At 44.1% G+C, this 72,089-nt stretch overlaps 1 protein-coding gene, 2 long non-coding RNA genes and 1 pseudogene across 14 annotated transcripts; 2 read left to right on the plus strand and 2 right to left on the minus strand.

Annotated features, from left to right (window-relative positions):
- Positions 1 to 22,034: 22,034 nt before the first annotated feature.
- LOC148383167 (uncharacterized) lies at positions 22,035 to 37,062 on the minus strand. Of its 3 annotated transcripts, none has more exons than XR_015853360.1 (3): positions 36,401 to 37,045; positions 26,924 to 26,992; positions 22,035 to 26,801 (listed from the first exon to the last, which is right to left on the minus strand). It is a non-coding gene; the product is annotated as an uncharacterized LOC148383167 (long non-coding RNA). The 3 variants fall into 3 exon arrangements; XR_015853359.1 differs by having other exon boundaries at positions 22,035 to 26,798; positions 36,401 to 37,044; XR_015853358.1 differs by having other exon boundaries at positions 22,035 to 26,992; positions 36,401 to 37,062.
- An 11,657-nt stretch (positions 37,063 to 48,719) lies between these two features.
- On the plus strand, positions 48,720 to 48,839 carry LOC148383168 (5S ribosomal RNA; annotated as a pseudogene).
- Positions 48,840 to 49,095: 256 nt separating this feature from the next.
- On the plus strand, positions 49,096 to 54,508 carry LOC148383169 (testis-expressed protein 2-like). 10 transcript variants are annotated; one of them, XM_088358653.1, is made up of 12 exons: positions 49,096 to 49,373; positions 50,192 to 51,248; positions 51,323 to 51,502; positions 51,586 to 51,856; positions 51,940 to 52,196; positions 52,341 to 52,532; positions 52,718 to 52,817; positions 52,889 to 53,003; positions 53,128 to 53,247; positions 53,334 to 53,543; positions 53,621 to 53,741; positions 53,808 to 54,272. In XM_088358653.1, exons 2-12 carry the CDS (start codon positions 50,268 to 50,270, stop codon positions 53,886 to 53,888), a joined length of 2,628 nt encoding a protein of 875 aa, XP_088214779.1. In that variant the 5' UTR covers positions 49,096 to 49,373; positions 50,192 to 50,267; the 3' UTR covers positions 53,889 to 54,272. The 10 variants fall into 10 exon arrangements, with proteins under 10 accessions (XP_088214779.1, XP_088214782.1, XP_088214778.1 ...); XM_088358656.1 differs by lacking the exons at positions 49,096 to 49,373; positions 53,808 to 54,272 and adding exons at positions 49,441 to 49,876; positions 54,314 to 54,508; XM_088358652.1 differs by lacking the exon at positions 49,096 to 49,373 and adding an exon at positions 49,444 to 50,001.
- Positions 54,509 to 54,964: 456 nt separating this feature from the next.
- On the minus strand, positions 54,965 to 55,702 carry LOC148383170 (uncharacterized). Its single transcript, XR_015853565.1, has 3 exons — positions 55,283 to 55,702; positions 55,112 to 55,201; positions 54,965 to 55,048 (listed from the first exon to the last, which is right to left on the minus strand). It is a non-coding gene; the product is annotated as an uncharacterized LOC148383170 (long non-coding RNA).
- Positions 55,703 to 72,089: the final 16,387 nt, after the last annotated feature.

Below are 72,089 nucleotides of genomic sequence, written 5' to 3' on the forward strand. Positions count from 1 at the left end.
AGGGTTAAGGTCTATCAACGGAAAAGCATGAATGATGACAAATCATAAAGCTAATAGGAATTAGACTGCAGCACAATAGACAACAAATGTTTGAAAGGTAATTAAATAAAATAGGAAATTGGATCAGAAACAAGGAATAGGGAAAATTTCTTAACACATGAATGCATTGAAGCTGCTATTAAAGGGAAAGTATTTAAGAACACATTTCGACGAAGATAAGGTACATACACAAATTGGTTGGACAAAACTGACGGGACTGGTACCAATTTGACGATATTGAGAAAAAAAACTAAATCAAAGAGGAAATTTGGAGAGAAAATTAGTATTTGGACTGGGAAAGAGTGATTGCTGAGACGTGATTGACAGGACTTCAGACAGTGACAGCTGGAGCAGGAAAGGCTAACTTGAACGGCTAGCAGTTACTCTGCTACAAGAGAAATCGTGCGAGACTGACAGCATGATGAGAGATAAGGGAGATAATTCATAACTCCTGGGGGGAGTGTTGTTTGTTTGTTTGTTTGTTTGTTTGTTTGTTTGTTTGTTTGTTTTAGGTTCACGCGGGCTTCGGGATCATAGGAGTAGATGCAGGGACGCTTGGAGGTTCTATTGAACACTCCGATGAGACGACCACCACCAATCATCCCCGTGCCCCGAACAACCCCAAAGGAGAAGAATTGTTTGCTGACGACCGGTTATGGAGATGTCGTTTACTAGGGAACTCCTGAACGCTGACCGGGGCCTGGGAAGAGACTCTGAGGACGGTGAAGTGGACATAAAGATCTTGGATGGACAGCAGGCCCTGGGCAGTGATCCCAGAGCAATTCACGACTGAACATTCAGTGGACTGGACTTTGCATCGACAGACACATACATATGCAAGGGGGGCAAAACTAAGAGCATTTCAACTTTGCAGTATGCTGTGATATTGTGTCAATATTATGTCCTTCATTACTTTATCAAATGACCACATGTGGCATTATTTTAATTTGTCACATGACTAAAAGATTCACATCAGCGCCTGCTGTCCAGAATATCAGGTTGGCCCAGCGTGAACAAGATGAGTGGGATCGCCTTGCGTAAATTGCCTACCTGTCTATTTTTCTTGACGATCCAGAACAAAATACATTCCATTATAACGAACATAGCCAAAGCAAGATGAAGGGCTGCAGTTCTGATAAACTCTGGAATGTAAACTTTCATGTTTTTCGATGGTACTACACTATATTGTGTAAGCATATACTCATTTATACACATATGTAGTTATTAGTTGATGTTTTGTTTTCCCATGAATTCCAATGATAAACAGGGGGGAATGTTGGAAATGATATACTTTTTATCATTGGATTCTATGTAACTACTTTTGTGTGCAAGATTCTCCGCAGTATGTGAGCATCTGGCCTCGTGAAAATGACTTGGGGGCATATGGCAGTCATTAGCCGCGCTATACAATAAGCCCCACAGTTAGCTAGACATGTGCAGATCATGTGATTGTCATGGGACGGCTGAAGCAGACAAAGGTCTTACTTAAGTCATGAGTACGGCACAGCAATGTATTCCCAGAGGCACTAAAGACTACATCTTTGTTGAGCTAATGGTCATGAGACGTCCATACTGCCCCGTCCATAAGAGTACCCCCTGTGTCCTGTGGTAATGGGATATAGCTATGGAATGTTTTTCTGTCTGGAAACCTACTCGACCATGCCCCTTTGTTTCTCTCTCAATAAAAGGCACGGCAGAACTCACAGCAGCGCGCGCGGGGTCTCAGTCACACTTGCTGTGTGTCTGGACTGCGCCCTTCTGCGCAGAAGAAAACGCCAAGCCAAAAAGACCTACCGTCTCTGAGATTGATTTCTGTTAAATGTTGTCAACCCAACAAGCACTGCTCAGAAAGGGATTGGTAAAAATACCAGAGGAGCAAAACATCAACTCCTGGTGGATAGAACAGTCACCCAAGACTGCAGAACTAGACGTACCAACCTGAGCACTGCCTGGATTGATTACAAGAAAGCATATGACTCAATGCCACATACTTGGATCACTGAATGCTTGAGGCTGTACAACATCAATGGGACTCTGAGAACCTTCATCGCCAACTCGATGAAACAGTGGAAAACCACACTTGAAGCCAATGGCAAGCCACTTGCACACGTGACCATCAAATGTGGTATATACCAAGGAGACGCTCTGTCCCCAATGCTGTTCTGTATAGGACTGAACCCCCTCAGCCAAATAATCAACAAGACGGGCTATGGATACCAACTCAGGAATGGGGCCACCATCAGCCACCTCCTCTACATGGATGACATAAAGCTGTACGCTAAGAACGAGCGGGACATTGACTCCCTGATCCACACTACCAGGATCTACAGCTCTGACATCGGAATGTCATTCGGACTTGAGAAATGTGGCCGCATGGTGACTAAAAGAGGAAAGGTAATCCACACAGAGGGGGTCTCACTCCCAGAAGGAACAATAGCAGACATTGAGGACAGCTACAAATACCTTGGAATTCCACAGGCAAATGGCAACCTTGACGAGGAAACAAGGAAAGCAGCCACAGCCAAATACCTCCATCGAGTAAGGCAAGTCCTAAGAAGTCAGCTCAATGGCAAGAACAAGTCCCTAGCCATTAACAGCTACGCCCTACCAGTAATCAGATACCCTGCAGGAATCATACGGTGGCCAAAGGAAGATATACAGACCACAGATATCAAGACACGGAAGCTCCTAACCATGCATGGAGGGTTCCATCCCAAGTCCAGCACCCTGAGACTGTACACTAGCCGTAAAGAAGGAGGCCGAGGACTAGCGAGCGTGAGAGCCACTATCCAAGATGAAACATCCAAGATCCATAAGTACATCAGGGATAAGGCCCCAACGGATCACGTGCTCAGTGAATGTCTCAGACAACGGGCATCAAAGGAAGATGAGGTGCTGGAGGGACCATCATGGGAGGACAAGCCCCTACATGGGATGTACCACCGAAACATAGCTGAAGTAGCTGATATCCAGAAATCCTACCAATGGCTAGAAAGAGCTGGTCTGAAGGACAGCACAGAGGCACTGATCCTGGCTGCACAAGAACAGGCCTTGAGCACCAGAGCAATAGAGGCCCAAATCTACCACACCAGACAAGACCCCAGGTGTAGATTGTGCAAACAAGGTCCTGAGACAATCCAGCACATAACTGCAGGGTGTAAGATGCTGGCAGGTAAAGCATACATGGAGCGCCATAACCAAGTAGCTGGAATAGTGTACAGGAACATCTGTGCAGAGTATGGACTGGAAGTCCCAAGATCCAAGTGGGAAACACCTCCAAAGGTGGTAGAGAATGACCAAGCCAAGATCCTCTGGGACTTCCAGATCCAGACAGAATGGTAATGGCGAACCAACCGGACATTGTGGTGGTGGACAAAGAGCAGAGGAAAGCCGTTGTGGTTGACATAGCCATCCCAAATGATGGTAACATTAGGAAAAAGGAACATGAGAAACTTGAGAAATATCAAGGGCTCAGAGAAGAGCTGGAGAAGACCTGGAGAGTTAAGACTTCAGTGGTACCTGTGGTCATTGGAGCACTAGGGGCAGTAACCCCCAAACTGGAGGAGTGGCTGAAACAGATCCCAGGAAAAACATCTGACATCTCAGTCCAGAAAAGTGCAGTACTAGGAACAGCAAAGATACTGCGTAGAACCCTCAAGCTCCCAGGCCTCTGGTAGAGGACCCGAGCTTGAAGGGAAAAAGAGACCACCCACGGGGGGTGAGGAAAAGTTATATATATATATATATATATATATATATATATATATATATATATATATATATATATATATATATATATGTATAGTGAAGAAAGAAGAATAGTAAAAATAAAAAACAACAAACAATGATAGCAACACTTTCCAGTGAAGATGAGGTATTACCTTAATACCCCAGATCAAACTTATTGTGAAAGCGAAAAACCTGCTGGCCAGATGTTATTAGCAGGAAAATTCTCACACGGTCCCTCTGCCTTAGGCTACCAGAATGCGATCAATAAAAAAGAAAAAGAAAAACACAGAAACAGTACATCATTGTATCCATTACTTGCGAAGCATTTTTGATGGTCAAATCAACAAGTTTCCGTAAAACATGCTCAACAGAACAGCCTCTACGCAATCCACGTCTCATTATCATTATCACATCTGTCACGTCTAAGAAGTTGTATATGTGCTCGTGTTTTCGTCAGCTGATGATGTTCTAGTCTGTAGGTGTGGTCTGTCACTCACACTGGCGCACACACTTGTGTCCAGTTGGCAGGCAGCATCGGACAACTCTTGTGACCACAAAACCATGATCCGTTCTGAACAGGCACGTGCACTCATAGGATGCAGGTGAGGCAGTGCTTCTGAACTTCTGGACGAAGTAGGTCTCGTCCGATTGTGCAGCCATGTTGGTAGTAGAGCCCTTACACCATGAAAACAGCTCTCTCATCCTGGCACACAGCGGTGATGTCCAAAACTCCCATCCAGTTTCCTCCGTCTGCAAGTCCAGAGCGGGATGGGTCGGCAACACTGATTGTGACAGCTCGGTGTTGATATGCAACTCCTGGATGCCTAACCCTGTAAAACAATGCTCTAGACTTTCTTGCCACGTTTCACACAATAATAATGATGAGTAAATCATCAGATACCTCTTGTGCATACACTCCAACAAACGTTAAGTAGATGTGAGATAACTTGCATGAAGTCTTCTTAACCAAACATTGAGTAAATATGGAATAACTTAAAAACTGTCCCGGTCAACAACAATTCATAAATAGAAACTACAAGGTATAATAGAGAAAGAACTTCTCTTTAGCTAAACAAGGAACAAAGGTGTCCTGTTCATAACTAGTGAGGGCCTCTCACAGATAAGACAAGGAAGGGAGTATAAGAACTCCCTAAAACCTGGCAGATGTGTTGGCCTTGAGCGAAGGTATGAGACCTCCGGTTCAGGCCAGCCAGTGCTTCTACAAAACTAATTATCCTGACATTTCCCCACTGTTTATCACATATTTGCTCAAATTCACACATCACCGTAAACAACCCCTTTTCTCGACTCTCAGTTGTCGGATCGCATTCATGAGGACAAATATGTTTACACCAAAGGATAAACGTTGCAATGTCATCATTCAGAATCCCACGGATCTGGGAAAAGTCTGGTAACAGATGAAGGAATTTTGCCATCAACATCATCACGTTGCCGCTCAGACATTAGGTATATCTGAGCAATCTCGTCCTCCATGGGCGATATTACTGTAGTGACGAGACGATTAAACAGAGCACGAAAACATGGTATGCAACATCCATACAAGGTGAGCATAGCAGCAAACACTGCAACTGATGGTAAAATTGAGGACACAATGGCGTTATACTTCCCAAAAGCAGTCATCCACTTGTCGTGCTCTTTCATCCTCGTTTTGAGGGATCGCAGGCCTGCAATCGCCTCCGTCAGGCTCCCCTCAGGGGCGGTGTTGTTGGGGATGAAGGTGCAGCATTGTTCTCCAAACATTGCGCAGACCCCTCCTTTCTCAGACAACAACATATCATGAGCATTGTGGTTCTGGATCGACATTAGGGAAGGCGTGGCTAGCTGTTCATGCACTGCCTCGAGCCCCGGTTATGTCCGTTTGCCCAATTTCTGCATGTTGTAATGGATGTAATTTATCCTGTCTACGTTCTTGTTCATCGTTCACCAGCAGCAAATGGAGGACTCCCATCCCGCTGCAATTTTGTCATTTAATTCTTATTAATCAGGAACTCCTCTAGGGACTCCAATTGCATCAATTTCGGTCAAATCATCGTCGCCTCTCAAATTTAAAGATATTTTGGTTTTTACCAGCTTTTTTCCCCAGATCTTGGCATGTTGATGTATATACAATTTCGTTTGACTACACTCTCTGAAAGCAATGGCTTCTTTTTATTTTTTTTATTTTTTCTCTCACTGGATATTATATAGAATGCTCTGTCACACAATTCACAATCCAGTAGACGTGACAGATTTCACACAATCATTGGTCAATGGCAACGGTACAACATAAATAATCGGTCGCAAATCCACACATATGACATATTCATTTTTTTTTTTTTGTCTTTGCAGCTTGTTTTGCCATAAGCAATCAATTGTTTCTTTTTTCAGTGACTCTTATAGTTAGTTACCTGAAACAAATTATCCACATTCATTCTAGATATTCATCCCATTCTTTAACATCTACAGCGGTTGTTGACAAAGTACACATATAAACATCATACTTTCATGGCAGTCCAGATCCGACACAGCAGATCATCCTGCAAAGGTCAAATTGATCTTTTAAATTGAAGGCATTCAGTGTTTTTGTTTTTGTTGAAACAAGCTCTACAAAAAAAAAAAAAAAGGTTTTGTTTTGAAAATGTTTTGAATATGAATCAAATCCATATGTTGTATAAAGCTGACTGACCTGCCCCACTATCCCTCCTCTTGAGCCATGTGACACGCACATATTGCTGCCCATTTGCATAGGTTCTATGGTAGGATAGGTCTGTCTTCTGGTCATTTATAGATGCCATTCTCTAATCTTGCCCCTTTTTTCATCCATAATTGAATTTCACTCTATGGACTTTGTCGCTGCACATCTTTAAAAATGTTTCAGTGATTTAATCTGCTTCTTGTGTGTATAAAATTGTCTTTTGCGCTGCAGCTTTGTGGTTCTGTCTGCAAGCTTGTTACCTCTTGACACCTTATCAGTCTCGTGTATATAGCTACTTTTTGTGGCAATTGGACTGTTTTCACAACTAGCTTAGCAAGTAAATGGATGGCCTCCCCAAATGGGGAGCGACTCAGCTAGCAAATGATTAGACATTTTCACTTTCTTGTAGTTTCTTTAGTTACTTTTCAATCGTTTTCTCATTGTTTATCACAAGAATCTTAGAAATTTGAATACAAATCAAAATGTATGTTTTATTTTACTCAATTGTATGATTTAGAGAATCCATATGTAGTGCTGGATTCTGTCCAATTTAGGGAGCGCGTTATCTGCGCCTCACGGCAAAAGCCTTTGCCAATCACCTGTTATCCAATTTACTCACTGCGTGCTCGTTGGATTTCTTCAGATTTAGGAAAATGCAAAGACACTGAAGCAGAAATTAGACTTACACAGATTGGTTGAGTTCAATCACAATTCTTGTTAAAAAAAGCTCTGTTTTCAGGAAAGTACAATACAGCGCTGGGCCCTTCAAGAGCGGAAAGTCTCCATTCAGAAAAGGCAAAGTCCACGGTTGTTAGATCAGTTTTATATTCAGTAGCACATTGTGGGCCGAGATTGATGGGTGATGAGTCTTCGGGGTGGGGCAAGTTCGAAGGAGAGTCTGCTTGCATGGGAGTGGTGCTGGTTATGGGCGATTCGGTGTGCAGGTGGGGGGCTGTTGGCGTGTGTGTGTGGAGGGGGGCTGTTGTCCTCCATCCCGTCTTTCGGCCTTGGCGATCATCTTTGGCCGAGTTCTCGGGTGGGGGCTATTGTCTTCCCTCCCGTCTTTCGGCCTTGGCGATCATCTTTGGCCGAGTCTTTGGGTGGCTCCTTCTGGCACCTGCTGGTTTTATCTCCACGTGACCTTCCTGTGAACATTCTTCTCCAATCTTGGACATACACTGTCGTACCTCATTCTTATTCTTTTAATTTTGTCATTTTGTACGAAATTATGTTAGCTTTTGGCTGTGACATCATTAATCTATTGCTGTTCTTTTGATACATCATGTCTTTGCTTATTCTTAGTTTAATCATGCTTCCAACCGTATCTTTTCTTTGTTAGGCAAACTATTTCCCTCTGTGCAGAGCGTTCAGTAGTAATCAAAAACTGGCGTCTAGCATTAGTCAAAACATAAGATACAATCAAGTACTGTTATTTCAAAATGCTCAGAAATATATATCAGATCATAAAGTTATAAGAACCTTTCTCATCACCACTTATCAAAAATGTCTAGTTATGTCTTCTTTATTGATTTGGTGTGAAGGTATAATTATATGCTTAAAATGTTTCTTTTATTTATTTAATATGTGAATATACTTGTCTGCTTATGTACTTTATTCAATGAGGTTTGAGCATTTCTGTTTTTGTAGCTAGGCAGGACTTTTTGTATTTTGACCCCATTTCCTGCACTCCCTCTGTTGACCTCAGTTTTACTGAGGTCACCAAAATTGTTGATGCCACCAGGGTCCCTCTGTTGGCACACCACGTCCCTCTGTGGAGCCGCTACAAGTCCCTCTGTGGGGCCGCCAATGAGTGAGAAAAATAAATATAGATAAAATTCATACCCAGACATTTGTAAAAGATGGAGAGTGGAAAGGCAATTGGCCTAGATGACATTCCAGTGACAGCATGGAACTATCAAGGAGAGATGGCAGGGGAGATTCTTAAAAAGCGAGAAGTTCCCCGGAAAGGTGTTGAGTTCTATTTCTTAATTCAGACCACAGCGATGCGCAGAACTGTAGTAGCTACAGAAGTGTCGTTTTGTTGATTAAGCAAAGCATGAAGTTATCGGAAAGAATGTTAGAAGCGAGGCTTGGAAATCTACTGGCCAAAATAATGGAGAGTGTGGCAGAGACAAAGATAGGACATGCAGATGGTTGGTGGCACAGAAAGATATGGAAACGATCGCTCTGCAGTCGCGGCCCCTAACAGGAGCAGCCGAAAGAAGTGGAAGATGAGAAAGAAAATGTGAAAGAGAAATACATAAACAAATAACGAAATACATACATATATATATATAGTACATACATATAGACGTCATCGAACGATTGACTGAATGACTGAGTGACCGAAGGGGCAGTCACTCAATGAATCACTCAATCAATCAATAAACCAACCAACCAATCAATCAATCAATCAATCAATCAATCAATCAATCAATCAATCACACAGGTGTTAACTAATTTGTAATTGTATTGCAAGCAATTTAAACTCTAATGGAATATGATGATGTCCATATCTGTTTTATCAAATTCTAATCCTACTTTACCTTTGTATAAGGCACAGGTGTCAAACTCAAGGCCTGGGGGCCAGATGCAGCCCGCCACATGGTTTTATGCGGCCCCTGAAGACAAATTGTGCTTTTTATTCATGTGTCATTACTCGAATTGCAAATTGTCTTCACTTTTAATAATATTTTATTTTTAAATATTAGACCAGTTTTTATTTGTCTGATTTGAAAGCGAGTTACTTGTCAGTTTGTTTTTGTAGCTTTTACTTAAAGGGAAATGTGCTTTCGGGAGTTTGCAAACATATTTTTTAAGGTTGTGTTAAACTTATAATCATATTAATATCTAGTATTGGAGTGCTCGTGTGGATTGGTGGGTGGCGAAGAATGTGCAGGCAAACTGCATGAACTTGTTTTCTTCGAAGTGTTGTAGAATAGGCCCAGATAGGGAGTACCGGACGAGAACACCTCAAGGTCGGTGAGAAACGAGAACAACAGCACGTGGCCGGGCTTCGCAGGGAAAACCCAACCGTCTGACCTCAGCAACACCTGGACGGGGAGGAGATGGCCATCGACCAATCATCTCACAATGTTTTGCATGCTTTAATATTCATATTGTGTTTCTTCAAAACTGGGCAACCCGGAAGAATGTGTCGTCTTTTGGTGGTCACAAAAACGCACGAGTTTTAGTGTGAGGGACCCGGGACCCAGGCCTGTATTACTGCGCTTTATAAGGAATAAACAATTGGTGAATTTGGTCTGATTGATCTACTGGTCTTCTCTTTGACAAAACGAACTCGCAAAATTGTTAGGTGCGCCAGTGTGTGGATTAGGACATAGCAATTTATGTGTTAAGTGTTGATCGCAATTTGGAGTCAGATCAATAACTAAAATCCGTAACCTAACATACTCTATATAATATGAGGTGCTCACACATTTATTTGGGTATGACAGTCATACCTGTTGGAAATGATATACTTTTTATCATTGGATTCTATGTAACTACTTTTGTGTGCAAGATTCTCCGCAGTATCTGGCCTCGTGAAAATGACTTGGGGGCATATGGCAGTCATTAGCCGCGCTATACAATAAGCCCCACAGTTAGCTAGACATGTGCAGATCATGTGATTGTCATGGGACGGCTGAAGCAGACAAAGGTCATGAGTACGGCACAGCAATATTCCCAGAGGCACTAAAGACAACGTCTTTGTTGAACTAATGGTCATGAGACGTCCATACTGCCCCGTCCATAAGAGTACCCCCTGTGTTCTGTGGTAATGGGATATAGCTATGGAATGTTTTTCTTGTCTGGAAACCTACTCGACCATGTACACTTGCCCCTTTGTTTCTCTCTCAATAAAAGCACGGCTAAAACTCAGAGCAAAGCGCGAGTCTCAGTCACACTTGCTGCGTGTGTCTGGGATGCGCCCTTCTGCGCAGGAGAAAACGCCAAGCCAAGAAAGACCTACCGTCTCCGAGATTGATTTCAGATAAATGTTGTCAACCCAACAATACCGGTCCTCCGAAAGAAGCTATGACTACACTGCGGCCCATGAACAAATGAGTTTGACCCCCCTGGTACAAGGGATAGCCTTCTCATTGATCAATCACGTATCTTAAATCATGCTTTTCCTCCTTTGAAGCGACTATGTACTTCAAACCCAAACGGCACCATTTTATAGGGAAAAAAACTTGTTGAATCTATTTGTTTTTGACATAATACTACCGCATCTTCTTAAATTTGTTCAGTTTATCAATCCCTTCCATTGTTTATCCTGCAAATGAATCACGTGAATAATGTGTTATTCAAACTTTAACGTTCATAATCCACCTGTTCCTAATTTGTTTGGAGTCTTTATGTTCTTGTTCTAATTTCTTTCATTTAATACTCTCCCACCTATTTGATCTACAGTTTATTATAAGCTATTTTGAAACTCTTCACACTTGTTACCAGGCTTTGGCTCCATCTCATGATGTTGTCTCCCATTCACTTCATTTCTGCCGAGCTGCTTCTTCTCCTCCGTCCAGCATGTTGAAGACTTAAAAACCATCAAATCTGAAAACACTTAAAATCTCACAATTCCCCCCTTTGTTTTTGTTTTTTTTTTTGTTTTTTTTTCTACCTCCCCCTTTTGACACATTCTAAAAAAATGTGTCACAATGGTTAAAAAGTAAAAATAACAATGTCCATGGTGACATACCTATCGCCAGCTGGACTTCGGTGTACCTCCAGATGCCATCCTAGCCTGGAATCACCAATTCTCAGTCCCTGAAACTCGACTGGCAGCATCTCACATGGCTGTATGAACAAAAGCCACCACCCACCTGTAGCTGTGCATGCAGTTCTCCGTACAATAAACATCCATAATACCAAAAAATAAAATTCATAATGATAAAAATAATCCAGACACGGGCGCATGTCAAACGCATGAAATAGAAAATTGGAGCCTACCCATCACATTTACAAACTCATTATGAAAAGTAAGGGGTTAGTTGTTAATGCATGTTCACAGACATGACACAAAATTCTCCAAGACTGCAGTTGACAACCTGCAAAGTAAAGCAAGTTTAACAAATAAAGCACAATCTGCTCCCTGGGTTGCTGTTAGAGGCTGCAATACAATTAGGTAAAACATCAGAACAAAGCAAGTCATCACAAATTCCGTCACATACATTTCGTCACACTGTCAGGTAAGTCCAGAGTTGTTGTCATACACTGTCTTGGCTCAGAGTCTTGATTGTCAATGCTGGTATAGTCACGTCTGGTCATAATCTTGAAATGGGCCTTCTCCATTGTCAATGGTGCCCCAGAGTAATCCTAAACCCATATTTAGTCCAAAATGAGCCCTGATCAATCTTGCTTTTTTAAATCTGTAGTATCTTTATATTTTTCAGGTGAGAGGAATGTTATCCTCTGCTGTGATCACATCACCCCAACCTTGAATCATGTTAACCATTCACAATACACAAACCCCATCCCAAGTACAGACTTGACATTCATACAGCATTACAGACAAACTGTCATCCCACAACACACACATAAAACATACAATATTAAATTGTAAAAAGAACCCTCCCTTTGCAAATTTTTCTCCTCAATTAAAATTTCCCTTTTTTATTTTAAATCCAAAATTAATATCTAATTGTCTGGTCTCCTGTCCTCACATCGTTTGCCAATATGCATAATACTGGAACATGATTTAACTCCCCATTTAGTTTGCTCACATCTCACACTTAGACTATTTGACACTTTGTGTTGAGCTGTAACTTCAATATTTCCACCTTCTCATATTTCTTCCACAAAACAGTTCCATTTTGCTTTCAGTTTAAATTCATCCCTCCAAATAACTACCTCTGGCAAAGAACCAAAAAATTTTAGAGCACTCCCTTTTACTGTTACCTTGTTCCTTCATTCATCTCCTCACAAGCATTACTGACCCTCCTAAGAAATAATGATACTGAAAATAATGTTTAAAAATATACACAGCTTCCTCCTGCCACTTACACTATAACCTTGGGTGTTTTACGATGTTGTGGGAAACAGACCAACTTTGATTGCTTCCTCTGCAGCTGGTCAATCAAGCAGAGAATGCAACCACTTTATTTTACTGCGTTGTGAGAGCAAGACAAGATTGGTTAATCATTATAGTCTACATTCCAACATAATTCTATGATAAAGATACTCTGTAAAACCCTAACAATAATGATACTAAAAATAATGTTTCAAAAAATATACACAGCTTCCTCCTTCCACTTACACTATCACCTTGGATTATCGTTCTCATTTTTGTTGATGCCAATTCTTAGAATTAAAAAGAAATGCTTACTCTTGATAATTGAGTCACGCTATATCCCAATTTTTCAAAACCTTCTTCCATGTTCCCCCTTTGTACCTTTCAAAACCAATTAGAAATATTTTTGCTGTCATGATCATCATTGTGGCCCTCACACTTATTGTTCTTGTATTTTAAATAGGCAATTTTTGTACATTTGAAGCCCTTTGAGACTTGCTTGTGGGCTATATAAATCAATTTGAATTGCCTTGACTTTATTAAGTCAAGTCAAGTTTATTTGTATAGCCCTAAATCACAAACAGTCTCAAAGGGCTTCGCATAGCCAAAATTGACAATTATTCTCAAAGCATCCCCTGATCTTAAGCTCCCAAAAGGGCAAGGAAAAACTCAAAAAAACCCTGCCAGGGGAAAATGAGAAACCTTGAGAAGGGACCACAGATGGAAGGATCCCCCTTTCAGGATCACCAGGTTGTAATGGATGCAGAGAGTGCACAAGTAATACATAATATGAAAATCAATGAAAAAATGGATGTCGGAGGTGCCCTCGATTGTCCTGGCAGTGTCTTCAAGGAGGTTGAGCTGCAGTTTCTTCATCTTGAATTGGTCCCCGAGAATCCAGCTAGCCGCTATCAGCTTTTGCGCCACCTAACCCCCTCCCCAGCCAGGGAGGGGGTGGGCAGAGAGAACAAAACAAACTCCGGCCAAATCGGCCACTACAAGTTAGTTAAAGGCCATCTCATAGAAATGTGTCTTTAAACGTGTCTTAAATGTTTCTACTGAGGTAGTAGTTCTAATATCCATTGGTAGGGCATTCCAAAGCTCTGGAGCCCGAATAGAGAATGCTCTAGAACCTGCAGACATTTTCTTGGCCCTCGGTGTAACTAAAAGACTAGCGTTTTGCGAACGAAGGTTACGAGACGGAACATAAGGAACGACTAGGTCGACAAGATATGAAGGCGCTAAGCCATGCAGTGATTTATAGGTTAGTAGAAGAACCTTGAAGTCACATCTTAAATGGACCGGGAGCCAATGTAATTTGGCTAATATTGGGGTAATGTGATCAAATTTTCTTGACTGTGAGAGCAGCCTCGCAGCAGCATTTTGCACTAACTGTAGACTTTTGATACTGGACTTAGGAAGACCGGAGAATAATACATTACAGTAGTCCAGGCGCGACATGACGAACGCATGTATAATAGTTTCCGCATCCCCGGTCGAGAGGATCGGACGAATCTTAGCAATATTACGAAGGTGAAAAAACGCAATCCTGGTTATATTCTTAATGTGTTTTTGAAAGGAGAGCGTTTGGTCAAATATTACCCCGAGATTAGTTACCGTATCACTCTGAGTGATAGTACGGTTATCTATAGTTATAGTGGTTTCCTTAAATAAGTGTTGCTAACGAGTAGGACCAATTATCAACATCTCAGTTTTATCTGGGTTAAGACGAAGGAAGTTGAGAGACATCCATTGCTTGATCTCCGCAAGGCACGCCTCGAGATTACAACAGTCCCGCGGATCTGTCATCGATAACGGCATATATAATTGGGTGTCATCCGCGTAGCATTGAAAACTAATATTATATTTACGTATTATGTCCCCAAGCGGAATCATATAAATATTAAATAAAATCGGTCCGAGTACCGATCCCTGTGGGACACCACACGTAACATAATAGAGCTCAGAGGACGTATTGCCATGGACCACTCGGTGCGTCCTGTCTGATAGATAGGAATTGAATCAGCTGAGTGCTGACCCTGAGATACCAACACAATTTTTAAGACGCCCTAATAAAATATCGAAGTCTACAGTGTCAAAGGCAGCACTAAGATCGAGTAGTGACAATACAGACGACGTATTTGAATCCATAGCTATGAGGAGATCATTAGTCACTTTAGCAAGTGCTGTCTCTGTGGAATGATTAGCTCTAAAGCCAGACTGAAAAGAGTCATATCGATTATTAGCGACCATGTAATCAATAAGCTGCTGCGCTACTACTTTTTCAAGAAGTTTTGCTATGAATGGGAGGTTTGAAACTGGCCTATAATTACTGAGACAGTCCGGGTCAAGATTTGCTCGCTTAAGTAGCGGTTTAATAATAGCGGTTTTAAAGGCTGTTGGCACTATCCCAGAGGAAACAGACAGATTGATTATATTTAAGACGGACGGTCCTAAAATTGGAAATAATTCTTTAAGTAGTTTGGCTGGAAGCGGGTCGAGTAAACATGTTGTTTGTTTAGCCGCACTAACCAATTTTGTAAGCATTTCAAGGGACACGCTTTTAAAATTTGAGAGGGTTATTGCATGATCCCCAGCGCTAGTAACCGGCTGAGCGATTGGAATGGTATTCTTGATCTCGTCCCTAATGGACTCAATCTTTTGAGCAAAAAATTTCATAAACTCGTCAGCTGAGTGGAAGGCGCTATCGGGGGTCGGCTGGCGCAGAGTTAGCTTTGCCACTGTATCAAATAGGTATTTAGGATTGTTCTTATTGAGATTAATGACTTGCGAAAAATAACGAGTTTTTGCTAAAATAAGCGCATCTTTATATTTCAGGAGGCTGTCCTTCCATGCCTGATGGAAAACCTCAAGTTTGGTTAAACGCCATCTGCGCTCATGCTTTCTACATAATTGTTTAAGCGTACGTGTTTCATCTGTGAACCACGGAGTTGGCCATCTACGGCGAGTTTTCAGATGTAGCGGTGCCACAGTGTCGATGGCTTTTAATAATGTCGCATTGAATTCATTTGTAAGATTATCAATAGAGCCGCTGTATGCGGGAAACATGGCGGTTGCCGGCGACAGTAACTCAGATAGCGCAGTTGCAGTCATGGAGTTAAAATTACGGCTGCTATAATTCTGATTGCTCTCTTGTCTTTGACAAGGAAATAAATTTCAAATTTTATTAAGAAATGATCAGACAGAACAGTAGTGTATGGCAGTACTGCTATATTTGAGGTTGCTAGTCACCGGGATAATACCAGATCTAAGGTATTTCCATTCTTATGCGTTGCTGCCTGTACGGCTTGCGTAAAACCAAACGTATCGATTAAAGTCTGAAATGCCGAAGTCAGTGGTTCTGACGGTGAATTCATGTGGATGTTGAAATCACCCATGATAACTATATTATCTGCATTTGTCACTAGATCAGCCACAAATTCTGAAAATTCGTCCAGGAAGCCAGAGTAAGCCCCGGGTATACGGTAAATAACAGCAAGATAGAATGACGGTAAAGCAGTGGATCGCACAATGAGAACTTCAAATGTTTTAAATACGTGAATTGAGCGAGGCCTAAATCTAAGCTCAGAATTTGAGATGAGGGCGACACCCCCACCCTTTTTTCGAGGACGTGCCACATGCGAGCTCACAAAATTTGGAGGCGAGGCCTCGTTAAGTGGCAGCAGTTCATTAGGTTTTAACCAGGTCTCGCAAAGACCAAAAACGTTTAGATTATGTTCCATGATAAGGTCATTAACGAGAACTGCTTTCGTATGAAGCGATCTAATATCCATAAAACCGAGTTTAAGGGTAATCGGTCGATCAGGGTACGTATCTATCGAAGGATTTTTAAACGGGATGAGAGTAAAATTGTGTTCTCTAGTCCTAACATCACCTCTCAAAAGTTTAATAGCGCGGTGAGATGAAACGACCGTGGGGATTTGATGATGAATATTTGTTACACATGTGAAGTTATCTAAAACAGGCACCGTTTCATTAGCAAGACCGGTCGGGACGGAGTGATTGGATTTGTCTACTACCCCAGTAGAAAGTGTTTTTATGTGTACTGCAGCACTATTTAAACTGTCGCGCTCTAGTCTACACGAGGAGCTATGTGTATGCTGAAAGTCTAGCCTAGCGCTAGTTAACTTTAACTTAACAGACTTCAAACCCATTCTCACAGGTGGTCTAATCACCTGTGCCCTGGCCTGCTCTAAAGTGACCTGTCATGAGTGGCTCAAACAGTAATCTATATTCCTAGAAAGAGTGAAGGCGCCTTCACGGTTAGGGTGAAGGCCGTCCTTCCTCAGCAGGTCGGGGCGGCCCCAGAAGGAGGACCAGTTATCTATAAAATATAGTCCCTGCTTTTTACAGAACCCAGCCATCCATCGATTAAGGGAGACTAATCTACTAAACCTCTCATCAGTGCCTCTCCCAGGCAGGGGGCCAGAGACAAATACTCGATGCCGACTCATCTTTCTGGCAAGATCACAAGTCCTCGCTATGTTTTTCTTTGTGATCTCTGATTGTCTCATCCTAACATCATTGGAGGCGACCTGTATCACTATGTCCGAGTAGCTAGTGTTGGTGGAACTACGCTGTTGACTAGGCCTATTGCGAGTCAGCTCCCTAAGATTAGCTTTATGTCTGGTGCTCTGCCCCCAGGAATACACATTACCGTGGCTGGATTTTTAAGCGTAATGTTTCGGGTAATGGAGTCGCCTATGACCAGAGTGCGAGGGCCAGTAGACCGAAATGACTTTGGACGGCTATGCGTCTTACCTGGCTCATCGCGATTAGCAAGCCGCTTGGGGCTAATGCTAATCGGGCTAGCGGGCTGACTACAGCCCGCGTCTGTGTCCGCCGCAACTACTGTTATCGCACTATTCTGCTCTAACTGGCGGACACGTCCCTCTAGCAGAGACAACCTCTCTAAGAGAAGGGTGCAGTTGGTGCACGAAGCCGTACAAACCTCTTGGTCCGCTGCCATACTTTGTGTCCGAAGAGCGACGATCGATCTAGTCCCGGGCGGCGTGATGATGATTTTATTGATGATATTATTATTCAACTTCTTCTGCATTCCTCTTCCTTTTATTTTAATCTTAACTTCTTCCACATAATTCATCTGATTTACTCCATTACACTTTTAACCTCCTAGATTCAAATTCAAATTTCACATCCTCACTTCCAACATTGCGGTAAAATTTTGCAAAGTTTCATTTTTTTCCCTTCTAATTTCTTCTAGTTTTCCTTTTTTCTTCTTTTTTTTTTCCACTGACTCAACTCATTTCAATTTTTTTTAACTCTTCATCTTATGCCTACCTATTCCAAAACTTCCCACTCCCCAAATTTCAAATTTTCAACTTTAAAATTCACGCCCAATTTTACGAAATTCTTTCTATATTTTTTATCAATTTTCTGACCAATTCAACACGTTCCAAATTTAAACATAATCTTGTAGCTTTCCCCGAATTTTTATTCAGCCTCTTCGCCTTCACACGCAATTTCTACGGAAATTAATAATTCTAGTTATTACTGTTAATCATCCGTGGCCCTCGTAAGGACAAGCCGCACCAGTAATGGATGGATGGATGGATTGTTAATCCTAACCCCAAGTGCCTATCATAAATTGCCATTTAAATCAATTGTCGCAAGGGTCATGTCAATGTATTTGTTACTTAAAGCCCTACTGTATTCTTTTTTAATTAAGTAGTGCCCTGTATTACTATTTTGCTGACTATCCAGAATTCCAACTTTCTTATGGCCCCTCACCCCTTCAAGCTGAAATATGCATCCTATAAGTCAGTCGCAGTTGATGTGTAATTAAATTCTGTTGTTTTGATAAAGGTCAATTAAGTTTAGCAATTCAGCTTTCTGTTGCCCGAATCCAAATTTTCACTGGTCCAATTATAAAATTTCATTATTTCAGTTAGAAAGCGGCTCGGTGGCGCACTGGGTAGCACGTCCGCCTCACAGTTAGGAGGGTGCGGGTTCGATTCCACCTCCGGCCCTCCCTGTGTGGAGTTTGCATGTTCTCCCCGGGCCCACGTGGGTTTTCTCCGGGCACTCCGGTTTCCTCCCACATTCCAAAAATATGCTTGGTAGGCAGATTGAAGACTCCAAATTGTCCCTAGGTGTGAGTGTGGGTGCGAATGGTTGTCTGTCTCTGTGTGCCCTGCGATTGGCTGGCAACCGGTTCAGGGTGTCCCCCGCCGACTGCCCGATGACGGCTGGGATAGGCTCCAGCACGCCCGCGACCCCCGTGGGGACTAAGCGGTTCAGAAAATGGATGGATGGATATTTCAGTTAGATTAATTATGTCTTTGAAATGCTAAGTTACATATAACAATTTATGATTCAAATGATTTAATTTCTATTGATCAATGTCCACTTTGCAAAGTTTCTGATCACGCTGTCGTATAATTTGTCAGTGCATCTTCACTGTCCATATCTATGTATTTTGTGTTTTATCCCCGTTTCAGTGTCAATAAGCAGCCTTATTATTCCCTCTTTTATCAAAAGTCCTCAGTTATGTCTGCCCCAGCACCCAAACACACTTCCATCCCTTTTGTCCCACACTCCACCAACTTTGTAATGCTTCAGCAGTCTTTAGCAATGTGTCCAGTTTGACTTCATGTGACTCGTGCAAGTCTTTAGCAGCCTCTCCTCTTAGATTCTCATGATGATGATTCAGGGCTGGACCGTCCGCCATTCTCAAATGCGTCCAACTTGTCTTTGTTCTTTCAGTCCATTTTCTTTTTGATCTGCCACTGTGTGTATTCCACCAACTGTATGGTTCTTGTCCTGTGAAGAGCCGTGCTTGCCCCCTTCAAGCATGATAATAGTACCTGTTGTTCTCCCAAAGGTCAAAGGTGTCTCATGACCAGGGACAGTCCTCTGTTGATTTTGAGGCAGCCAGTAGAGTACAAGGACTCAGTTCAGGACTTGTGCCACGCGCTAGGGCAGAACACACTGGGACACAAATTTCACAAAACTATCTTCATGTTCTCAGTCTCCCTGTGTAGTATTTGTTCCTTACACCCCAAATCTTCCTATTAACATCTTGTATCCTATCAGTTGCGCACAGTCATCATCTTACTATCAAGCCACCCTTATCAAATGCTTTTTTTTTTTTTTGAGTAATCCATCCACCCTACCCATTAACACGGCTAAAATCCTCATTCCAGTGTTTATCATTAAATAAAGTTCCGAAATCCTTTGTAATAAACTGTAATGTAATTTAACAATCTACCAACATGGTTGTATATACGGTGAATGTTATTGTTCAATCTATAGGTCATACAGCGCCTGTGTTCCAACTATGACACTCCTCCTTGGTTTACCATCTCATAAGTTATTGTTGTCAGCAGCGCTAAATGATAGTGCTTGAAAGTGGATGTCTTATCGCCCAATTTAAAACACATGCCACATTTGAGCTAGTATTTATTCATTTATTTGCCATCCTCATGTTAGCTGGCATGTGTCAGAATTAAAATGTAATTTTGCTTTTAATTTTAAGTCTTTCAAAATTGCTATATCCTTACTGCACCGAGATAAACTGTTAAATATATCTTTAAAAAACAACCAAAAACAATCTATGCTCCTGCACAGACTCTTAAAAGTGGCACCCAAATGCCAGATTACAAATCAAACCTCCTCCTTCACTCTCACATTTTTGATAAAACAGTCTACTTATCTAGACGCTGTCATCACATACGAAATAATGGCCTGCAAATTAAATATAATGTCGTTGCTCTGGTCCCTCAAAACATGTAACTAGGATTTGGACAATTATTAACCCCCATCAATTGATCAATTATCTCCTCACTAAATTCCTAGCCTGTTAACCTATCTGCATAAAGAAGACATTTACAATGCAGGGGATAAGAGAATAACAAGGAACACCTTAACAAAAAACAAAATAAACCCAACCCACAATCAAAATCAAATAAACTAGGACCATGACATATGTAGACCAACACAGTACTCCAAATATTTCCCCATTAAAATTTAAGCCTTTTTGTGTAGAGCACCATTGATTTCTAATCATTGACCTAATTTTATCCTTAATTTAATCCCAATCACGAATGCCCACTACTTAATAATTTACTTGGTGTTCTTTTGATAAAAAGTGCCCCTTGCAATGTCATTATTATTTGTTGTTTATTTACTCTAAGTGATTCAAATCTTTGACTTATCCTTACATGTGTCCTTGTATAGTCTGATGTCATAACAAATCAATAATTCCTCCTGAATTTAAAATCTGCAATCATAACTTAATTTTATCCAATTCTACAATGTATGTTCTTTCTTACTCTCACATTTTTATGAGGGCTGGGCACTCTCCTCGTTGGACGAGTTTCTGCCCACAACCCTCAGATTATTCTATCATTTCAAATTTTTACATTTAACAATGCAAATCTGATAAACCATTGTCTAGCACACCGTTTCCGTGCACCAATTTAACGTAATTCCATCCTTTATAACGAACTGATACACAAAGACAAACATAAATCTGATAAACCATTGTCTAGCACACCGTTTCCGTGCACCAATTTAACGTAATTCCATCCTTTATAACGAACTGATACACAAAGACAAACATACACAAACAAACACACGGGCCCACAACATAGACATGACAATCTTCCCAGTTGATATCAAGGGTGGGGGGGGGGGGGCAACTGAAGTGCGGAGAGCCTCGCCACCACCACGTCGCACAATGTAACCCCCCACCTCTGTCCAAAATGTGCATTTGTGCCCACCTGACCGTTTGGCCCAATCTTTAGAGCCGCACCCTTTTAAAAACAAAAATGGCTACAGTTTAACCCCACCACACAATGGGATATAACCTTCATGCTAATTAAATATACATTCTTTATCAAATTCTTGTTAAGCCATTTTTCTGACTCCAACTCTCATGCGAAATCAAAATAAAATCAACAATTTTATACTAATCAACTTATTGTTCTTCATGAACCACAAATCATCACTTCCATCCCATGAACAGCACCACAACTAATCACTCACTTCTTCAGCTGCGCCGCTGTCCCATCTGACAGCCAAGCCTGCTTTCCACACAATATCATCGTAGACACACTTCAACAATTATGACCTGGTTAACCCAGTTACCCTTCGCCCTAGACAACAATATAAGTCTCTAAGGTCGCACTATTGAGGTCGCCAGGCATCCGTCCTGCTATATCAGCGATGCCTTCACCAGTTTTTTTCTTTTTCATTTTCTTTTCACGAGTCCCCGACTCGTATTGGTGGCCTGGCAGATCCGTTCGACCCCGACCTTAGGCAACAGTATAAGTTCCTAAGTGTCTACTATTGAGGCCACTCAGGTGCCCATATGCTAGTCACTGGCATCCCACAAGTTCCAGCGGTGTGAGCGCCCTTTGCTGATCAGACAAAGTCCTCACCACCTTTCTCTTAATTCACCACGACTCGGACATCCCAGATGTCCCTCGCCTTAGACAGCCCTATAATGTTCTAAGGTCACACTATTGGAGTCGCTCGGCATCCGTCTTGCTATATCAGCGACGCCTTCACCTGTTTTTGTATTTTTAATTTTTTCCACAAATCACTTTTACCAAGTTCCACACAAACACACACTTCTATACAACCACCATTCCTGAACACAGAGCTGAAATTATTAATTTTTGTATTCCGCTTTCACTCCACAACATTGCTGCACTGGGAGAGAGAAAAAAGGTTCCCCCTTACCTTTTGTGCCGATCGGACTGCAATATTGTTGAGCAAGAGTGGAGAAGGAAGAATCCTTTGTGGAGCATGCACTTTCCCTTCTGAAGAAATCACGTCGGATGGTCACCATTTGCTGGATTCTGTCCACAATTTAGGGAGCGCGTTATCTGCGCCTCACGGCAAAAGCCTTTGCCAATCACCTGTTATCCAATTTACTCACTGCGTGCTCGTCTGATTTCTTCAGATTTAGGAAAATGCAAAGACACTGAAGCAGAAATTAGACTTACACAGATTGGTTGAGTTCAATCACAATTCTTGTTCAAAAAAGCTCTGTTTTCAGAAAAGTACAATCCAGCGCTGGGCCCTTCAAGAGCGGAAAGTTTCCATTCAGAAAAGGCAAAGTCCACGGTTGTTAGATCAGTTTTATATTCAGTAGCACATTGTGGGCCGAGATTGATGGGTGATGAGTCTTCGGGGTGGGGCAAGTTCGAAGGAGAGTCTGCTTGCATGGGAGTGGTGCTGGTTATGGGCGATTCGGTGTGTAGGTGGGGGGCTGTTGGCGTGTGTGTGTGGAGGGGGGGCTGTTGTCCTCCATCCCGTCTTTCGGCCTTGGCGATCATCTTTGGCCGAGTTCTCGGGTGGGGGCTATTGTCTTCCCTCCCGTCTTTCGACCTTGGCGATCATCTTTGGCCGAGTCTTTGGGTGGCTCCTTCTGGCACCTGCTGGTTTTATCTCCACGTGACCTTCCTGTGAACATTCTTCTCCAATCTTGGACATATACTGTCGTACCTCATTCTTTTTCTTTTAATTTTGTCATTTTGTACGAAATTATCTTAGCTTTTGGCTGTGACATCATTAATCTATTGCTGTTCTTTTGATACATCATGTCTTTGCTTATTCTTAGTTTAATCATGCTTCCAACCGTATCTTTTCTTTGTTAGGCAAACTATTTCCCTCTGTGCAGAGCGTTCAGTAGTAATCAAAAACTGGCGTCTAGCATTAGTCAAAACATAAGATACAATCAAGTACTGTTATTTCAAAATCCTCAGAAATATATATCAGATCATAAAGTTATAAGAACCTTTCTCATCACCACTTATCAAAAATGTCTAGTTATGTCTTCTTCATTGATTTGGTGTGTAGGTATAATTATATGCTTAAAATGTTTCTTTTATTTATTTAATATGTGAACATACTTGTCTGCTTATGTACTTTATTCAGTAAGGTTTGAGCATATCTGTTCTTGTAGCTAGGCAGGACTTTTTGTATTTTGACCCCATTTCCTGCAGTAGTAAAGTGTTGTATTACTACATATGATTTCATCATCATTTAATTTGACTTTTTTCCCAAAACGCTTCTTAATTTCTCAGTTCACCCATCTTCTACATGTGTTACTGGTTCTCCAGTTTTTTCTCTAGTTAATTATCAATCCAAAAGCTACGTTTTCTTTTTAGCATTCAACCTGCTCAAAATCACTCTTTCATCAAAGTCGCTCTACTAATTTTCTATCGTAGTCACCGACGACTTCAACTATTCAACCTTTCATTCAGGCAGTCATTCATCAATGCCAATCATATGCATCTCACACAGTCTCCAAAAAGGAGTCTTCCTATCACATTGGTCCCAATTCATCCAAGCTCACCACACAACATTCATATATCATTTTCAACTTCGTGGCCTCAGGTGGTGCGTGTTGGCGACAAAATCTCCGCCAGCATCACGCTGAGCACGGGGGCCCCCCAGGGCTGCGTGCTCAGTCCATTGCTCTTCACCCTGCTAACGCATGATTGCACTGCGACCTACAGCGACAACCGCATAGTGAAGTTTGCTGACGACACGACTCTGGCGGGTCTCATCACAAAGGGCGACAAGACTCGGTACAGGTCGGAAGTTGACCTTCATACCACGTGGTGCAGGGACAACAACCTCCTGCTGAACGTCAACAAGACCAAGGAAATCGTTGTTGACTTCCGGAAGGGTCACACAAAACACCTGCCGCTGATCATCGACGGTGCTGTGGTGGAGAGGGTGAGCTGCACCAAGTTCCTGGGGGTGCACATCAGTGAGGACCTCTCCTGGTCCGCAAACACCTCGTCACTGGCAAAGAAAGCTCAGCGCCGCCTGTACTTCCTACGGAAGCTCAGGCATGCATGTGCTCCTCAGGCAGTCCTGTCTACATTCTACCGTGGCACCGTTGAGAGTGTCCTCACCAGTTGCATCGCTGTCTGGGGTGGTAACTGCACTGAACAGAACTTGAAGGCCCTGCAGCGCATAGTGAATACGGCTGGCAAGATTATTGGTGCTTCGCTCTCCTCCCTGAAGGACATTTACACTTCCCATCTCGCCCGCAAGGCAACCTCGATTGCGAGAGATATGAGTCACCCGGCTCACTCTTTGTTTGACCTTCTGCCCTCTGGGAAGAGGTAGAGGAGCCTGCGTTCCCGCACCACGAGACTCACCAACAGCTTCTTTCTCCAGGCTGTTAGGACCCTGAACTCGCTACCCCCTTCTGCGTAGCGTGCGGCACTGTTGCGCTTTTTCTGGAATGTCTGCTGTACGCGCACTTGCTCCTTTTTTTGCTCCTCTTATTTATTTATTTATTTATTGTGTTATTTATTCATTATTTATTCAGCACGCTGTTGTTATACTTGTTTACTTGTTTGTCTGTTGTGGGCCATGTCTTGTCACCGTGGGATAGGGGGGAACAAAATTTCGGTTTCTTTGTGTGTCTTTGGCATGTGGAGAAATTGACAATAAAGCTGACTTTGACTTTGACTTTGAGAACAATCCACCAATTCAAAAAAAACTTAACTAAAACAAACAACTGGTAAATTAATCTGAATTTTTCTTTGTTTTTAAATTTGAAGAACTCAGTTTCTCAGATTTAGCTTGCATTTAGAATTTTGTATAATCTTTTAACACAACCAATCAATTATTCCTATTAAATGTAGCATTGCAAAATATTAAATTCACAATTTAGCGTCTTCCAATTCCCGAAAGCATGTTCTGTTGTTTTGTTTACTTCGAATTTCTCATGAGGGCTTGACACTAACATGCACTAGTGTGGATTATTTTCTGCTCGCAAACAGATTTCTCTCTTTTCCTCTCATTTGTATCTGTCAAAATTGTTTCTGTTCTGCGGTGTAAATGGAATAGACAACAGTCTAGCAAATTCTTTTTGTACTGAAAGTGTAGCCAATCTCCATCATTTTAACACATACGCATGCACAGCTCTCGCGTGCGGAAGGTAGGTCCCAGCACCAATGATTCGTCACAGGCTGGCCATTTCCTGTGGTCGATCATGAGCTGGTCCCTCCCATGCACACAAGGACAGCACATTCTAATTTTATTTATTTATCTTCTAGAAGCAAGTTGCATTTCTTTACCACTTGATTTGCATATTTTAACTTTAGTGTAACACAATTTGATCTCTGGTCATTTGTCATTGGGCATACAAACAGCATTGTCATACTTCTTGTATGGACAGGAGCTCTAATAAGAAAGAATTTTAATAACCTGTGAATCACATGTTTTGTTGTCATATGGGAGAGGTTTCAGATCTTTTAAATTTCGATACATGATTTGCATAGGACCGGAAACTCCTCTTGACCCTTGCTTGAGCCGCGGCTTGAGCTGCGGCCTTACACCTGCTCACAGGGGCCTTATTGTCTCCTGGTCTGACAAACACTTGTGACCTCATCAGTTTTCATCTTTCTAGCTTTTGTCTCTTGAATTCGTTCTCATCTCTTTCTGAAGATTTCAACCACACTCTAGCACTTCTACCACTTCTTCCACATTTAAAATTTCCTTGTACTCCATACATTTTCTTCCACTTCAGCATGTATTGCATACAATTAAGAAATCGACTCACCATGAACTTCTCATCTCAAAGAAGAGCAGAACAAGAGATTTACCGTTCTTATTTCCCATCTTAATTTTAGTAGTTTAAGGTTTTACAATTTTTTTTCAATTTTTTTTTTCTTTGAGGATCCTCAATGCAGGTTCAAATTGACCTTTCAACAGATTACTAGCCTGTTTTATTGCCGTGGATCAACGCTAGAACTGCTATTTAGTCAATTTATCCTACCAGTCACACACTCAATCAAACAAGTTATCCCTGCCTACGCGAAGTCCTCCTTTTTAATAAAAAGGAGCTGCTTCATCCAGTGAGGGGACTCTACAACACCCCCCACCTTCCCTGGGAACTAAAGACAACAGTCCTTGTCCCCAGCCCTGCCAACGCGAAGTTGTACTCTTTAGAACAGTGGTCGTCAAATAATGAGGTACTGAGATTTTAAAACAGTTTGAGAACCACTGCTCCAACGGAGACACCTCATCCAGAGGGGGACGCTACAACACCCCCTCCTTCCACAAAACTTACTTTTTCCTGTGCACTTCTACCTTTTTACGCGTTTCACAACAACACAATCACAGAACTTCAGGCCTTTAACTTACCTGTTCCCTGGTTCGTTGCACTGCCGGGTCCCGTCAATCCACCTCTGTCAGACGAAGGCAGACCTAAGATGCTGGCCCAGCGAAGAATTCTCTTCCCAGGACTTTCTTCTCCAGGTCCTCCTAATGGACGCTGGCTTGTCGACAATGCAGCACGTCCTTCTTCGTCAGACAGATAGCGGGTATGAGGGGTCCCGGGTTTCGGCACCAAAATGTTAGAGATTCGCTCACTCCAACTTATTTTGCAAGAACCACACGGGAGACAAGTAAGTCCTTTTAGACACCTGCAGGTGGAGAGTCCATTCGTCGTTGTGCGTGAAGCGATGTTCGAATGGAGGTCTGACTCTCGGCTCCTGCAAGAGCATTTTTATTAAGAAAAACAGAGTGAGGGTAAGAGTGGACTGGTTAGAGAAAGCCCTTGTCCTCTAGTCAAAACATATCAGGGGGTGTTTTACGACCTTGTATAGGATGGGACAAGCTATCTTATTTATTACCGGTTGCGTTCCAACATAATCATACGATAAGGATAATCTCAAAAACCCTGACACTTAGACACTTATATTGTTGTCTAGGGTGAAGGGTAAATGGGTTAACCAGGTCGCTACATATGTAATTGTTGAAGTGTGTCTTTGATGATATTGTGTGGAAAGCAGGCTTGGCTGTCAGATGGGACAGCTGAAGAAGTGAGTGATTAGTTGTGGTGCTGTTCATGGGGTGGAAGTGATGATTTGTGGTTTATGAAGAACTATATGTTGATTTGTATAAAATTGTGGATTTTTATTTTTAGTTTGCATGTGAGTTGGAGTCAGAAAATTGGTGTAACAAGAATTTGATTGTGTGGAGGTGAAACTGTAACCATTTTTGTTTTCAAAAGGGTACGGCCCTAAAGTTTGGGCCAAACGGTCAGGTGGGCACAAATGCATATTTTGGACAGAGGTGGGGGGGTTGCATTGTGCGACGCGGTGGTGGCGAGGCTCTTTGCACTTCAGTTGGAATGTAGTGAGGAGATAATTGATGGGGGTTAATAATTGTCCAAATTCTAGTCACATGTTTTGAGGGACCACAGCAACGTATGTGATGACAGTGTCTAGATAGTAAGTAGACTGTTTTATCAAAAAATGTGAGAGTGAAAGAGGGGGTTTGATTTGTAATCTGGCATTTGGGTGCGACTTTGAAGAGTCTGTACAGGAGCATAGATTGGTTTTGTTTGTTTTTAAAAGATATATTTAACAGTTTATCTCGGTGCAGTGAGGATATAGCTGTTAGAGATTTGCTCACTCCAATTTATTTTGCAAGAACCACACGGGAGACAAGTAAGTCCTTTTGGACACCTGCAGGTGGAGAGTCCATTCGTCGCTGTGCGTACAGCGATGTTCGAATAGAGCTCTGGACTCTCCTTCCTGCAAGAGGATATTTATTAAGAGAAACAGAGTGGGGGTATGAGTGGGCTGAATAGAAAGCCCTTGTCCTCTAGTCTAAACATCTCAGGGGATGTTTTACGACCTTGTGATAAGGAGGACAAGGTAAGGTATTTATTACCTGCTGCATTCCAACATAATCCTATGATAAAGATAACCTGGAAAACCCTAACAATAGCAATTTTTTAAGACTTAAAATTAAAAGAAAAATTACATTTTAATTCTGACATATACGAGCTAATATGAGGATGGCAAATAAATAAAGGAATAAATACTAGCTCAAATGTGGCATGTGTTTTGAATTGGGCAATAAGACATTCACTTTCAAGTACTATCATTTAGCGCTGCTGACAACAATAACTTATGAGATGGTAAATCAAGGAGGAGTGTCATATTTGGAACACAGGCGCTGTATGACCTATAGATTGAACAATAACATTCACCGCATATACAACCATGTTGGTAGATTATTAAATTACATTACAGTTTATTACAAAGGATTTCGGAACTTTATTTGATGATAAACACTGGAACGAGGATTTTAGCCGTGTTAATGGGTTAGGGTGGATAGATTACTCAAAAAAAAGAAAAAGGCATTTGATAAGGGCGGCTTGATAGTAAAATGATGAGTGTGTGCAACTGATATGATACAAAATGTTAAAAGGAAGATTTGGGGTGTAAGGAACAAATACTGCACAGGGAGATTGATAACACGAAGATAGTTTTGTGAAATTTGTGTCCCAGTGTGTTCTGCCCTAGCACGTAGCAGAAGTCCTGAACTGAGTCCTTATACTCCACTGGCTGCCTCAAAATCAACAGAGGACTGTCCCTGGTCATGAGACACCTTTGACCTTTGGGAGAACAACAGGAACTATTATCATGCTTGAAGGGGGCAAGCACAGCTCTTCACAGGACAAGAACCACAGTTCGTGGAATACACACAGTTGCAGATCAAAAAGAAAATGGACTGAAAGAACAAAGACAAGATGGACGCATCTGAGAATGGCGGACAATCCAGCCCTGAATCATCATCATGAGAATCTAAGAGGAGACTAAAGACTTGCACGAGGCACATGAAGTCAAACACATTGCTAAAGACTGCTGAAGCATTACAATGTTGGTGGAGTGTGGGACAAAAGTGATGGAAGTGTATTTGGGTACTGGGGCGGACATAACTGAGGAGTTTTGATAAAAGAGGGAATAATAAGTCCTCTTATTGACACTGAAACGGGGATAAAAAACAAAATACATAGATATGGACAGTGAAGATGCACTGACAAATTATACGACAGCGTGATCAGAAACTTTGCCATGTGGAAATTGATCGACAGAAATTAAATCATTTGAATCATACATTTTTATATGTAGCATAGCATTTTGACAACATGATTAATCTAATTGAAATAATTAAATTTTATAATTGGACCAGTGAAAATTTGTATTCGGACAACAGAAGGCTGAATTGCTAAACTTAATTGACCTCTATCAAAACGACAGAATTTAATTACCCTTCAATTACCACTGATTTATAGGATGCATATTTGAGCTTGAAGGGGTGAGCGGCCATAAGAAATTTGGAATTCTGGATAGTCAGCAAAATAGTAATACAGGGCACGACTTAAATAAAAAAGAATACAGTAGGGCTTTAAAAAACAAATACATTGACATGACCCTTGCAACAATTTATTTAAATGGCAATTTATGATAGGCACTTAGGGTTAGGATTGATAATCCATCCATCCATCCATTACTGGTGCGGCTTGTCCTTACGAGGGCCACGGAGGATTAACAATAATAACTAGAATTTGTAATTTCTGTAGAAATTGCGTGTGAAGGCGAAGTGGCTGAATAAAAATTCGGGGAATGCTACAAGATTATGTTTAAATTTGGAACGTGTTGAATTGGTCAGAAAATGGATGAAAATATAGAAAGACTTTTGTAAAATTGGGCGTGAATTTTAAAGTTGAATTTTTTTTAATTTTTCACAAGTGGGAAGTTTTGAAATAGGTAGCCATAAGATGGACAGTTAACAAATTGAAATAGGTTGAGTCAGTGAAAAAATTAATTATAAATTAGAAGGGAAAAAGGATATTTTGCAAAATTTTACCACAATGTTGGAAGTGAGGATGTGAAATTTGAATCTAGGAAGTGAAAGAAGATGAATTGAAGGTATTGTGTGGAAATGGATAAGGGATATTGGAGGTGCCATGAAGAATGAATGGTGAAATAATGGCTTAAAATTTGTAAATTTCTCAAAAACTGTAAATATTTGGAATATTTGGGATGAATATTTGAAATGCGTTAAAAGTGCAATGGAGTAAATCAGATGAATTATGTGGAAGTAGTTAAGATAAAAATAAAGTCAAAGTCAAAGTCAGCTTTATTGTCAATTTCTTCACATGCCAAAGACACACAAAGAAGCCGAAATTTCGTTCCCCGCTATCCCACGGTGACAAGACATGGCACACAATAGACAATCAAGTAAAAAACAGCGTGCTGAATAAATAATAAATAAATAACACAACAAATAAATAAGAGGAGCAAAAAGGAGCAAGTGAGCGTACAGCAGACATTCCAGAGAATGGCGCAAAAGTGCAGCACGCTACGCAGAAGGGGGTAGCGAGTTCAGGGTCCTAACAGCCTGAAGAGGCGGAAGAATGCATTAGAAGTTGAATAATAAAGTCAAGGCAAGTCAAGTTTATTTATATAGCCCAGAAGCAAGTCTGAAAGGGCTTCAAATGTACAAAAATTGCCAATTTAAAGTACAAGAACAATAAGTGTGGGGCCACAATGATGATCATGACAGCACAATATTTCTAATTGGTTTTGATAGGTACAAAGGGGGAACATGGAAGAAAGTTTTCAAAATTTGTGATATAGCGTGGCTCCATTATCAAGAGTAAGTATTTCTTTTTAATTCTAAGAATTGGCATCAACAAAAATGAGAACGATAATCCAAGGTGATAGTGTAAGTGGAAGGAGGAAGCTGTGTATATTTTTTGAAACATTATTTTCAGTATCATTATTGTTAGGGTTTTACAGAGTATCTTTATCATAGGATTATGTTGGAATGTAGACTATAATGATTAACCAATCTTGTCTTGCTCTCACAACGCAGTAAAATAAAGTGGTTGCATTCTCTGCTTGATTGACCAGCTGCAGAGGAAGCAATCAAAGTTGGTCTGTTTCCCACATCGTAAAACACCCCCTGCTCTGATCTTACCAGAGGCCGTGGGTTCACCAAACCGGTCAACTCTCAACCCCCACTCTGTTTCTCTTAATAAATATCTTCTTGCAGGAAGGAGAGTCCAGAGCTCTATTCGAACATCGCTGCACGCACAGCGACGAATGGACTCTCCACCTGCAGGTGTCAAAAAGGACTTACTTGTCTCCCGTGTGGTTCTTGCAAAATAAGTTGGAGTGAGCAAATCTCTAACAATTATTTCTTAGGAGGGTCAGTAATGCTTGTGAATGAAGGAACAAGGTAACAGTAAAAGGGAGTGCTCTAAAAAAAATCAGTTCTTTGCCAGAGGTACTTATTTAGAGGGATGAATTTAAACTGAAAGCAAAATGGAACTGTTTTGTGGAAGAAATATGGGAAGGTGGAAACATTGAAGTTACAGCTCAACACAAAGTGTGAGATATGAGTAAACTAAATGGGGATTTAAATCATGTTCCAGTATTATGCATATTGGCAAACGATGAGAGGAATGGAGACCAGACAATTAGATATTCATGTTGGATTTAAAATAAAAAAAGGGAAATTTTAATTGAGGAGAAAATTTTGCATATGGAGGGTTCTTTTTACAATTTAAAATTGTATGTTTTATGTGTGTGTTGTGGGATGACAGTTTGTCTGTAATGCTGTATGAATGTCAAGTCTGTACTTGTCAAAGTCAAAGTCAAAGTCAGCTTGATTGTCAATTTCTCCACATGCCAAAGACACACAAAGAAACCGAAATTTCGTTCCCCCCTATCCCACGGTGACAAGACATGGCTCACAACAGACAAACAAGTAAACAAGTATAACAAAAGCGTGCTGAATAAATAATGAATAAATAACACAACAATAAATAAATAAATAAGAGGAGCAGAAAAAAAAAAGGAGCAAGTGCGCGTACAGCAGACATTCCCGAAAATAGCGCAACAGTGCCGCACGCTACGCAGAAGGGGGTAGCGAGTTCAGGGCCCTAACAGCCTGGAGAAAGAAGCTGTTGGCGAGTCTGGTGGCGCGGGAGTGCAGGCTCCTGTACTTCTTCCCAGAGGGCAGAAGGTCAAACAAAGAGTGAGCCGGGTGACTCACATCTCTGGCAATCGAGGTTGCCTTGCGGGCGAGATGGGAGGTGTAAATGTCCTTCAGGGAGGGGAGCGAAGCACCAATAATCTTACCAGCCGTATTCACTATGCGCTGCAGGGCCTTCAAGTTCTGTTCAGTGCAGTTACCACCCCAGACAGCGATGCAACTGGTGAGGACGCTCTCAATGGTGCCACGGTAGAATGTAGACAGGACTGCCTGAGGAGCACATGCACGCCTGAGCTTCCGCAGGAAGTACAGGCGGCGCTGAGCTTTCTTTGCCAGTGACGAGGTGTTTGCGGACCAGGAGAGGTCCTCACTGATGTGCACCCCCAGGAACTTGGTGCAGCTCACCCTCTCCACCACAGCACCGTTGATGATCAGCGGCAGGTGTGTTGTGTGACCCTTTCGGAAGTCAACAATGATTTCCTTGGTCTTATTGACGTTCAGCAGGAGGTTGTTGTCCCTGCACCACGTGGTCAGAAGGTCAACTTACGACCTGTACCGAGTCTCGTCGCCCTTCGTGATGAGACCCACCAGAGTCGTGTCGTCAGCAAACTTCACTATGCAGTTGTCGCTGTAGGTCGCAGTGCAGTCATGCGTCAGCAGGGTGAAGAGCAATGGACTGAGCACGCAGCCCTGGGGGGCCCCCGTGCTCAGCGTGTTGCTGGCGGAGATTTTGTCGCCAACACGCACCACCTGAGGCCTCTGACAGAGGAAGTCCAGTAGCCAGTTGCAGAGGGAGGTACTGAGGCCCAGCTCGTCGAGATTGCAGATGAGTCACTGCGGCACAATGGTGTTGAAGGCAGAGCTGAAGTCTACAAACAGCAACCTCACATATGAGTCCTTTCTCTCCAGGTGGGTGAGGGCCGAGTGGAGGGCAGAGCAGATGGCATCCTCAGAGGGCCACTTGGCACGGTACGCAAACTGGAAAGGGTCAGTGGTGGGGGGGAGAACGGACTTGATGTGCTCCATGACCAGCCGCTCAAAGCACTGCATGAAGCATGATGATGGGCGTCAGTGCCACAGGGCGGTAATCATTGAAGCAGGACGGTGCAGGTTTCTTCGGCACAGGAACGAAGGTGGCAGCCTTGAAACACGAGGGGACGATGGGCTGCTGCAGGGAAACGTTAAAGATGTCCGTGAAGACACCCGACAGCTCCCCAGCGCAGTCCTTCAGCGCTCGACCCGGGATGTTGTCTGGGCCCGCCGCCTTACGGGTGTCAATAGCGGCAAGCGCCCTCCTCACACCGTCGGCAGAGAGGCGCAGGGGCTGCTCGTGTGGGGGGGGGGGGAGTGGTCTTCAGCGGGCAAGTGCTGTTCTGGGCGTCGAAGCGAGCAAAGAAGCGGTTCAGATCGTTCAGCAGACGGACGTCTCCCTTACAGCTCCTCGGCGCGGGCTTGTAGTCCGTGAAGGTCTGAATGCCCCGCCAAAGGCTACGTGCGTCCTTGCTGTCCTTGAAGTGGGTGGAGACCTTGCACGAGAATGCCTTCTTCGCTTCTTTATAAATGTATGTAAATGTGATGTGGTGTTTGTGTATTGTGAATGGTTAACATGATTGAAGGTTGGGGTGATGTGATCACAGCAGAGGATAACATTCCTCTCACCTGACAAAATATAAAGATACTACAGATTTGAAAAAGCAAGATTGATCAGGGCTTATTTTGGACTAACTATTGGGTTTAGGATTACTCTGGGGCACCATTGACAACAAAATACTTCAATGGAGAAGGCCCATTTCAAGATTATGACTAGATGTGACTATACCAGCATTGATATTCAAGACTCTGAGCCAAGACAGTGTATGACAACTCTGGACTTACCTGACAGTTTGACGAAATGTATGTGACGGAATTTGTGATGACTTACTTTGTTTTGATGTTTTACCTAATTGTATTGCAGCATCTAACAGCAACCCAGGGAGCAGATTGTACTTTATTTGTTAAACTTGTGTTTACTTTACAGGTTGTCAACTATAGTCTTGGAGAATTTTGTGTCAGGTCTGTGAGCATGCATTAACAACTAACCCCTTACTTTTCATAATGAGTATGTAAATGTGATTGTTTTCTTGACAGGCTCTGCAGGTTCCAGTTTTCAATTTCATACGTTTGACATGCGCCCGTGTGTGGATTATTTTTTGTTATTATAAATTTTATTTTTTAGTATTATGGATGATTATTGTGCGGAGAGCTGCATGCACAGCTACAGGAAGCCATCACCTGATGGCTTTTGTTCATACAGCCATGTGAGATGCTGCCAGTGGAGTTTCAGGGACTGAGAACTGGTGATTCCAGGCCAGGATGGCACCTGGAGGTACACCGAAGTCGAGCTGGCGATGGGTATGTTTCCATGGACATTGTTATTTTTTAACCATTGTGACACATTTTTTAGAATGTGTCAAAAGGGTAAGGTGGAAAAAAAAAAAAAAAACAAAGGGGGGAATTGTGAGATTACAAGTGTTTTCAGAATTGATGTTTTTTTTTAAGTCTTCAACATGCTGGACGGAGGAGAAGAAGCAGCTCGGCAGAAATGAAGTAAATGGGAGACATCGTGAGATGGAGCCAAAGCCTGGTAACAAGTGTGATGAGTTTTAAAATAGCTTATAATAAATTGTAGACCTTTACAAAATAGGATCAAATAGGTCGGAGAGTATTAAAATGTAAAAATTGGAACAATAGCATACAGACTACAAACAAATTGGGAACAAGTGGATTATGAACGTTAAAGTTTGAATAACACATTATTCACGTGATTCATTTGCAGGATAAACAATGGAAGGGATTGATAAACTGAACAAATTTAAGATGATTGCGGTATTATGTCGAAAACAAATAGATTCAACAAGTTTTTTTCCCTATAAAATGGTGCCGTTTGGGTTTGAAGTACATAGTCGCTTCAAAGGAGGAAAAGCAGGATTTAAGATATGCGATTGATCAATGAGAAGGCTATATCCCTTGTACCAGGGGTGTCAAAGTCATTTGTTCACGGGCCGCAGTGTAGTCATAGCTTCTTTGGGAGGGCCAGTATGACTGTCATACCCAAATAGATGTGTGAGCACCTCATATTATATGGAGTAAAAGCTACAAAACAAACTGACAAGTAACTCGCTTTCAAATCAGACAAATAAAAACTGGTCTAATATTTAAAAATAAAATATTAAAAGTGAAGACAATTTGCAATTGGAGTAATGACACATGAATATAAAGCACAATTTGACACCTGTGCCTTATACAATGGTAAAGTAGGATTAGAATTTGATAAAACAGATATGGGCATCCACATATTCCATTAGAGTTTAAATTGCTTGCAATACAATTACAAATTAGTTAACACCTGTGTGATTGATTGATTCGTTGAGTGACTGACTGAATGACTGAGTGACCGAAGGGGCAATCGTTCCATGTCTGTCTGTCTATATGTATGGATGTATTTCATTATTTGTTCATGTATTTTTCTTTCACATTTTCTGTCTCATCTTCCACTTCTTTCAGCTGCTCCTGTTAGGGGCCGCGACTGCAGAGCAATCGTTTCCATATCTTTCTGTGCCACCAACCATTTGCATGTCCTATCTTCATCTCTGCCACACTCTCCATTATTTTGGCCAGTAGATTTCCAAGCCTCGCTTCTAACATTCTTTCCGATAACTTCATGCTCTGCTTAATCAACATAACGGCACCTCTGTAGCTACTACAGTTCTGCGCATCGCCGTGGTCTGAAATAAAAATGTTTGTTTGTTTGTTTTGTTTATTTCAAACATTTAAAGAAATACAAGAAAAGAAAGTTAAAAAATACAGAAAATAATAACTCCATGGTACAATAGAGAAGAAAGAAAAAAAAACATTGCGTTATAAATTTTCACTTTATCATAAAATCTTATTTGTTCAAAAGGGAGTAGAAGGAAGCCTAGGCTTATCTAGCTCTACCCCTTGAAACCAAATGTTTGCTTGATTATAGGATGGATAGATGGATAGATGTACACATACACACATATTCCACACATATATACATATATAGCAGTTATACAATGCAACTTTAAAGTTGTTCTCACCAAATCTCTTTTAATCATAAGTGTTCCTCTGTCAGGCTGGGGACAAGACGGAGGACTCGGATGCAGAGTCGTTTCTTTCTGGGATTTATTCCAGCAAGCACACTGATCAAAAGTACAAATCAAAACGCCTCTTGCGAGGGAAAACACGTGGCAAAAAGTACAAACAAAAGGCGTCGCACTGAGGCGAGACAAAAGGCTAAAAGTACAAATCAAAACGCCTCTTGCGAGGGAAAACACGTAGCAAAAAGTACAAACAAAAGGCGTCGCACTGAGGCGAGACAAAAAGGCTATGGGGATCACAGTACTAACCAAAGGCGTCGCTCGGGGGCGAGACAAAAAGGCGATGGGGATCAAGGCACAAACAAAAGCGTCGCTCGGTGGCGAGACAAAAAGGAGGGGTCTTACGGAGAGCTCGGTCATCAAGGAATCGCTAGTGGTCGGGACGAGGCAAGACACACTGGCACAGGACAAGGGGAAGACACGGACTAAATACACACAAAAGGGCGGGGACACAGGTGCTGACAATTAGTGTCACTTACGCAGGTGCACACAATCGGGATCAGGGAAGACAAGACAACCAAACACCGAGGAAGGAAACACGAACTGAAACGGAAAGGATGACAAAATAAAACCGGAAGTAAAGTTACGACATCGACGAGACAAAAAAACGGAAAAATAAACGCGACCGCATGACATCCTCTTAAATAATAGGTACTTTCCCTCCACTCAAAAAACCTCTGGATACTGTTTGGTTGTCAGCACCTTTCCAGGAATCTTCTCGCTTTTTAAGAATCTCCCCTGCCATCTCTGCTTGATAGTTCCATGCTAACACTGGAATGTCGTCTAGGCCAATTGCCTTTCCACTCTCTATCTTTTACAAATGTCTGGGTATGAATTCTATCTATCATTATTTTTCTCACTCATTGGCGGCCCCACAGAGGGACTTGAAGCGGCTCCACAGACAGAGGGACGTGGTGTGCCAACAGAGGGACCCTGGTGGTATCAACGGTTTTGGTGACCTCAGTTAAACTGAGGTCAACAGAGGGAGTGAAGGAATGGGGTCGAAATACAAAAAGTCCTGCCTAGCTACAAAAACAGATATGCTCAAACATCATTGAATAAAGTATATAAGTAGAAAAGTATATTTACATATTAAATCAATAAAAGAAACATTTTAAGCTTATATTTATACCTACACACCAAATCAATAAAGAAGACATAACTAGACATTTTTGATAGGTGGTAATGACAAAGGTTTTTATAATTTTATGATCTGATATATATTTCTGAGCACTTTGAAGTAACAAATGTCTTTTTCCTAAATATCTTAATGACCCTTAAGGAACTGTGTGATGCATGCCTGATATTTCATGGACACGGCCAGAATCGTCTTGACCGTTCAGTACTCGATTATATCTTGTGTTTTGACTAAACGTTATATGTTGCCTAATGTGAGACGCCAGCTTTTTGATTACTACTGAACGCTCTGCACAGAGGGAAATTTTTTGCTTAACAAAGAAAAGATACGGTTGGAAGCATGATTAAACTAAGAATCTAATGATGTCAGCAAAGACATGAAGTATCAAAACAACAAACTTTACATAGTCAGGGAACAGCAATAGATTAATGATGTCACAGCCAAAAGCTCACATAATTTCGTACAAAATGACAAAATTGAAAGAATGATGAAAGAATGAGGTGAGACAGTGTATGTGCAAGAATGGGAAGAATGTTTACAGGAAGGTCACTTGGAGATAAAGACCAGCGGGTGCCAGATGGAGTCAGCCAGGGACTCGGCCAAAGATGATCGTCAAGGCTAAACAGCAGCCCACACACACACACCGAATCGCCCAGGACCAGCAACGCTCCCATGGAATCAGACGCTCCTTCGAACTTGCCACACCCCCCGACTCATCACCCATCAAACTCGGCCCACACTTGCATGTGCAACTAATATAAGCTAACCAAAAAACCTTGAACGTTGCCTTTTCTGAATGGAGACTTTCCGCTCTTGAAGGGCCCAGCGCTGTATTGTACTTTGCTGAAAACAGAGCTTTCTGAACAAGAATTGTGATTGAACTCAACCAACCTGTGTAAGTCTAATTTCTGCTTCAGTGTCTTAGCATTTTCCTAAATCTGAAGAAATCAAACGAGCAGGCAGTGAGTAAATTGGATAACAGGTGATTGGCAATGGCTTTTGCCGTGAGGCGCATATCGCGCGCTCTCTAAATTGTAAACAAAATCCAACAGTACAAGCAAGCACCGAGTACTGTCAAATGCTTCCAAGCAACTCTTGAGTCACTGTTGTTTATGTCCTTGCTAGACAGGAGACTTGCCCCTGCTGCCGAAAGCCAATTAACGCATGCATGATCTTTGTCATGTTCAAACTCAGCAAGACGATAGGACGCATGAAGATAAAGGTTGGTGTTCGATAAATTGTATATATATATTATCATGCGTTCTCTAATGAGTACTTAATAATATTATTGCACAGAATGCTTGCTGTTTCGTCTCGCAGACGCCCACCAGTCAACAACAAGTCAAACGATGCTGTCTGGAGCTTCCTGACCTTCTACACCTCTGGGAATCCAAGAAAGTTGTTGATAGCTCAAACTATTTTGTTGATGTCTGCACATGGCATTTGGTCCTTGTATTCGTTTTGTTTCTCATGACATCTTGTCTGTGACTTCTTGGTTCACATCAATCTCGTTTCTTCTCTAATGAGACAAAGTCCACGCCTTCTCCCCACCTCCTTAGGGGCTAGTCACATTGTGGGTCGGGCATTCCACATAAAAAGAGCGAAGAGTGCAAACAGATTTTTAGTGTAGTCAGATTGCTGTAAATCTATTCAGTCAGAGAATTTACCTGACAGAAATTGGGGGCTCGTCCGGGATCTCTTCAGACCAGCTGACTTCTTCGATACAGGACAAGTCCTTGGCCAAGGCATATAAAGAAACCCTTTTCACGGGGCTGTCTCGATCAAGTCCACATCTCTCTCTACAGGCCTCACACTGCAACGTGGCAAAGTTTGGGATTTATGGCTGGTGATGCCTTGGCAGCTTCTGACTGGACTCAGTTTAATCCTGACTCCTTTTATAGTCCTTCCACCAAGCTCTTTAAACTAAATATGACTCAAGACTTGTCATTTATATGTGGAATGCACGCTGATCCTTGTGTTGAACAAATACCCTCATTTTGAGATTTTGTGTTGACATTCAATGACGAGCACATCCTCGCTGAGGTCCCAAGTCATCTTTGGTCTGCGGGTCCTTCTGACGTTGGTTTAGTGAAAGGGGAGCTTCCTGTTGTCATAAGACCTAGAACTGAATACCGCCCTTGTGTGAGGCAGTATCCTTTAAAACCTGATGCCTTACAGGGTATCGCACCTGTTATTTCTGATTTGTTAAAAGCAGGTGTCATTGTTCCTTGCCCGGATTCTCCTTGCAATACTCCAATTTTCCCTGTAAAGAAGGCACCCCCTTCTGTGGGGTGGAGAATGGTGAAAGACTTGCAGGCTGTAAACAATGCTGTTATCCAGAGAGCACCTTGTGTCCCTGACCCGCATACCTTGTTGAATTCATTGACACCTGATGCGAACATCTTTTCAGTGATTGACATTACCAATGCTTTTTTCTCTGTCCCTATTGCAGAAGAGAATCAGTTTTGGTTTGCATTTACATATGCTGGCTCGAGGTACACCTTTACAAGGTTACCACAAGGGTATTGTGAAAGCCCAACAATTTACTCGCAGGTGATGGCAGCCAGCATGGCTAAATTTGTCCCGCCAATGGGAAGTCAAATCCTGCTATATGTTGATGACATTTTAATAGCATCTCCTGATTTTGCCTCTTGCCAGAAAGACACACTTGCAGTGTTGCATCACTTGGCAAGTGAAGGCCACAAGGTCAGCAAGAACAACCTTCAACTGTGGTCCACTGAAATTAAATATTTAGGCCACAATCTAAGTGCCCAAGGTCGAACTATACCTTCTTCTTCTTCTTCTTCGTCTTCTAAGAAAAATGAATTTGGTGTGACCCTTACTTCCACTTCCACTTCCAATCCCTTAGACCTTTGTCCATTGGGGCACCGCTGAGGATTTGACAGTCAGTTTTCTCCATTCCTCTCTGTTCTCCACTGTTCTCAATATCTCGTATGTTTTTAGGCCTGTCCAATCCTTTATGTTGTCCTTCCATCTCTTTTTCTGTCTCCCTCTCTTTCTGCCTCCGTTCACTGTGCCTTGCAGGATCGCCTTGGCAAGACCTGTTGATCTTGTGACATGGCCGTACCATTCCAGTTTCCACCTTTTGACTGTCGTTAGTAGGGCGACGTATGGTCCTATTGCAGTCTTCACATATGATTTTACCTCTTCGTTTGTGATGTGGTCTTTGTAAGATATTCCAAAGAGTCTTCTGTAGCATCGCATTTCCAGTGCCTTGATTCGCTTTTCAGTGTCTGCTGTTAGGGTCCAGGATTCACAAGCATATAGAAAGATTGAGATTACTAGGGAGCGCATTAGTCTGATCTTCAGGCTGGTAGAGATATTTTTGTTGTTCCAGATGGTCTTCAGCTTGGTCATTGCATTTGTTGTTTGGGCAATCCTGGCAAGTATTTCGGGTTTAGATCCTTCATCTGAGACCACAGCACCTAGGTATTTAAAGTTGTTGACTACCTCTAGGGTCTGGTTGTTAATCTTGATGTCTCCGGTGAATACATTGGGGTTGTTGGTCATTAGTTTTGTTTTTTCTGCACTTATCTCCATGCCATAGTCTGTGGCTGTCTCTTCTAATCGGTGGATCAGGTTGACTAGTTCTTGTTCGTCGCCGGCAAGACCATCAATATCATCTGCAAAGCGGAGATTGGTGATCTTTCTGCCTCCAATGCTCACTGAGCCTTCATGTTGTTCAAGGGCCTCTGTCATTATTCTTTCAAGGAAGATGTTGAAGAGCATGGGGGACAGCAAGCAACCTTGACGCACTCCTATTGTTGTTTTGTAGGTATACCGCGCTTGTGGCTGTCTTGTATAAGTTCTCAATGACTACAATTATATTCTCATTGATGTTATAGAGTTTCATGGTTGCCCAAAGCGCTTCATGCCACACGTGGTCGAATGCCTTCTTAAAGTCGATGAATACGTGGTAAAGATCCTGTTGGTGTTGCTGGTACTTTTCGCACAGTATCCGAAGATTGAATATTTGTTCTGTGGTGCTGCGACCTGGTCTGAATCCAGCCCGTTCTTCTGCTATTATCTTTTCGGCTTGGGGCATTAGTCTTCTTAATATAACTTTTAGCATTACCCTACTGGGATGGCTGATGAGGCTGATAGTGCGGTAGTTTTGGCAGAGCTGGACGTTGCCTTTTTTGAGAAGGGTGATAATAAGTGATTGTGTCCATGATGTTGGCCACTCGCCTGTTGTCCAGATTTTGTTGCAGATAAGTAAAAGTGCATCTATGATCGGGTCACCCCCCGCCTTGATCAGTTCCGCTGTGATGTTATCCACGCCTGGTGATTTTCCTGGTTTTAGTGACTGTACTATTGTACAGACTGTGTAACTATTTCTTCTCGCAGTATAGGGTCCTTGTGATTGTTTGTTGCTGCAGGGGCAGTAAGGACTTTTGGGTTGCCTTTTATTTTATGTGTGTATAGTTTGGAGCAGTATTCTGTCCATCTCTTTCTCACTTGTGCTTCTTCAGTTAAGCAATTCCCTTTGGAGTCTTGTATTATTGTAGTCCTTGATTGCTTTGTGGAGGTGAGGTCTTTGATTGTCTGGAAAGCCTTTTTACTGTTGTTTTTGAGTAGGCTGTCTTCAATATCTTTGCACTGGTCTCCAATCCACGCTTCTCTAGCTTGGTTTATTTCTTTTTTAACTCGTAGGTTGGTCTTTGTGTCAGGCCCTCTGTTGTGTTCTTTTTCCATCTCAGCTCTCTGCGTTTATCACATAGCTCCAGTATTTCGTCAGTTATCCATGGTTTCTTCTTCGGGCGGTGTTTTTCGATAATGTCACTAGCTGTTTCAGTGATGGCTGAGGTAAAGGAGTGTGTTAAAGATTCTACATCTACATCTTCATTCAATGCGAGTAGTGGTGCAAATTTTCCTCCGATGTTGGCCTTGAAGGATTCCAAAATGGTAGGATCTTTCAGCTTTTCTAGGTTGAATTTTAGTCTGGTGCCCCCAGCTTTCTGGATCTTTTTCAGACGTAGGGAAAAGGTCATCATTACGAGGCTGTGGTCACTTCCAATATCTGCTCCTGGGAACGTTCTTGTCCGTGCGATGTTTACACTAGATTTGAAGCGTTGTTGGATCATGATATAGTCAATTTGGCTTTGGTAAAGTCCTCCTGGGCTGAGCCAGGTCATTCTTCTTGATTTCTTGTGTGGCCCCAGAGTGTTCATGATTTTAAGTTCATTCAAGCTGGCAAATTCAAGGAGCCGCAGCCCTCTGTCATTACAGTAGGGTCCACATGTACTTTTCCAGTCGTTGAAGGCATCCTTTCCTATCTTTCCATTCCAGTCACCCTACACGACTAATACCGTATTTGCCGGTGTACAGGTCGACTCGGTGTATAAGTCGACCCCCTAAAATTCGACGGAAATTTACGATTTTATGATATATCCTTTGTATAAGTCGAGCTCAATTGTTGCATTATATTAAACTTCAAAATTCAATATGCGAAATTTATTGACGAAATGTGTTCAAATTCCGGGAGGCCGTGCGCATGCGGCTGTTTATAAGCACCGCGGAGGAGATCGCGGCCGGCGAGCTCGCGCACGCCACCCGGCACCAACGGGAGGCCGGAAATAGCTCCAAGCCGAGCGGATCGGCACTTTATAAGCACCGCGGAGGAGATCGCGGCGCCTCATTGGACTTCCAGCGGCCGGCGAGCTCGCGCACCCGCCCGGCACATCCGGGAGGCCGTGCGCACGAGCCAAGTGGCCGAAAATAGCCCCCGCCGAGCGGATCGGCTGTTTATAAGCACCGCGGAGGTGGTCGCGGCGTCTCATTCGACTTCCAGCGGCCGGCGAGCTCGCGCACCCGCCCGGCACATCCGGGAGGCCGTGCGCACGAGCCAAGTGGCCGAAAATAGCCCCCGCCGAGCGGATCGGCTGTTTATAAGCACCGCGGAGGTGGTGGCGGCGCCTCATTCGACTTCCAGCGGCCGGCGAGCTCGCGCACCCGCCCGGCACATCCGGGAGGCCGTGCGCACGAGCCAAGTGGCCGAAAATAGCCCCCGCCGAGCGGATCGGCTGTTTATAAGCACCGCGGAGGTGGTGGCGGCGCCTCATTCGACTTCCAGCGGCCGGCGAGCTCGCGCACCCGCCCGGCACATCCGGGAGGCCGTGCGCACGAGCCAAGTGGCCGAAAATAGCCCCCGCCGAGCGGATCGGCTGTTTATAAGCACCGCGGAGGTGGTCGCGGCGTCTCATTCGACTTCCAGCGGCCGGCGAGCTCGCGCACCCGCCCGGCACATCCGGGAGGCCGTGCGCACGAGCCAAGTGGCCGAAAATAGCCCCCGCCGAGCGGATCGGCTGTTTATAAGCACCGCGGAGGTGGTGGCGGCGCCTCATTCGACTTCCAGCGGGCCGCGCACTCGCGCACGCCGCCCGGTTCAAATTTTCTAAGTGCAACGCACAATGAGATGCATGAGAAACGGCCTTGGTTACCATCACATTTGAAGCGATGAATACGAAGTTAAATTTTATGACTCGGTGTATAAGTCGAGGTCGATTTTTTTCGGTCGATTTTGGATCGAAAAAGGTCGACCAATACACCGGCAAATACGGTATGTCTTTGTGTTTCGTCAATTACCGTATTTGCCGGTGTATAAGTCGACTCGGTGTATAAGTCGACCCCCTAAAATTCGACGGAAATTTACGATTTTATAATATATCCTTTGTATAAGTCGAGCTCAATTGTTGCATTATATTAAACTTCAAAATTCAATCAGAAATATGCGAAATTTATTGACGAAATGTGTTCAAATTCCGGGAGGCCGTGCGCATGCGCAGTGGCCGGAAATAGCTCCAGCCGAGCGGATCGGCTGTTTATAAGCACCGCGGAGGAGATCGCGGAGCCTCAGTCGACTTCTCGGTGCAGCGCCCTATCATCCCGCGCGGTGCAGCGCGGTCCCGCGCGGTGCAGCGCTGTGCCGCGCGGTGCCGCGCAGTGCCGTGCGGTGCCAAACAGGGCACCACGCTGCGCCGAGAGGGTGCCGCACTGCGCATTGCTCTCTTGTCGAGGCTCTCTATTGGCGCGGCGACATGTTGGACGAGATGAAAGCATGGATGAAGGATTCAGTGGCAGGGAAAGGTTAGTGGACAATGCGGTCAACATGGGGCTGCACCACATTCTGCACCACCAGGACACCCCAGGGACGTACGCCAGGATCTTGTTCGTGGACTTCAGCTTGACGTTCAATACCATCACTCCTGACATCCTCCACCAGAAGCTCATCCAGATCGTGGTGCTTACCTCCATCTGTCATATTCACCAACTTTTTGACAAACAGGAGACAGCGTGTGAGGCTGGGGACCATCACATCCGACACCCAGACCACCAATACTGGCGCCCCCTAGGCGTGCATACCTTCCCCACTGCTCTTCTCTCTCCACACGAACGATTGCTCCTCAGGCGACTTTTCTGTGAAGCTCCTAAAGTATGTGGACGACAATGTCATCGGACTGATCCGGGACGGTGACGAGACTGTGTACAGACAGGAGGTGGAGTGGCTGGTCCACCGGTGCAGCCAAAACCACCTAGAGCTGAACCCGCTCAAGACCATGGAGATTATCCACAGAAATACTATTCTCTCCACAGACACCTTCAAGTTCCTGGGATCCACAATCTCTCGGGTTCTGAAATGGACCAGCCACATAGACTCTATCCGGAAGAAAGCCCAGCAGAGGCTGTACTTTCTGAGACAGCTCAGGAAGTTTGACCTGCCACAGGTGCTGCTGAAGACCTTCTTTCCTACCATCATCCAGTCCATCCTCCGCACCTCCATCACTGTTTGGTTTGGATCAGCCACCAAACAAGACAAGCACAGACTGCAACGGACAGTCAGGACTCCAGAAAATATAATCGGGACCAACCTCTCATCTATCCGGGACTTGTACCTGTCCAGGACCGGTTGCAGTCTGAACTACTCCCTTCCGGACGGCGGTACAGAGCGCTGTACGCCAAAACCAGCAGACAGACAGCTTCTTCCCCCAGGCTGTCACTCTGATGAACTCACCACTCTTAGAGTCTCAGAGACTTTGATGTGCAATAACATCCTGCTCTCAACGCTTCATCTTTGAATTGTCTATCGTATTTGTACTGTGTCCTCTCTGCATCCATTGCAGTCTGGTCATCCTGGAAGAGAGATCCTCCCATCTGTGGTCTCTTCCCAATGTTTCTCATTTCCTCTAGTAGACATTTTGAGTTTTTCCTTGGGAGTTTAAGATCAGGGGATGTTTGAGAATAATTGTCAATTTTTGCACATGCCGTCCTGAATGTTATTAGCTACCTAAATGTTGTACAGAGAAGGAGATGTACCGGAGTCAAATCCCTTGTTAGGCATGCTCAAACTTTCCAAGTAAAATTACATTTGATTTGATTTGAAAGAGGCAGTGTCGGATTTTGACAATGCGGCGGTGGTGGAAGTAGGAGGTCTTGACAACTGAGCTAACATGAGGGTGGAAGGATAGTGTAGGGTCGAAGATAACGCTGAGGTCGTATGCCAGAGGGGAGGAAGTGATGGTTGAGGAGTCAATGGTGAGTGAGAAGGAGATGTACCGGAGTCAAATCCCTTGTTAGGCATGCTCAAACTTTCCAAGTAAAATTACATTTGATTTGATTTGAAAGAGGCAGTGTCGGATTTTGACGATGCGGCGGTGGTGGAAGTAGGAGGTCTTGACAACTGAGCTAACATGAGGGTGGAAGGATAGTGTAGGGTCGAAGATAACGCTGAGGTCGTATGCCAGAGGGGAGGAAGTGATGGTTGAGGAGTCAATGGTGAGTGAGACGGATCCAGTTTTATTATGGGAGGATTTTGTGCCTATGAGGAGGAGCTTCATTTGGGTCACTTTTCAAAGCTGATTTGTTCATTGTAAGAAACACAAAGTTACAGACAAATGACAAAAAACACTATATAATATATACATCAGATTAACTACAGAAATTAGTTAATATAGCCACAGTGTTTGAACGATTAAACAGCAACATAGTGACAGATAGCAGTTCAGTCTAACTCAGGGGTGGGCAAACTTTCTGACTTGCGGGCCGAATTGGGTTCTAAATTTTGACCGGGGGGCCGAACCAGGAACAGATGGATTTAGTGTTTGTGTGAAGTAATATATATGACATGTAAAGGTCATTGCATAACACGTTTTTACTTTTAGTAGATACTAAAGCAGACATGGGCAAACTACGGCCCGCGGGCCACATCCGGCCCACGGGGCCTTTTAATCCGGCCCGCCAAACCTGAATAAATTGTATTATTAAAAATTGTTTGGGTCATTTTTATTGTAATTACTATGTTTCCCCAAAAGATGGGGAACCGTCCGCTCGCGCATTTACTCCCGGAAGCCGTGTCAGAAAGCTCGGTGCGCACTCACAAGTGCGTGTACGTACGAAGTAGTACGGACCCGGCGCACTCCGCGCTCTATTTCCATCAGTGCCAAATTTCGAGTGTGGGCTGTGACGTCAGCATTCTCGGAATTCGCGCACTGAGCTTTCAGATAAGGTTTTACGCTAACGCCACCCACAAACCTTCCCCTGGAATCCTTCCATTAAAATGAGTGGCCCGAGGAAAAGAAAGGTGGACACTGAGTGCGGAGTGTTTACAAAAAGAGTGGACCATTTGGCTCGACCTACGTGTGTGAGCAGACGCTCAGCCGCAGACGCTCAGCCACATGAACTTTGTTGACCAAAGCCCGTCACAGATTTAGGTTAATGGACGGATACCTCGGCTCTATCCTAAGAATTACCACGACAAATTTTACTCCAGACCATGATGCCCTAGCAAAAAGTCAAAGTCAAAGTCAGCTTTATTGTCAATTTCTCCACATGCCAAAGACACACAAAGAAACCGAAATTTCGTTCCCCCCTATCCCACGGTGACAAGACATGGCTCACAACAGACAAACAGTAAACAAGTATAACAAAAGCGTGCTGAATAAATAATGAATAAATAACACAACAATAAATAAATAAATAATTAATTAAGAGGAGCGTAAAAACGCGTACAGCAGACATTCCCGAAAATAGCGCAACAGTGCCGCACGCTACGCAGAAGGGGGTAGCGAGTTCAGGGCCCTAACAGCCTGGAGAAAGAAGCTGTTGGCGAGTCTGGTGGTGCGGGAGCGCAGGCTCCTGTACCTCTTCCCAGAGGGCAGAAGGTCAAACAAGGAGTGAGCCGGGTGACTCACATCTCTGGCAATCGAGGTTGCCTTGCGGGCGAGATGGGAGGTGTAAATGTCCTTCAGGGAGGGAAGCGAAGCACCAATAATCTTACCAGCCGTATTCACTATGCGCTGCAGGGCCTTCAAGTTCTGTTCAGTGCAGTTACCACCCCAGACAGCGATGCAACTGGTGAGGACGCTCTCAATGGTGCCACGGTAGAATGTAGACAGGACTGCCTGAGGAGCACATGCACGCCTGAGCTTCCGCAGGAAATACAGGCGGCGCTGAGCTTTCTTTGCCAGTGACGAGGTGTTCGCGGACCAGGAGAGGTCCTCACTGATGTGCACCCCCAGGAACTTGGTGCAGCTCACCCTCTCCACCACAGCACCGTCGATGATCAGCGGCAGGTGTGTTGTGTGACCCTTCCGGAAGTCCACAATGATTTCCTTGGTCTTACTGACGTTCAGCAGGAGGTTGTTGTCCCTGCACCACGTGGTCAGAAGGTCAACTTCCGACCTGTACCTGTAAAAAAGGGAGACCAACAATACTATTGATTTCTTTAATACTTTATGCAGATGTATTCTTTCACTGATTCTTCAAGATGATGTATTCTGTCAGAATGTTTGCCGTTTGATGTGATTTCGCCTCATTAGATAAACATATTTCATAAATCTGACCTGGAGGTGCGGAAGTGATGAAAACTATTATTCATAATAACAGTCTCGTATTTAATGAGAATCACTGATAGTATTTTTTGGGTGAAATCTTTTTTTAATGCTGTTAATAAGTGCATTTGTTTTCAAAAAGCTTTTTTTGAATATCCATGCTTTACTACCTATTAAAAGTAACCTTTTGTGCAATGAATGACCTTTACATGTCATTTCTCTTACTTCACACAAATACTATATCCATCTGCTCCTGGTTCGGCCCGCCGGTCAAACTTATGGCCATACTACCCTGAGGACGCCCGATCTCGTCCGATCTCGGGAAGCTAAACAGGGCAGAACCCGGTTAGTACTTGGATCGGAGACCGCCTGGGAATACCAGGTGCTATAAGGTTTTTTTTTTCTTCCACTTCAATCGTTAAAGCAAATTTTTACAACACAATTTTTACAACGTATGGCATTCGGAAACTGCAAGCCGAGTTTTAACTCCGACATTGAAACTATAACCCGAGTTTCAAACCTATATTCTGTGGTGTCATTCATAGCATTGTAGTTCACGTCTTTAACCGCTAGAGAGCAGACTATGAACAGTGAATAAAGAGGCTGGCTCCCTGCGAACTCAAAGCAGCAGTCTTTATTTGTAAAAGAACCCAAAACAGCACATTGCGCTTCCATGTAGGGTTTTTCCACTTTTCATGACATTTACTTTGATACAGCAAAATGCAATTCGCAATGGCAAATACGTGCTACCACATAAAAAGCTGTCAGTAACTTTTCATTAAAGCCATGTTTCAGGGGCGATTGTGTCTATAAATTGCAATATTTCGAGACACACAGTGGCTTACTACCCTGAGAACGCCCGATTTCGGAAGCTAATCAGGGTCGGGCCTGATTAGTACTTGGAAGGGAGACCGCCTGGGAATACCAGGTGCTGTAAGCTTTTTTTTTTCTTCCACTTCAATCGTTAAAGCAAATTTTTACAACACCAATTACGTATGGCATTTGGAAACTGCAAGCCGAGTTTTAACTCCGACATTGAAACTATAACCCGAGTTTCAAACCTATGTTTGTGATCTCTGGAGACCAATAATCATATTATGATGCTTGGGTTTGACGCCCGCTGAAAGGACACAAAGAGACGACACTGTAACGCTTTGGTATGACGCCGAAAAGAAATAAAAGACGAGCGCTAAAGTAGCCCTCCTGTAATTTCTTTTTTGCGTGGGGGAAAGGGTAACCTGAGTAACAAAGACGAGTCGCTGAAGTTTTTTGGGTTTTTTTTTTTACGTACGTGCAGTTTTTTACGGCACACGCCAAGAGTTTCTTCGCAAAATTCTGGGGCAGTTGGGACATTCGGCTGAGTTTATTCATCTGTCTCTCGTCCCTGCTCCGTGACACGCCGTCAAGATCTTCCCCACTTGACTGTCACAGGTAGTTACACATTTTCCAGGACGGGAAATTCAGAATTATGTTTCCAAAGCAAATGGCAAGGGTACAAGGGCAGAAGCCTTTTACATTTTGTTATCATTCTGGATGGAGGATGCAGCGCAGGAGAGGTCTGTGCAACGTTCCCACCTTGATAATTCTGTTTTGACTATTTGAACAGTGTCTGCGCTATTGCAAGTATTTTAAAATGAGTGATGGGATTTAATTTCTTTAATCTGACGTTGGATGTCTGCGTTTTGAACTGTTAATGCTTTAATCCCGCAAGTGTCACCTAATAGGGTTTATGGTCACGTTTTTCAGGGTGATGCTCGCTCCAGTGGGCCGTGAATTGATTTCATCTTTGCCATTCTTCTTGGACTAACTTTTCCTAAGCAGTATGGAAGAGCGTAAGCTCTTCTTAAACATGAACTACAACAAGGAGGGTCCCACAGTGGCCTTCTCCAAAGACAAGCCTTTGGAGATGGAGCCTGACCAGAGCCCATTAAGCTACCATCTGCCTCATCCAACATCCTGTCTGGCCTCTTCTGACGATTTGTCCACATCATCCTCCTCGGGCATTTTTCCGGCTGCCAGCCTGTTCAAATTATCCTCAATAGACCTGAGAGGAAAACCTCAGGTCTCCCGCAAGGTTGCAGGGGATGCCAACATCTCTGAGCCAGACTCAAGGCTTGAGTTGCATCCATTGATGAACACAAAGACCGAGACAGCAGACACCCAGCCCGCAGGTGGATTCTCAAATGAGCAAAATGACCAACAAACACCCCATCCCACAGACCCCATGACAGAGAACCGATGTAGAGAGCACTCTAAGGCCCCGCAAGAGTTTCAGAGCAAGGTCAATCAAATCACGCGTAGTGAGGAGAGCTGGAGTTTGGGTGTGGCCGGCACAGCGGGACGAGAAGATGCAGACCTAACATCCCAGAGGACATCCGAAGGCGACGGATGCGGTGCTCACGTGAGAAGACGTCGGTGGAGCTCCATTGTGTCTCCAGAACAGGGGCAGTCGAATAGAGACGGCATTCCTACCTGCGCTGATATGAAAAAGGCCGCGCTCCTGCCAAACAAATCGAGTGCTGCACAACGGCGCGGAATGTATGGTGCCGGTTTGCCGGACACATCCTTTCAGAATTACTGGATCTTCTTGGCAGGCCTGGTGCTTTATGTGTTGTCCACCGTGCCTTTCGCCTCTTACGTGACCGGTGTGTCAGTGGGGGTCGTCTGCGGATTCATTGTGGGCTTGGCGCTCGCCTTTGTACTCGCTGCCCAATGCTCCGGCTCCACAAGAAAATCGTGCTACACCAAACCCACGAATAGACAACCACTGGATGGCCGGCCCACGGCAGCAGAAACCTTTGAGGTAAAAATCCATATTATTAACAGTGAAAAGAACAACCGTTTTTTTTACTTTTCTTGTATCTGAATGTATTTCAGGGTTGGCTGACTCAAACAGCGAGCTACAATACCGAGACCTTCCACCGCTCTGCCACACATCCCGTCTTTGCGAGCCTGGCAGGCAGTCGGCTGCAGCTGTCCTACCTGCAACCATCCGATGGGCCGACCCAAGAGAGCCCCTGCTGGCCTTCGCGTACCTACCAGCTGGCAAACTCCCGGGTTGGTCCATCTCGCTGCACCGATGCCATAGCGGGCCTTCGCGTCAGCAGTACAAAGTCCCTTCTGTTGATTGCCAACAATAGGTAACTCTCGCACCTCCCTGTTTGGCTCGGAAGAGGCTCTGGAACAAGAAATACCCCATCTGCGTCACTCTGGCTGAGGGGGAAGTTGGGGAGGAGAATGTGGAGGAAGGGCAGAAGGCAGAGGGGTCAAAAAGAAATGCTACCATCCCTGAGCATAACGCACCTCCCGTTACCCTCTACATGTTTGCCCGCACGGGACGAGAGAAGGAGGAATGGTTTGAGAACCTCCGGTCTGCTTCCACCCTTGGCGCCACAATCGCTGAGATCACAGGTAAGCAGACACTTCATTAGGCACATTGCACTTTAAAGATACAGCAGTGCCTTGAGAAGAGATTTATTTGTTCCGTCTTTGAGATAAAGAAAAACAGACATTAGTGACAGTGGAGACACTTTCAGTCTCGTCCTTTCTCTCACTCCTGACACCTGTGGGTGGAGATGCTGGTGAAGGCAGCAGAGAGGAGCATCCTAACCTCCCAGAGCCAATATGGGCCAGAAAATTGCTGGACTACACAGCCTACATGACGCAGCTGGTTGACTCGGACGGTTGCGGCCGCATTGAAGACACTGACGTGAGTGGCGGCGATTTGGGAAAGCCCCCTGCTCAGAAAAAGGTCAATGAGCAGCATGCCCAAAGTTGACTTAGCGATTACCTAAAATGTAAAAGGTGCTCTCAATCAAGTGAGACTCCAAATTCACAAGCGTACATGATCGTCAGAAATACGACTCCTCTTTCACATTGTGGACATTTTGAACAGACGCCGTCCGATGGCACCGAAGGAGCTCGAGCCCAGTCAAGTGCAGATTGTGAAGCAGAGCGAGACCCAGCGGGGGGCCAAACTGCCTGGATGAATTCAATGACGGGCAGGATCTTCTGGATCTTTCTACATGATCAATACTGGACCAACGTAGTTGCCTGCAAGATCCAGCAGAAACTGTCAAAGTTCAAGGTAAGCGGGAAAGACAAATTACAGACTTTGGTATCGATTGTAATTCGTCCTAACAGGGCCACGATGTTGGCGGCATTTTCTCACCCATCCGAAACTTGTTCCAAACTAGTAAAAAAGTCGCGATCCTAATGCGTCGATTGTGTTTGGACAAGTTCTCCTAAAAGATGAAGTTTGTCTCACTCAAGTTAAAGTACTTCATGAGCGAGATAGCCCTGGTGGACCTGGACATGGGCACCTGCTTGCCTCAAATTCTCAGCATCTCCAAACCCACACTGGACAGCAGAGGTGCGGAAACACGGCGTAAAGGCGGGCGCAGCAACGCAGGTTCACAATGAGCACGTCAACGTTTGTTTTAGGTCTGTGGCTGGACCTGCGGATCATGTATAGCGGCTGCTTTCGAATGACCCTGCAAACCAAGATCAACCTGAGCAGACTGGGGAAAGAGGATCAAGATGAGGCTCAGCCAGAACGGTAAATCAATGGCTGAGTACATTTGCCCATTTATAAAATACATGTTCATGTAGACTTCACAGGTTTAAAAAAATGATGAATAATAGTAGTGCCTTGTAGAGATCGTAATATTGTCCAAACGCAGGTTGTCTAAACTAGCGGACAGCGATGAAGAGTCATCCGGTGTTGATGAAGACGATGTCCTACCCGCTGAGCCGCAGGCGTGTGGGTCAGAGACGGCAGCGGCTGCTGCTTCAGCTGACATGTAGGTTAACACTCTGCGGTGATTGTCGTTGAAGAGGTGAAACATTTTGGACCCTAAGAATGTGTACCACCCATACACTGAAACAGGAACTCAGCAGGCAGCACCAGTAGGAAGATTCTGAATTTTATGGACAAGCTAGCAAAGTCCAAATATTTCCAGAAGGCCAGAGAAAATGAGTACATCAGGAAGAAAATAGACGAGGTGACCAACATGCCTCTGGTGCTCACCGTAGAAGTTCTGGAACTCTCCGGAACTCTGGCCATTAACATCCCGCCTCCCCCTTCTGACAGGATCTGGTATTTGCTGTCTTTCTTGTGTCTCGGGATACAAGTGGTACAAGCAAAACATTTGGATTTTTTTTTTTTTTTTTCAGGTACAGTTTCCGGGCACCTCCCAAGTTGGACCTTTGTGTGCATCCCATGCTTGGGGAGAGAGAGGTCAACTTCTCTCAAGTCACAGAGTGGATTGAGAGAAAGCTCAGAGCAGAGTTCCAGGTCAGTGTCACTTCGACAAGTCGTGTTTTCTTGAACAGCAAACAAAACACATGCTGTCGTCAACAGAAATCGTTTGTCATGCCCAACATGGATGATTTCTTTGTGCCTCTCATGACATGGCCCGTTAGGCCATTTGCACCCTGTTAAGAGTCCACTTTATCACCAGCCATGCCCCATGGAGACCTACCAGCGGTGGATAAAAATGCTCATTGGCTGCTCTGATGTGAATGAGTAGCCATTTTTCAGTGATGATTCTTGAGGATGGTCATTTGGCTGCACTTACTTACTATTAATGTATTGAATCAGATTTTTTAAATCGGTGATTTTTATTATCAGCATTAATGAGGGAGTGATTGGGAGAGAACCCACCCCCAGATATTCATTGGAAAAGTCCTATGCTGAGGCTGGAGTGATATCTTATTAAAAAAAAAAACCCTGCTGAACAGTAATTATGCTTGTCTTACATGTCCAAAGCAAGATGTTTCAAATGTAATAAGTGACTGTTGGTTCAATAAAAAAAGTGTTTATTCATTGTTCATTAATTTTTTATTATTATTTTTTAATCTTTTAAGGTTTTTTGCTGACATCTGTTGGTCGCCCAATGCCTTCAACTCCGACCTTTACCCCTCAACCTTGTTTGGGAGAAAATACTCGTCTGAATTTTAAATCAGGAATTTTCAACGTCATAATTTTTTTTTTAAAATACCAAAACTAAACTGTTGTCAGGCGATATGTTTTCATAAAATAAAAGTTGCTATTGACCTCCAGCCGTCGTCCCTTGCGCGCATGCGCCACTTTGAGAAGAGGGGGGGGGCGCTAGGAATTCACTGGGGAGCCATTGGGGCGTTAGCCTGAAAATGTTTGGGAACCACTGGTTTAAATCAACAGTCTCTCTTTATCCATTAAGTAGATAATCATGCAAGTTTTTCCTGGGACAGTTATTTAGTAGCCTCAGTTGACTTAAAAGGGGCACCACTAATGTTGTACATTTGCTAAAATTAAAATGGAAACACATTCCAGATGATCACCATGGAAGTTGAATGCCAATGTAAAGGCGTTAAGTAGATTTGTCATAGCAGACGTGTATATCAAACTTATTCTAATATTTCATTGCTCATCCAAATTAAGTTCTTACTGCTCAAAACAAAAACATATGAGTGAGAATTTTGTTTGTGACAATTTTTGCCAGTTTAATTTTGGAGACAGACAAGGTACAAGGGGTGCAATGTTTATCAGACTTTTATTTCAACAGTTTCACTGTACAAAAGTTTAGGAGGACGCTGCCTGGACCATTCGGTGAGTGGCACCTGCACAAACAGTAACTTGCAGTAGTATAAAAACTACACAACTCACAGACAGACAGAACTCACCTTGATAGGCAGAGAATAAAGATAGATCTCCTCCAGGGACTTGATCTTCATGTCCTTAACCAGGCGGCCCAGCTTGGTAACTGGCACCCACTACAAGGTACACGTGAAAATTTAAAAAATAAATACGGTCTTGGTGTGCACTTGACCAAGTAGAATGTGTGCTCCACTCACTTCCTTCCTTATCCTCTGCCTTGCCTCCACGGCCACCGCGGGCGGCACAGCGCGCGTATCTTGCGTAGCGCATGCAGCCCGCGCACTTCTTTGACGCAGCGCGGCGCCCTCTCGCCACGGCGCCTTCTCGCCGTACGCTCTCTCGTCGCGGGGCCTTCTCGCGGTGGCGCCCTCTATCCGCGGTGACCTCGTGGCGCTGTGCTGCGGCTTTGGAGCGTCTGTTGCGCACGGCCATTGCGATTGGCCAATGTAGGCCACCGTTCCGATCGGCCATGGCTCGCGGTCGTTGCAAGTGGCCGTTCCGATCGGCTATTGCGCGCAGCCGTTCCGATCGGCTATTGTGCGTGGTCGTATGCCATTGCACTTTCAACCGAGAGAAAATGAGAGTCTTTGGAGCGGCAACTGCACGCGGCTGTTGCGATCGGGTTTTATTGCATGGCCGTTCCGATCGGCCATTGCGCACGGTTGTTGCGCGCGGCTGTTCCGATCGGCCATTGCACGCGGTCGTTGCGCGTGGCTGTTCCGGTCGGCCATTGCTCGCGGTCATTGCGCTCCTGTTGGATTGCCGCTGTGGAAATGTTGCCCTCCGGCCAAAAGCCCAAAAGTAGCTGAATGGGGCTTTGCACTTTTTGTAATTTCAACCGAGAGGAAGCCTTCGGCTTGACTTCTTTGCGGCTTCATTGGTCAGACAATGTGCATTTTCAAAGAGGAGGGAAGGGGAGGTTTTTAGCGGCTGCAGGGACCGGGGAGCTGTAAACTTAGTGTGCACGAGACAGTTTTTTGTCATCTCTGCCCGACAGGAGGACCATAGCGATCGGCCATTGCGCGCGGTCGTAGCGTGCAGCATTTCCGATGGGCCATTGCAACCGAAGGGAAGTGTGCGGCTTTGGAGCGGCCGTTGCGATCAGCCACTGCGCGCGGCCGATCCGATTGGCAATGTTTATCATAAGTTCTCGGGGACTAACTTATCACCCATATGGCCACTTCAAAAAAATTTCAGCCAAGGGATCACATTTTGCAAGAACTAACTTACACTCGGGAGGAAATTGAGTCTTAATCGTCAAAGCCAGAGTCAGGAAACAAATCGGACAGGTTTACCACAATAGATTCGCTGACAGGGTTGTCACTAGAGAAAGAACTCCCGTCGATCGAAAGGTCATCCCTTTGGAGCAACGGAAAAGTCTCAGCTGGTGGAGAGATAGCAGTTGTAATTAGCCTGTTAATTAGGGATCGGAGACAAGGAATTCAACAACATCCACACAAGGTCAAAATGGCAGAGAAAACGGCAATGGAGACCAGGACCGAGAAAACCAGGGTGCGGTATTTTCCGAACACGTTCAACCACTCGGTCCAAACCTCTGTGTTCACCCCACTGTGTTCCTTCATCTGCCCATTCAACGTCCGCAGACCCTCAAGGGACCGGGATAGGCTTCCGTCGGCTGCAGTATTATTTGGAATAAATGTGCAACATTGCTCACCAAACATGGCGCAGACACCGCCCTCTTTTGAGAGTAGCATGTCAAGGGCCATTAGATTCTGGAAAGCCATGAGGGAAGTAGCGGCCAGTTGGGAGTGGACCGCCTTGAAACCCGCCTCGGTCCAGTTTCCAAGCCTCTGCACGTTGTAATGGATGTAGTTAATCCTGTCAACATTTTTGTTAAGAGTACACCACCAACACAGGGCGGATTCAAAACCAGCTGCTACCTGATTCACCAGCTTATACTCATCCGGTACTCCTCTAGGAACACCAATGGCGTCTATGTAAGTTGGATTAGCTGCGCCCTGCCATTCGGCGTTTCGCTTCGTTCTCGGCCAGAATTCGGGCACTACGGACTTAGCAAAAGATGTTAGATCATAAGAGGACATTGGTATCAAATGAACAGGAAACAATAGGGTTACCAAAGCGCAAATTCCAGAGCTGTTTAAAGGCAACCTATCATAAAGTTGGTTACTATTACACCAAAACCAAATATCACTACGAGCAATGGGCAAAAAAGGGGCAGTGACATTGGTCATGGACCCACACCATGGAGTAGCTAGGGCTCCGAGCTTCTCACCGGTACCAGGTAATCTAATGAATGTAAAATTACCCTTAGCTACATCGGAAGAGAAAAGGGGTTTATATTTTGTCATAGAGGCAACAGGGTAAACCTTGTCCCGTTCAAAACAATTGAGTGGGTGAAATGGTTGAGTTTAACATTAAAACAACAGCACACTGAGGAACTATATTTGCAGGTTTGATTTTCAAAAGAGGTCTTGGACCCATACATGCGATGCAACTGGTGTTAGCCATCTTTGCGGCTTGCTCAGCCATAAGAAGCCAGTTGTTGGTTTGACGGCTTATTCCCGTGGAGGCTACAAAATAGCTGTCTACATCAGTGAGGAGCAAACTTGTGATTTTTGCTCCTGCTGACAGGGTGTAATTATTCATAACGGGACGGTCTGCAATCGCCATGGTTTTGTTAATGCAAATAGCAATAGGAAAGTGAGGATCAATTCCAGAGGACCAAGCCCACAGTTGAAAACCCCAACAGGAAGTGTTAAACAAGGTGGCATTTGGAGGACGAATTTGATCATCAGGGAGTGTAAGAGTCAAAAGGAGGCTTGTGCCCTGGTTCTTCAAAGTTACTCGTTTAGCAAAGAACACAGCCTCTTCACTGGAACCAGAGGGCCAAAAATCTTGCATTTGTGTGGTGACAAGGGTGCCCCAGTCGGTGCTAACCGGGTGACCAGTTAAATACCACCAATATCCAAGCCATTCGTCCCCAGTAGTGGGGTGACCATTTCGAAAACCTTTCAAACTTTTCATAGGTAAAATAAAAGAAGATGTATTAGGAGCCACAGTAAACATCAATGAGTTATTGTAAGTCAATAACAAAAGCCATGGCAAGCAAGTTGGAACACGGACGGTTTCTGGTGTACAAACAACATGATCAAAAGGGGATTTTATGTTGCGCTTATGTCTAGCAATTTTTCCCCATGAGCCATATTGATTAGAATCAGCGTTGGTAGTTGCCTGAGAGAAGAATGTTCAAGGCTCATGGTACTCTATCCATACAAATAAAATAACCCCCGAAAAAAATATAACAATAACACAAACCAGCAAAAGTAAACAAAAACACATGGTAGACTTTGCGCAGTCTACAGCCCGATTAAAGCACTCACCGAATGACTCTCCAATGCTCATGTTTTGGATCTCCTCAGAGTCAACACTCTGAGCTTCGGGTCGGTGTCTTGGAATAGGCTTCTGCTAGCTTTCGTGTCAACCCTGGATCTTGGCACCAGGATCAGGCACTATTACCAAACTTTGCTCACCTTCCTTACTTAGGTTGGGTCTGCGGAGATCACCTTTTTACAATGAGATAAATGAATCCACGTGTTGCGTTCGGCTATTTTCAAAGCATTAGGTGTCGTGAGTAGTACCAAAAAGGGACCTTCCCACTTGTGTGAATGCCAATTCTTCCTCTTGATACTCTTGATCAAAACCCAGTCTCCCGGTACCACTTTGGGGTCATCTTGCGGAGAGATGGGTTCGTCATCAGTGTTACTGGTTTGGTTCTTTAAATGTTCTAGCATGTTCCTCATGTAATCGGACACATTTTAATCATCCTTAGTTTCCCACTTGGTTTTAAAGTTAAAACATGGTAATCCATATTGTCGCCCAAACAATTTTTCATACGGGGCTGAACCCACAGTACTTGTAATATTTACGCACAGTTTGTCCAGGTCTAAACATTTTGTCCATGCACTTCTTCCCACGCGATGGTGTGCACAATGATTTTTAAGTCTTTATGGAACATACCAAAAAGGGACCTTCCCACTTGGGTGAATGCCAATTCTTCCTCTTGATACTCTTGATCAAAACCCAGTCTCCCGGTACCACTTCGGGGTCTTCCTGTGGAGAAATGGGTTCATCATCAGTGTTATTGGTTTGATTCTTCTGACGTTCCAACATTTTTCTCATGTAATCAGCTAATGTGGCTTCCTCGGGGATCTCCCATGTGTTCTTGAACTGAGGAAGCCTGTAAGGTCTTCCAAACACAATTTCATAGGGAGGTAGCCCTGTTGTACTTGTAATATTTATGTACATTTTGACCAGGTCTAAGCACTGAGTCCATGGTCGTTTGGTTTCTTCCATACATTTTCGTAATCTGTTTTTTTATAGTCGCGTTAGATCTCTCAACAAGGCCAGCCGATTGTGGATGGTAAGAACAATGGCTCTTTAAATTTATGTGGAACATTCTCCCAATGTTATGCACTATTTGATTCACAAAATGTGGACCATTGTCGCTGTAAACTTTTTCTGGAATACCATACCTTGGAATGATGTCTTTGCATAAGGATTTTGCCACTGTGAGTGCATCAGCATGTTTGGTGGGAAATGTTTCTACCCATTTAGAAAATGCATCTACTATGACTGTTAGAGATTTGCTCACTCAAACAATATTTTGCAAGAACCACACGGGAGACAAAAGCAAGTCCTTTTTAGACACCTGCAGGTGGAGAGTTCACTCGTTCAAGGAATGAAGTCTGAACCCTTGTTCCTGCGAGGGGATATTTATTAAGAGAAACAGAGTGGGGGTTGAGAGTGGGGGTCAGAGTAGACAAATGGCCGAAGCCCCTAGGCTGATCAAAGCACAGCAGGGGGTCCTTCACGATGTTGTGTGAACAAAACACTTTGATTGCTTCCTCTGCAGCTAGTCAATCAGTTCAAAAGATCTTAGCACTTTGTTCTACTACTTTTGTTAAGACAGGACAAGCGAGTTTAATTATTACAGGTTACATTCCAACATAATCATAGGATCAAACTAACCTGAAAACCCTAACATCTCCCTCCTGATTTATCATATGATTATGCCACCCCAAACAACAAAGACAAGCAAGAAAACATATATACGTATAATGAAGAAAGCAGAATGGTAAAAATAAAAACAACAAACAATGATAGCAACACTTTCCAGTGAAGATGAGGCATTACCTTAATACCCCAGATCAAACTTATTGTGTAAGCGAAAAACCTACTGGCCAGATGTTATTAGCAGGAAAATTCTTACACGGTCCCTTTGGCCTAGGCGACCAGAATGCTATCAATAAAAAAGAAAAAGAAAAACAAAGAAACAGTACATCAGTGCATCCATTACTTGCGAAGCATATTTGATGGTCAAATCAACAAGTTTCCGTAATACATGCTCAACAGAACAGCATCTACGCAATCCACGTCTCATTATCATTATCACATCTGTCACGTCTAAGAAGTTGTATATGTGCTCGTGTTTTCGTCAGCTGATGATGTTCTAGTCTGTAGGTGTGTTCCGTCACACACACTGGCGCACACGCTCGTGTCCAGTTGGCAGGCAGCATCGGACAACTCTTGTGACCACAAAACCATGATCCGTACTGAACAGGCACGTGCACTCATAGGATGCAGGTGAGGCAGTGCCTCTAAACTTCTGGATGAAGTAGGTCCCGTCCGATGGTGCAGCCATGTTGGTAGTAGAGCCCCTACACCTTGAAAACGGCTCTCTCATCCTGGCACACAGCGGTGATGTCCAAAGCTCCCATCCAGTTTCCTCCTGGAGAGCAGTCGTCGTTAATGCATTTGTGGGTGCTGCAACCTTGGATGCAACATGTGTAGTCAGCAAGACTTGGAATGGTCCCTCCCGTCGTGGCTGGCCCAGTTCCTTCTTTTGATGACCTCGATGTAGACCCAGTCTCCTGGATTGATGGGGTTGTCGACCTGTGAGGAGGAAAGATCAAGCGGCAGTAAATTTGTCTTTGACACAGTTTGAGCGTCCTGATCATATAATCTGCCAAGGACTGCTCTTTATCTGTTGCTTGCAACTCTCGTAGTCAATTGTAGTGCCCATTTAACTGGTAAATAGGAGTGTTTGCGGGAAGAGTTTGAACACCTCCTAATGATTCCCTTTAACCAAAAACTATTTATGACAGGGGCGTTCCCATTTATTGCCTCCTGGTTTGAAAGAGATTGTCTTACCCATGCCTTCTTTCTCCTCATACGCTCGCACCCACACAGGGTGTGCGCACACACACACACACACACACACACACACACACACACACACGCACGCACACACACACACACACACACATCTCTCGTGTAGCTTCTTTTGATAGAATCTCCTATCGGTAACTGTATAGCAGACGTTTTAGCATATAATCCCATACTCTGCTCTCTCACTTCTACTTTTTCATGTCGGTGCAGTCGTAGGTGGCCCCTATTGCAGTCATTGTCTTGTTAACTGTCGCCTTGTGACTCCTATGCATGATTGTGTGAATGTCAAAAATTGAACGTACCTAACTTTCTGACCATCCAACCTCCACTGTGGTACAAAAAACCTTACTATTGTATTTAGTAGGTACATTGAGCAACCTAGCTTCCTCCTGACAGCAGGGGGTCCTTCACGATGTTGTGTGAACAAAACACTTTGATTGCTTCCTCTGCAGCTCGTCAATCAGTTCAAAAGATCTTAGCACTTTGTTCTACTACTTTTGTTAAGACAGGATAAGCGAGTTTAATTATTACAGGTTACATTCCAACATAATCATAGGATCAAACTAACCTGAAACCCCTAACAATGACTAAACAATATTCTTTACCTTCACATTTATTTAATTGTATATAATCCATGTGTATTATCTGAAATGCATATAATGGAGTCGGGAACTTCCCTCTCCGAGGTCTTAAGTTTCCTTGTGGGTTATGTTTAGCACAGATCAAACACGCTCTGCAAAAGTGTTGTGAAAAAGCTGCAAACCCGTATGTTGTATAAATAGCCTTAACTTGCTTCACCATACCCCCCGTCGAGACATGGGTGACCCCATGACTCGAAATAGCAGCCCATTTGAACAAGTTACGAGGCAAGACAGGTTTGCCCAAAGGTCACACAAAAAGACCATCAGTGTTTTTAGTTGCACCCCGTTTTTCCCAAGAGAGTCGTTCCCGGTAGGGGCTCTGAGACTGCATGTCAAGCAACACATCAGGGGAGATGTGTGACATCGAATCATGATCAGTGAGTGACGAGAGGAAATGGAGGAGGCCTTCTGCAGCGGCCTTAGCGGATTTGTCAGCAAAAGCATTACCAAGAGAGACAGGATCAAAGCTTGCAGTGTGAGCAGCACATTTGCAAACCGCCACCTTTAAAGGTAGCTGGACAGCGTCCAAAAGTTGAGTTAGTAATGTGGAATGGGTGACGGGCTTCCCCGTAGAAGTTACCATGCCACGGTTGCTCCACTGCTGAGCAAAAACGTGCACTGTAGCAAAAGCATACTGACTATCAGTCCAGATAGTGACGGATTTGTTTGCAAACAATTTGCATGCCCCAGTCAAGCAATGAGCTCAGCGGCCTGCGCTGACATATAGGATGGCAGATTAGCAGCTTCCAAAACTTCGTCAGCAGTAACAATGGCATACCCAGTAAGGGTATAGGGGGCTCTGGAGAGAGATAGTACTTTTGATGGCTGACTGCTGATTCCCTTGGGATTGTCAGGCTCACTGGTTCTCCTCCATCTCCTAATCTCTCACACGTGGCTCCAAGCGCCATACCCCGGTCACTTGCTTCAGCAAGCGTGCCAAACCGTGTGAGGGGGTGATGTTAACACAACATCACTGGGCGAATCCCCCTAGTGGGGGCGAACGGCCAAGGCGGAAGAGGATCCAGGAGGAATCCAACGGCTATGTGTTCGGGACCAGGGCGAGCCTCCGAGTGGGAGGACATCGGCTGTGGTCTGGCGTGGAGAGGGATGGGCTCCGCCACGCGACAATGCCCAAGACACACCGCAAGAGAGAACGACAGTTACAAAAAATTCCGTACGGGCTCGGTCGTTGCCCGGGTTAAAAAGGACCGCCTCTTCCGTCGAGGGCTGTCAGGGCGGGAGTGGAAAATATGCTACTGATGGATCAAATAAGAGCATCCGTGAACAACATCGTCATTGGCACATGGAATGTGCGGACCCTCAGGGGTATTGGGAAGTTGGAACAACTGGACCATGAAATGAAACGATACAGATGGAACATCTTAGGTCTATGCGGCTCGGTGGCGCACTGGGTAGCACGTCCGCCTCACAGTTAGGAGGGTGCGGGTTCGATTCCACCTCCGGCCCTCCCTGTGTGGAGTTTGCATGTTCTCCCCGGGCCCGCGTGGGTTTTCTCCGGGCACTCCGGTTTCCTCCCGCATTCCAAAAACATGCTTGGTAGGTCGATTGAAGACTCCAAATTGTCCCTAGGTGTAAGTGTGGGTGCGAATGGTTGTCTGTCTCTGTGTGCCCTGCGATTGGCTGGCAACCGGTTCAGGGTGTCCCCCGCCTACTGCCCAATGACGGCTGGGATAGGCTTCAGCACGCCCGCGACCCCCGTGGGGACTAAGCGGTTCAGAAAATGGATGGATGGATGGAGGTCTATGCGAAGTGCGCTAAAAGAATTTTGGAGAAATAACCACACCAGAGAATCATAAACTCTATTTTAGTGGCAGAGAAGACTGCCATGAACATGGAGTAGGGTTCCTTGTTAACAAAGAGATCACAGGGGCAGTAGTTGCATGCCGACCCATCAACAGCCGGATCATAACCATACGATTGAAATCACTGCCTTTCAACCTCACCATAATACAAGCGTATGCACCAACAACAGACCACCCAGATGAAGAAGTCGAAGACTTTTACCATCAACTACAAAAAGTACCGTATTTGCCGGTGTATTGGTCGACCTTTTTCGATCCAAAATCGACCGAAAAAAATCGACCTCGACTTATACACCGAGTCATAAAATTCAACTTCGTATTCATCGCTTCAAATGTGATGGTAACCAAGGCCGTTTCTCGTGCATCTCATTGTGCGTGGGTGTGCGTCCGTCAGGCTCATCAAACAGCGAGAAACTGAATCATTATAAAGCGTTCGTCACATTAACACGCATCCTCAGCAACAATTTCAAATATTCTCACCTCAATAATGGACATCGAAAGCCAGACAGCGACGATGACTGCTAGGGGGAAGTACTGGGTATTGAGCGAATGTGCGAGTCATCGCGCGTCAAGCAACGACAATAACTACAGCGTGCTGAATAAATAATGAATAAATAACACAATAAATAAATAAATAAATAAGAGGAGCAAAAAAGGAGCAAGTGCGCGTACAGCAGACATTCCAGAAAATAGCGCAACAGTGCCGCACGCTACGCAGAAGGGGGTAGCGAGTTCAGGATCCTAACAGCCTGGAGAAAGAAGCTGTTGGCGAGTCTGGTGGTGCGGGAGCGCAGACTCCTGTACCTCTTCCCAGAGGGCAGAAGGTCAAACAAGGAGTGAGCCGGGTGACTCACATCTCTCGCAATCGAGGATGTCTTGCGGGCGAGATGGGAAGTGTAAATGTCCTTCAGGGAGGGGAGCGAAGCACCAATAATCTTACCAGCCGTATTCACTATGCGCTGCAGGGCCTTCAAGTTCTGTTCAGTGCAGTTACCACCCCAGACAGCGATGCAACTGGTGAGGACGCTCTCAACGGTGCCACGGTAGAATGTAGTCAGGACTGCCTGAGGAGCACATGCACGCCTGAGCTTCCGCAGGAAGTACAGGCGGCGCTGAGCTTTCTTTGCCAGTGACGAGGTGTTTGCGGACCAGGAGAGGTCCTCACTGATGTGCACCCCCAGGAACTTGGTGCAGCTCACCCTCTCCACCACAGCACCATCGATGATCAGCGGCAGGTGTTTTGTGTGACCCTTCCGGAAGTCAACAACGATTTCCTTGGTCTTGTTGACGTTCAGCAGGAGGTTGTTGTCCCTGCACCACGTGGTCAGAAGGTCACCAGAGTCGTGTCGTCAGCAAACTTCACTATGCGGTTGTCGCTGTAGGTCGCAGTGCAATCATGCGTCAGCAGGGTGAAGAGCAATGGACTGAGCACGCAGCTCTGGGAGGCCCCCGTGCTCAGCGTGATGCTGGCGGAGATTTTGTCGCCAACACGCACCACCTGAGGCCTTTGACAGAGGAAGTCCAGTAGCCAGTTGCAGAGGGAGGTACTGAGGCCCAGCTCGTCGAGTTTGCAGATGAGTCGCTGCGGCACAATGGTGTTGAAGGCAGAGCTGAAGTCCACAAACGGCAACCTCACATAAGAGTCCTTTCTCTCCAGGTGGGTGAGGGCCGAGTGGAGGGCAGAGCAGATGGCATCCTCAGAGGACCGCTTGGCACGGTACGCGAACTGGAAAGGGTCAATGGTGGGGGGGGAGAACGGATTTGATGTGCTCCATGACAAGCCGCTCAAAGCACTTCATGACAATGGGCGTCAGTGCCACGGGGCGGTAGTCATTGAAGCAGGACGGTGCAGGTTTCTTCGGCACGGGAACGATGGTGGCAGCCTTGAAACACGAGGGGACGATGGCCTGCTGCAGGGAAACGTTAAAGATGTCCGTGAAGACACCCGACAGCTCCCCAGCGCAGTCCTTCAGCGCTCGACCCGGGATGTTGTCAGGGCCCGCCGCCTTACGGGTGTCAATAGCGGCAAGCGCCCTCCTCACACCGTCGGCAGAGAGGCGCAGGGGCTGCTCGTGTGGGGGGGGAGTGTTCTTCAGCGGGCAAGTGCTGTTCTGGGCGTCGAAGCGAGAAAAGAAGCAGTTCAGATCGCATCTTTTGACGACGATTTTAGCGACGTTTACCTAACACAATCAGACTACGGTGAGTCAATCGCGCATCTAAGATAGTTAATATAGAGGGTATTAGTTGCTGATTTCATTTTATTTTATGTATGTAACAGATCTCGTGGCCGCGGCCATTAGGAAAAACAATCCGCCGACACAAGCTGCCGTCGAAACACAAACTCTTGTGGGTGTCTCTGGACAACATTTTGAAGTAGCGGAAGAGGCAGAGCCAGCGAGACCAGCAACATCAGAGTCACGTGCTACTGTTCAAACCAATCCACTCTCAACCCACACTGCTCAACCGGAAGCATCGACGGACTCAGAGCTAGTTGAAGCTCTATCTACTTACGAGGGTTTAAACCATCACCATCAAGAGTCGACAAAGTTGGAGGTATTCCTTCTTTTTTTTTTCTCTCTTTGTGTGCTATCATCCGACTTGCTATTTTCGGTATTATAAAGGATTAACTTGCAGGTGAACATCGTGACACGGAGGCACAGAGAGAGAGGAAGAGGAGGAGGAGGAGGAGGCACCCCTTCTACAACACGCGCCACTCAAACAGCAGGGGATCTGTAAAGTGCCGTGGTAACTGTATCTACAAAAGACGGTTACAAGAATGTTTTAAGATTATACGTGCTCTTACAGATTTAGCCGAATCAAAATAGGTTTGTGTTGTTTCTGTTATGTTTTGTAAAAGAAAATATAATGGATCATTCAAACCTTACGTCAACGGAGTCAGATTTCTTAGCAAACATTGATGAAATAGATTTGCTACCATTTAGCGAAACAAGCCAAAGAAGTGACACACCAGAGCTAGATTTATCAAACGTTAACAATACGTCTACGCGTCAAGTAACAGATTTGCTCAACAATGTGAGCACGGCTTTGTTAGAGGGGGAAAGACCAGACAGTCCTGCTATTCTTACACATTTACAAGCTGTCTTAGATGAATTGAACAATCAAAGTCCGAATGAGGGGAGACAGAGTCCTACACAAATCCCGTCACAATTGCTAAACATGATAGCGGAATTAAACAACCAAGCTAATGACAGCAACGGGCGTATCAGTCCTGATATTCCTGTCCAGTTGCTAAACATTATCCAAAATCTAAATACACAGCCTCTGGTTGACCCGTTGACCGCTAACTCTGCCGATTCATCACCGGTTGCTATTGACGACGTTCCGCCGATATTTCAGCCTAACAATTGCTCTGTTATAATTGATCACGAAATAGATGTTATTGATGACAACACACCAGCATTTCAACACACGCCCCAGCAATCTAACAGCGGTTCTGTATTAGCTGATCAGCGCGGCAGTTATGTTGTAATCAATAGACCGCATTTCAATAATGTAGAGGTAAGGCGACAGCTAAATATACCATCGCAACAGAACATTAATGATTTTGCAACCTTCTACCTCCAGATTGAAGATAAAATAGATGTCATGCAAGAGGTGGCTAGCAGGGCACAACCAGGTGATGTAATTCAGATCGAGCTAGCGGGTGGTAACGATAGAGCTCACATCTATCAGCAAACTAGTGATATAAACTCTATCAGAGATAATGTATCAGACATGCTTGAACGTTTAGCCCAATCAAATACAGAGCTTCTGGCTGATGAGGGCTTAGAGCTCATTGTACAAATAGTCACTCCATTGCGTGGTGGAATGCGTCGCAGGCTGTTGAACACTACCAACAGAGAGATTTTGAGGTTGAAAAAACGACACTTACACATACCTCATAATAAAGACAATAATTTGTGTTTCGCTCTCTCACTAACCTATCTACTAAATGACACACTCACAACAAAACAGGCCGCAAGACAGGCACGGCTCTTACATGAGAGTGTAGGATTGGATTGTCAAACACCTGTGAGTCTGGGCGATGTCCATAAATTTGAGAAAGTCCTCAAACGGAAAATAACTGTAATGTATCAAAAAGAGGACTGCCGCCCCATGACCATTTTCGACACGCATTATCCCAAAACAGATAACGACACTTTATTTGTCTTACACCTCGAGGGTCATTATTACGGCGTGAAAGCGATAGAGGCATTCGTTGGTCATGCATTCTTTTGCAGGCTTTGTTACAAAGGGCACGAGAATTGGCAACAGCATCAGTGTGAAGGACACTGTAGCGTTTGTCTCGATCCATGTTGTAAACAGCGACAGATTAAACCTGTCATCTGCCCCGACTGTAACAAAACTTGTCGTAATGAGGAATGCTTTACCAAACATAGAGAGTTTCGATCAATGAATCGTGTGAGCAACTGCACTTCATACAAAAAATGCTTGCAGTGTGGTCTTCAGTATTATGTGAACACTGATGGTACCGGTGCTAAACATCGTTGCCCCGTTAAAAAGTGCACAGTGTGTGATGAGATCTTAAATCTAGATGACGCCTTGCTGAAACCCCACATGTGCTACATTCAGCCCATCAAGCCTCAACCACCGTGCAAAAAATGTAGTCTACTACGATTTCGAAACCTATGTAGATACAGACGGTTTACACAAACCTTTTCTCATCTGTTGCAAATCAAATAGACTGACGAAGCAATGGTTTGGCACAGATTGTGTTGACGAATTTCTCAGATTTTTTCGAAGGCCACGGTTTAAACAAACTACGTTTGTTGCACATAATGCGAGAGGTTTTGATTCATACATACTGATAAGGAGAATGCTTGAATTAGGTCTCAAACTTGACATTCTGATGCAAGGGAGTAAAGTTCTATCATTTGTCGATTTAGACACAAAATCTCGCTTCATAGACGCTCTCTCATTCTTGACGATGCCTCTAAGTGCAATGCCTAAGGCCCTGGGGTTTGAAGACAAATCAAAGGGTTACTTCCCACACAAATTCAGCTCTTTAAAGCATCTAAACTACGTAGGGTCTCACCCTGACCCCGCGTGCTACGGTACCGAGCGAATGTCACCCTCCAAACGATCAAAGTTTGATGAGTGGTATGCCAAAGAAGCTAACAATGTGTTTGATTTTGCTAAACAGGCAATAGCCTATGTTAGAGATTTGCTCACTCCAACTTACTCCTTACTTATTACTTGCAAGAACCACACGGGAGACAAGTAAGTCCTTTTTGGACACCTGCAGGTGGAGAGTTCACTCGCTCCAGAATGAAGTCTGAACCCTCGTTCCTGCGAGGGGATATTTATTAAGAGAAACAGAGTGGGGGTTTGGGTAAACTGGCTAAAGCCCTTGTCCTCTAGTCTAAACATGTCAGGGGATGTTTTATGACCTTGTGATAAGGAGGACAAGGTAAGGTATTTATTACCTGTTGCATTCCAACATAATCCTATGATAAAGATAACCTGGAAAACCCTAACATCTCCCTCCTGTTTTATCATATGATTACGCTACCCCAAATAACAAAGACAAGTAAGAAAAAAAACCACATATATATACATAAAGAAGAAAGAAGAATAGGAAAAATAAAAAACAACAATGATAGCAACACTTTCCAGTGAAGATGAGGCATTACCTTAATACCCCAGATCAAACTCATTGTGTAAGCGAAAAACCTGCTGGCCAGATGTTATTAGCAGGAAAATTCTTACACGGCCCCGTTGCCACAGGCGACCAGAATGCTATCATTAAAAAAATAAAAAGAAAAACAAAGAAACAGTACATCAGCGTATCCATTACTTGCGAAGCATATTTGATGGTCAAATCAACAAGATTCCGTAAAACATGCTCAACGGAACAGCATCTACGCAATCCACGTCTCATTATCATTATCACATCTGTCACGTCTAAGAAGTTGTATATGTGCTCGTGTTTTCGTCAGCTGATGATGCTGTAGTCTGTAGGTGTGTTCCGTCACACACACTGGCGCACACGCTCGTGTCCAGTGGGCAGGCAGCATCGGACAACTCTTGTGACCACAAAACCACGATCCGTACTGAACAGGCACGTGCACTCATAGGATGCAGGTGAGGCAGTGCCTCTGAACTTCTGGATGAAGTAGGTCCCGTCCGATGGTGCAGCCATGTTGGTAGTAGAGCCCTTACACCTTGAAAACGGCTCTCTCATCCTGGCACACAGCGGTGATGTCCAAAGCTCCCATCCAGTTTCCTCCTGGAGAGCAGTCGTCGTTAATGCATTTGTGGGTGCTGCAACCTTGGATGCAACATGTGTAGTCAGCAAGACTTGGAATGGTCCCTCCCGTCGTGGCTGGCCCAGTTCCTTCTTTTGATGACCTCGATGTAGACCCAGTCTCCTGGATTGATGGGGTTGTCGACCTGTGAGGAGGAAAGATCAGGCGGCAGTAAATTTGTCTTTGACACAGTTTGAGCGTCCTGATCATATAATCTGCCAAGGACTGCTCTTTATCTGTTGCTTGCAACTGTCGTAGTCAATTGTAGTGCCCGTTTAACTGGTAAATAGGAGTGTTTGCGGGAAGAGTTTGAACACCTCCTAATGATTCCCTTTAACCAAAAACTATTTATGACAGGGGCGTTCCCATTTATTGCCTCCTGGTTTGAAAGAGATTGTCTTACCCATGCCTTCTTTCTCCTCACAAGCTCGCACCCACACAGGGTGTGAACACACACACACACACACACACACACACACACACACACACACACACACACACAAAGGGATTCTAATTCATCTCTCATGTAGCTTCTTTTGATAGAATCTCCTATCGGCAACTGTATAGCAGACGTTTTAGCATATAATCCCATACTCTGCTCTCTCACTTCTACTTTTTCATGTCGGTGCAGTCGTAGGTGGCCCCTATTGCAGTCATTGTCTTGTTAACTGTCGCCTTGTGACTCCTATGCATGATTGTGTGAATGTCAAAAATTGAACGTACCTAACTTTCTGACCATCCAACCTCCACTGTGGTACAAAAAACCTTACTATTGTATTGAGTAGGTACATTGAGCAACCTAGCTTCCTCCTGACTGCCAAATGTCCTGTTCTAAAATTTATATAACTCGACCTCTACGTCTTAAGCTTGATGAGCCAAAATATCAGATCTTGCTCTTGTTTCCTACAGTTTTAGCCTATTTGTTTTATCCAAATCCGTTCAATCTCTGATTATAATGCTTTTCTCTGTAGCCCTGGGTATTTTTCAAATTTTTATTTATTTATTTATCAAATCTCCTCAGTTCTGTCAAACTCAGTGCACAATGACTCTCCCTTCCACTTTGAACCAAGCTTCACCAAATTTGGTAACGCCGTACCAAGGAGTGCGATTTGGTTGTCGGACACTCCAAGTCCATATCTTTTTGCCGCACGTCACCCTCTCAAGTTGGTGTTCTTTTGTTGTTGCTTCAGAGCGACCCCATCCATCATTCTTGAATGAGTCCATTGTTCAAATGAGTCAATTTTCATCATTGTGAGTTCCTCCGCTTTTCACTGTCTTTTCTCGTCCCCGAGGATGTTGTCTGTCCTCCGGAGTGTACTTGTCCCCCTCCAAGCACAGGAGTCTTTTCTTGTCCTTTGCCAAAGGTCAAAGGTGCTTCAGAGCCAGGCACCATTTTGTAGTTGTTCACGGCTGCAGGCGAAGACTCGGATTGGGTTTCAGGGACCCTGACACTGAGAATGACAGGCTGGGACGTCAAACTTGTAAGAATATCTCCAAATGTAGCTGCTGCCATCAATTTGCTGGTAACATTTATTTACCAAACTTCAAATTATTCTAATAACAGCGGTCTCGTTTTTATATTGTAAATCCTGCAACTCATCCTATTTTTTGAGCTACATTTTATCTATAGTTCCAATTTAATCGGACAGTATGTTGTCTTCAGTATCATTATTGAAAATCAACTCATTGAGGTCTGCTTTCCACATCAAGCCCTGACCTGTCTTGGCCTCTCACATGTTATTGTCATGCTTGCTCAAAAATGTGACTTAGAGTATGGTGCTGTGAATTCTCAATCTCCCCAATGAAATTGGATTCCACCTCGTAGTTCTTATCGTTCTCATGTTCCTGTTAGCCTGCAATTGTCCAAATCAAAAATGTTTTCTTTTAACTGTCTTTCTTTTGAACGTCTAAATCTCTCGTGTTGCTAACCTATCTACACCAGAACAAAAAATTTACCACAGTATAACACCAAATGTATTCGAAAATTCATTGTCATAAAGTGTTGTATTCTTACTATCTTCCACTATCTGTCCTACTCACTCCCCCCTTTTGAGGCTTGGC

Source organism: Syngnathus floridae, chromosome 17 (genome assembly GCF_059516105.1).
Source record: "Syngnathus floridae isolate MCC-2025c chromosome 17, RoL_Sflo_1.0, whole genome shotgun sequence".
Lineage (NCBI taxonomy): Eukaryota > Metazoa > Chordata > Actinopteri > Syngnathiformes > Syngnathidae > Syngnathus > Syngnathus floridae.

What these genes read in the sequence shown, in the direction of transcription:
- LOC148383169 (XM_088358653.1), top strand. Translation starts at nt 50,268, where the DNA reads ATGGAAGAGCGTAAGCTCTTCTTAAACATGAACTACAACAAGGAGGGT. An exon ending in CGGCAGCAGAAACCTTTGAG is followed by an intron (nt 51,249 to 51,322) that starts GTAAAAATCCAT and finishes AATGTATTTCAG; the next exon opens with GGTTGGCTGACTCAAACAGC. An exon ending in GATGAGGCTCAGCCAGAACG is followed by an intron (nt 53,004 to 53,127) that starts GTAAATCAATGG and finishes GTCCAAACGCAG; the next exon opens with GTTGTCTAAACTAGCGGACA.